Consider the following 69392-nt stretch of genomic DNA (forward strand, 5'->3'; position numbering starts at 1 on the left):
CCTCCTCCTCCTCCTCCTCCTCCTCCTCCTCCTCCTCCTCCTCTCCACAATCCCCATTCCCTTCTAGCACTGATGATGTTACCTAGTTGGGCCACGAAACGTCTGCAAGAAAATCACCAAGCCCCCCGCGTGACATTCCCTCCCTATTGGGTCGTCCGATCAATTTTGCTCGTTAATTTTCCACATCACCTGGACTGGCCATTGCAAAGAAATTCTTTACTGAGCCAGTAAAGAGGGGGGGGGGGGAATCAGCTTAACCAATTACAACTTTCCTTATCATTATTATTACTAATAGATTCACAGGGTCGGAAGGGACCTTGTAGGTCATCTAGTCCAGCCCCGCGCCCATGCCATGCTTCAAGTGAGCCGGATTTTTCTCTGTGAAGAAAAAAAAAGGCCCGAATGAAAAAGTTCCATATTTTTTGAAAGACGTTGCCGTTGGAAGGCTGGGGAAACCACGACCGTCCCGGGTTTAAAAAAAAACATGAATGCCAGATTCAGATTTGGTTCACGAAGTGCTGAAAATTAGACACTTATAAATCTAAATAAATTTAATAAATCGAATAAACCTAATTAAGCTAAACCTCAACTTGTTACAAATGAAAGATAAAACTGTAAGGCAGAAGAAAAATCAGATGTCTCACACATTACACCCTTGGCCCCTTCCTGAAAATCTTTTGAAATCTTCCTCTCAGGCCACTATTTCAGTACAATCGCAGTTTTTCGTAGGCGCGACACATTCCAGAAAGCACAAAGGAGCGTGTGTTGTGTTGTCTTTTGCCTTAGCCAAGTTCCAAAGTGGGCAGTTGGACTGGAAGATGTTGGGATTGCAAACCGCTGTTGGTTTATTTAGAGAATATTTAGAAGCTCAAGAGTTGAACCGTGCAGTCCTTTGGTGTGCCCCCTGAGCTTGGGGGTTTTCTTGCAGGCGTTTCATGACCTAACTGGGTAGCATTGTCAGGGTTAGAAGGGAAAGGGGTTGGTGGAGAGGAGGAGGAGGAGGAGGATGTAGGGGAGGAAGAGGGGAGGGGAGGAGAAGGAGGGGGAGGAGAATGTCTGTGGGGTCCTTGGTGCTCTCTGAGCTTGGTGGTTTTGTTGGAGACGTTTCATGACCCAACTAGGTAACATCATCAGTGCTAAAAGGGGATAGGGTTTGAGGAGAGGAGGAGGAGGAGGAGGAGGAGGAGGAGGAGGAGGAGGAGGAGGAGGAGGAGGAGGAGGAGGAATAATAATAATAATAATAATGGGGATTGTGGGGAAGAGGAAGAGGAGGAGGAGGAAGAGGACTGTGGTGTCCTTGGTACTCTCTGAATTTGCTTATTTTCTTGCAGACGTTTCATGACCCAACTAGGTAACATCATCAGTGCTAGAAGGGGATAGAGTTTGAAGAGAGGAGGAGGAGAAATAATAATGGGGATTGTGGGGAAGAGGAGGAGGAGGAGGAGGAGGAGGAGGAGGAGGAGGAGGAGGAGGAGGAGGAGGAGGAGGAGGAGGAGGAGGAGGAGGAGGAGGAGGAGGAGGAAGAGGAGGAGGAATAATAATAATAATAATAGGAGGTTTGTGGGGTCCTTAGTGTTCTCTGAACTTGCTTGTTTTCTTGCAGGCGTTTCATGACCCAACTAGGTAACATCATCAGTGCTAGAAGGGGATAGGGTTTGAGGAGAGGAGGAGGAGGAGGAGGAGGAGGAGGAGGAGGAGGAGGAATAATAATAATAATAATAATAATGGGGATTGTGGGGAAGAGGAGGAGGAAGAGGAGGGACTGTGGTGTCCTTGGTACTCTCTGAATTTGCTTATTTTCTTGCAGACATTTGATGACCCAACTAGGTAACATCATCAGTGCTAGAAGGGGATAAGGTTTGTGGAGAGGAGGAGGAAGAGGAAGAGGAGGAGGAGGAATAATAATAATAATAAGAGGTTTGTGGGGTCCTTAGTGTTCTCTGAACTTGGTTGTTTTCTTGCAGATGTTTCATGACCCAACTAGGTAACATCATCAGTGCTAAAAGGAAGTAGGGTTTGCAGAGAGGAGGAGAACGGATGCAGGTACAAATTAACAGGGGACTTTGTAGGTCATCTAGTCTGACCCCCCCACCCACCCACCCAGCTGTGGGGTCCTGGGTGATCTCTGAGCTCTTGCAGACGTTTCATGACCCAACTGGGTAGCATTATCAGTGCTGTAAGGCAGTGTTTCTCAAATCTTGGCAACTTGAAGATGTCCGGACTTCAACTCCCAGAATTCCCCAGCCAGCGAACGCTGGCTGGGGAATTCTGGGAGTTGAAGTCCGGACATCTTCAAGTTGCCAAGGCTGAGAAACTCTGCTGTAAGGGAATAGGGATGGTGGAGAAGAGGAGGAGGAGGAGGAAGAAGAGGACTACATCCCCCATCCCCGGGTAGGAGATTATGGGTACTGTAGTCGTCCCCCCCCAGCCTCCGGGAAGGGCAACACCGCCTCCTTCCCACCCCGCAGCGCCTCCAAGCGCCCAGCGGCTCCGCACTTCCGCCCTTCTTTCCCTCCGGCGACGGAAGTCGGGCGGTGACGTCAGCGGGCACTCGGGGCGCCTGCTGGCCAAGATGGCGGCCTCCGTCTTGAGGTGACCGGAGAAAAGGCGCGCCGGAGGGGACGGGGAGCCCCGCGGCGGCTTCGTCTCGCCTGGGAAGGCTCTCGGTGGCCCCCGGATCGGAAAAACACGCCTGTTCGGGGCCGGGAAGGGGGGATTATTACGCGTGGGGTGAATTCGGGTGTGGGAGGGGGGATTCACACGAGCACCCAAAGACACGTGTCTTCCCTTTTCGCCTCCTTCCCTTTTCCTGCGCGTGTATTCAGTCCTTTTTCCCCCTCTGGGGAGGGAGGGAGGCGTCGGACTGCACAGCCCATCCTCCCCAGCCTGCAAGGCTGCAGGTCCCTCGCCAGCCGGGGATGATGGGCGCTGTAGTTGCCTTGCGAAAGAGAAGGGGGTGGAAGAGCTCTGCAAGTCGTGGGAGCGCCGTACACGTGTCTGATGTGTTAGGTCCGACTGGCAACCCCCTATGGGTTGCACGGAGCGGAGCCTGACTGCACAACCCATCCTCCCCAGCCTGCAGGGCTCCTCCTCCCAGGCAAGCTGGGGGTGATGGGCGCTGTAGTCCGACACACACACCCCTTGCCTTGCGAAAGAGAAAGGAGCTCTGGTCTGCAAATTGAGGGACATACACGTGTCTGATGTGTATGTCTGAATGGCCCAGCATGGATGGCGCCCCCTATGGGTTGCAACTCGTGTGAACGTAGCTGAGCAAAGGGCCCCACTGGATCCCCTGGTTTCATCTTAAATGAAACCAGGGGATCCAAAGCAGCATAAGGAAAGTGTCGGGGGTGAAGGCCTGGGTTCGAGTCCTCCCTCAGCCACGAACGCTCTTCCTTTGCTCTTCCTCGCCGCAGCCTACCTTGCAGGGTTGTTGGTGGGGGGGAAGAATTGTGAAGATCAGTGTCCTGGGGACACTTTGGGGGGGGGGGTTGTGGCTCTCATACCTAAAGCAGGACTCGAACTCCCCGTCTCCTGGTGATTGCCCCAAAGTCACCCAATTGACTTTCCTACCTAAGGCAGGACTAGAACTCGCTGCCTCCTAGTGATTAGCCCAAAGTTATTGAACCAGTTTTCGTGCCTAAGGTGGGACTAGAACTCACTGTCTCCTAGTGATTGGCCCAGAGTCACTCAGCCGGCTTTCATGCCTAAGGCAGGACTAGAACTCACGGTCTCCTAGTGATTAGCCCAAAGTTATTGAACCAGTTTTCGTGCCTAAGGTGGGACTAGAACTCCCAGTCTCCTGGTGATTGGCCCAAAGTCATCCAGCCGGCTTTCATGCCTAAGGCAGGACTAGAACTCACCGTCTCCTAGTGATTAGCCCAAAGTTATTGAACCAGTTTTCGTGCCTAAGGTGGGACTAGAACTCCCAGTCTCCTGGTGATTGGCCCAAAGTCACCCAGCCGGCTTTCATGCCTAAGGCAGGACTAGAACTCACCGTCTCCCGGTTTTTAGCTTGGCGCCTTAACTATTAAACCCAACCGTTATGGTCTCTCACGGTTCAGAAAATCCTTAACGCTAACCCTGCGAGGTAGGCTGATAACACATCAAGGACAAACTCCGGGCTATCCATTCAACGCATCCTGTTATAATTATTTTTTTCTCTTTCAGATTAGCGGGCCGGCGATCCCTCTGTCTCCGCCTGAACGCGGGATTCTCCATGCGACAGTAAGTGGCCATCTGGATTGTGTGTATGTGTCGGTTGCTAAGCCCCTGAATTTTGTTCCCGGTGATGGTTGTGATGGCCATAAGTGCCAGGATCAGTTATGAATTTCTTTCTTTTTTAGCCCAGTTGTTAGTTTGAACACTTGCTAAACAAATGGTCGTAAGTTGAGGACTGCCTGGACACATTACTAATGTCAACTTTTAAAGCGTTTCTATGACTACTATCGTTGACATAGGAAAAGGGAGGGGAATTCCATGCATATCTTTGACCAGAGTTAGGTCTCATATTCCTACAGCTGGCGTGTGAAATAACCTGCTGTAGCACCTTGTTGGTGGATGTGATTTATGACACAAACAGAAGGGAGGGGATACAGAGGTAAAGATCAAATGCAATTAAGCGGAAATCAGTTTCGGCTCCGCAGAAGAACATGCCAAAATGTCGATCCTAATGAATGGATTTCTTTCGAACTTTGTCTCGAGGCTCGTAAATTAATGAGGGCATCTTTTGGGAAACTTCACAACTGGGTGTTTTTGGGGAGGGGTCTACCTCCTAATGCGTTCTCGGCGGTTCTTTTCCAGCGTGCTCCCCGTGACGACGTCAGCGAAGGAAGAAATGGCCAAGTTTTGGGAGAAGAACACCGAATCCAAACGCCCGTTGTCCCCGCATATCAGCATTTACAAGTAAGGGGCGTCTTTAATTGCGATCGAGCGCCTTTCATAATGTCCTGAATTGCATTCCTTCCCACGGGAATTAACATCCGCGAGGTGGGCTGGGTTGAAACAGAGATCGTCCTTATATCCCGCTTTACCGCCCGCTCTAAAGCGGTTTACAGAGCCAGCGTCCTTTGCCTCCCAACAATCTGGATTCCCCCTGTCAATAAATGCCAGTAAAGGAGAATTTTTATAGCTGGGGGCAACGAGGGGGTCCTTGGTGCTCTCTGAGCTTGGTGGTTTCCTTGCAGACGTTTCTTGACCCAACTAGGTAACATCATCAGTGCTAGAAGGGAGAAGGAGGAAGGGGAGAATTGTGGGGTCCTTGGTGCTCTCTGAGCTTGGTGGTTTCCTTACAGACGTTTCTTGACCCAACTAGGTAACATCATCAGTGCTAGAAGGGAGAAGGAGGAAGGGGAGAATTGTGGGGTCCTTGGTGCTCTCTGAGCTTGGTGGTTTCCTTACAGACGTTTCTTGACCCAACTAGGTAACATCATCAGTGCTAGAAGGGAGAAGGAGGAAGGGGAGAATTGTGGGGTCCTTGGTGCTCTCTGAGCTTGGTGGTTTCCTTACAGACGTTTCTTGACCCAACTAGGTAACATCATCAGTGCTAGAAGGGAGAAGGAGGAAGGGGAGAATTGTGGGGTCCTTGGTGCTCTCTGAGCTTGGTTTTCTTGCAGACGTTCCGTGACCCTACTAGATAACATCATCAGTGCTAGAAGGGAGAAGGGTTTGCTTTCTTCAAGCAAGCAAACTCCTTCCCTCCTAGCACTGATGATGTTACCTATTTGGGTCATGAAATGTCTGCAAGAAATCAAGCTCAAAGACCCCACAGTCCTTCCTCCTCTTTCTCCTCCTTTTTCTCCCCTTCCTCCTCCTCCTCCTCCTCCCTGCAACTTCCATTTTCTTCTAAGCACTGATGATGTTACACAGCTGGGTAATGAAACGTCGGCAACAAAACAGCCAAGTTCAGAGAACATCAAGGACCCCACTGTCCTCCTCCTCCTCCTCTCCACAAGCCCCATTCCCTCCTAGCACTGATGAAGTTCCCTAGTTGGGTGGTGAAACGTCTCCCAAGAAAACCACCAAGCTCAGAGAGCACCAAGGACCCCACAATTCTCCCCTTCCTCCTCCTCCTCCCTTCTAGCACTGATGAGGTTACCTAGTTGGGTCATGAAACGTCTGGAAGAAAACCACCAAGCTCAGAGAGCACTGGATGGAAATGTCCTACTTAACCCATCACTCTGAGCTTCCCTCCTCCTCTTCGTGTTCTCTGTTGTGGCCGTTTACTTAATGACCGCACCGTTCACTTAATGGCCACCGCCAAAAAGGTCGTTAAAAAAAAAAATCAGGCCCCATGAACCTGTCTCCCAAACCACCACAATCTTAACCGCCGTAACTCCAGGGCTGCCTTTCAGCCATAAGTCAAGGACAACTTGTGCCTCCATTGACCTGCGTTGAGTTGCTCCCTGGGGGAGAAGTCACAACCCCAACATTGGTAGCCAAGCTCAAAATCTTGGTTAATTTCTCTTTAAGTCCTTGGCCTGTTCCTCTGTCCAGGAGAATTTCTCCCCCCGTGTGGCCCTCTCATTCCTCAGCCGCCTCCGCAGATTCCAGTGTTCCTTCTCTGGTAGGATTCCTCGAATAATTTGGAGTGGGGAGCAGTTCAGAAGAAGACCTGGAACAGTTTGGCCTGGCTGGCCTGGCCTGGCCTGAGCTCAGCACTCGGGATAGAGAATAGCGGCAGTAACGGAGTGGGAAGGGACCTTGGAGGTCTTCTAGTCCAACCCCCTGCTCAAGCCGGGAGACCCTAGACTGTTTCAGATAAATAGTTGACCAGTCGCTTCTTAAAATACCCGTGAGGGGGAAGGAAGGAAGGAAGGAAGGAAGGAAGGAAGGAAGGAAGGAAGGAAGGAAGGAAGGAAGGAAGGAAGGCAAGAGGAGGGAATGAGAGAAACAGATAAAAAGAGAGAGAGAAAGAAGAAAGGAGAGAGAAGGAAAGGAAGAAAGGAAGGATATCAGAATAACAGAACTGGAAGGGACCTTGGAGGTCTTCTAGTCCAACCCCCTGCTCAAGCCTAGACTGTTTCAGATAAATAGTTGACCAGTCACTTCTTAAAATACCCGTGAGGGAGAAGGAAGGAAGGAAGGAAGGAAGGAAGGAAGGAAGGAAGGAAGGAAGGAAGGAAGGAAGGAAAGAGGAGGGAATGAGAGAAACAGGTAAAGAGAGAGAGAGAAAGAAGAAAGGAGAGAGAAGGAAAGAAAGAAAGGAAGGATATCAGAATAACAGAACTGGAAGGGACCTTGGAGGTCTTCTAGTCCAACCCCCTGATCAAGCCTAGACTGTTTCAGATAAATAGTTGACCAGTCGCTTCTTAAAATACCCGTGAGGGAGAAGGAAGGAAGGAAGGAAGGAAGGAAGGAAGGAAGGAAGGAAGGAAAGAGGAGGGAATGAGAGAAACAGGTAAAGAGAGAGAGAGAAAGAAGAAAGGAGAGAGAAGGAAAGAAAGAAAGGATGGATATCAGAATAACAGAACTGGAAGGGACCTTGGAGGTCTTCTAGTCCAACCCCCTGATCAAGCCTAGACTGTTTCAGATAAATAGTTGACCAGTTGCTTCTTAAAATACCCCAGTGAGGGAGACGGACGGACGGAAGGAAGGAAGGAAGGAAGGAAGGAAGGAAGGAAGGAAGAAAGGAAGGATGGATTACAGAGTTTGAAGAGACTTTGGAGATCTTGTAATCCAACCCTCTGCTCAAGCAGGAGACCTTGTAGCATTTCAGACAAATGATTGCCCAATCTCTTCTTGAAAACCCCCAATGAGAGGGAGGAGGGAAAAATAATACAAGAGTTGGAAGGGACCTTGGAGGTCTTCTAGTCCAACCCTTTGCTCAAGCAGGAGAAGCTATCCCATTACATACAAATGGTTGTCCAATCTCTTCACCAAAACCTCCTGTGTTGGAGCAAGGTGTTCCACTGATTAATTCTTCTAAGGATGACCTTTCCTTTCCGTAAAGAAACGTCAGCAGTGTCATTTCTGGGTTCAGCTCATTACAGCATCCCCCTTTCCTTCCTTTTAGGTGGACCCTGCCGATGTTGATGTCCATCAGTCACCGCGGGACCGGCGTGGGAATGAGTCTAGGTGCCTCATCATTTCCTTCCTCATTGATTGGCAAGGAAAGATGTATGGATGGATAGATACTGTAGATAGAAGATAGATAGAAATACTGTAGATATAGAGGTAGAGAGACAGACAGACAGACAGACAGATAGATAGATAGATAGATAGAAAGATTAGATAGATAGATGATAGATATAGATAGATAGATAGATAGATAGATAGATAGATGATAGATAGATAGATAGATAGATAGATAGATAGATAGATAGATAGATAGATAGATAGATGATACTGTAGATAGATAGATAGATAGATAGATAGATAGATAGATAGATAGATAGATAGATAGATAGATAGATAGATAGATAGATAGATGATAGATACTGTAGATATAGATAGATAGAAAAATAAAAATACTGTAGATAGATGATAGATATAGAAAAATAGAAAGAGATAATAGAAAAATTGATAGATGGATGGATGGATAAATAGAAAGACAGATAGATGATAGATTGATTGATTGATAGAAAATTGATAGAAAGATGGAGGGATGGATAGAAAAATAGATAGATATAGATAAATAGATATAAAAAATAAATAGATAATAGATAGAAAAATTGATGATAGGTAGGTAGGTAGATAGATGATATAGAAAAATAGAAAGGTAAATAGATAATAGAAAAATTGATAGAAAGATGGTTGGATAAATAGAAAATAGATGGTAGGTAGGTAGGTAGGTAGGTAGGTAGGTAGGTAGGTAGGTAGGTAGGTAGGTAGAGAGAGAGAGAGAGAGAGAGAGATAATTGATGGATGGATGGATGGATGGATGGATAGTAAATACTATAGATAGACAGACAAATGATAGATACGGTAGGTAGAGAGATGATAGACTGACTGACTGACTACCTGTATCCTATTCCTACTGGATGTGTTGCCTCCCCAGGTGTGTCTCTCTTTGCGGTCAGTGCCTTGGCTCTTCCTGGACAGTTTCCCGACTACCTGGATATGATTAAGTCGTTCTCCCTGGGACCCGCTCTAATTTATTCTGCCAAGTTTGCTTGGCCCTCCCTCTGACCTATCACACCTGGAATGGGATTCGGCATTTGGTAAGCGGCCTTTTGAGCAAACCAATACTACTGCTAGTATGTCGGCCTCGCGGGGCAAACCAGAGAGGGGACGCGAGCATTTGAGTTAGTCCTACTTTGTGGGAAAGCTCCATGGACAGAATCTTGCCTGTGTGAATGTATGATTCCCCACCAGTTTTACAGCCCGAGAAACTGGGTTTCCTTCTCTACCCATTATCAACTGAGGGCTCAGCTGTCTCTTATCCGACTGCAGCCTCTTTTCCCCCTGCCTCCCAAGGTCTTTCCCACATGCCATTGCAGGCAGTCCTCGACTTACAACTCTTAGTTTAGCAACCGTTTGAAGTTATAACAGCACTGAAAAAAACAGACGGGTGATCGTTTTTCACACTTAATGACCGTTACAGCATCCCCGTGACCAAAATTCAGACACTTAGGAGCCGATTCATATTTATTTAAGAGCCGTAGTTAGACTCCAGTTCTGCAAACAAACTCACTGCACACTGCCAGGAGTTCGATCCTGACCAGTTCAAGGTTGACTCAGCCTTCCGTCCTTCCGAGGTGGGTCAAAGGAGGACCCAGATTGATGAGGGCAAGAGGCTGACTCTAAACCACTTAGAGAGGGCTGTAAAACACTGTAAAGCGGTATATAAGTCTAAGGGCTATTGATTTTCCTTCCTTCCTTCATACCTACCTTCCTTCTATCCATCTCTTCTTCCTTTCTTATTCTTTTCCTTCTTTCTTTCCTTCCTACCTTCCATCCATCCATCTCTCCTTCCTTCCTCTTTTCCTTCCTTCCTTTCTTACCTTCCTTCATACCTACCTTCCTTCTATCCATTCTCTCCTTTTTCCTTCCACTTATTTCCTTCTTTCTTTCCTTCCTACCTTCCTTCCATCTCTCCTTCCTCCTCTTTTCCTTCCATCCTTCTTTCTTACCTTCCTTCATACCTACCTACCTTCTATCCATCTCTCCTTCCTTCCTCTTTTCCTTCCTTTCTTACCTTCCTTCCATCCATCTCTCCTTCCTTCCTCTTTTCCTTCCTTCCTTCTTTCTTACCTTCCTTCATACCTACTTCCTTCCATCCATCTCTCCTTCCTTCCTCTTTTCCTTCTTTCTTTCTTACCTTCCTTCATATCTACTTCCTTCTACCCATCTCTCCTTCCTTCCTCTTTTCCTTCCTTCCTTTCTTACCTTCCTATCTTCCTTCCATCCATCTCTCCTTCCTTCCTCTTTTCCTTCCTTCTTTCTTACCTTCCTTCATACCTACCTTCCTTCCATCCATCCATCTCTCCTTCCTTCCTTCCTTTCCTGCACAATGGTTAGAATGCATTTGGAGAGGTCATCTGGGTGCTACCCCCTGGTTAAGCTTCTAATTCCTCGTGTTATGACGCCCTCTTTGTCTCCTCTTTTGTAGGCCTGGGACATGGGCCTGGGTTTCAAGATACCCCAGTTGTACCAGTCAGGTGTACTGGTTCTCATCCTGACGGTTTTCTCTTCCCTTGGGATCGCGGCCATGTGACGAGATACGAAACACGCCTCTCCCTTTGCTCGCTCCCCAACTTTCTAACTTTGCACCCCCGAAAAAAATCGGGCTCAATCAAGGACTTCGGCTTATTAATTAGAAAAATATTGAAGGGGCTGAAATCGGCCAAATTCACTTTTTTTTTTCCTTTACAAAGTTGGAGACCGTTCTCCATGGATTCTGGTAGGATCTTTCTCATTCTCATTATTATTAGTTTTCTTCACTTCTTTTCATCGCGAGAGAGCCACAATTTTTACTCTTTCCCCCCGACCGAGGTTTAAAACCCCGCCGCTTAAAAAAAACACGGCTGAGCTTTCGAAACTGACATTCTCCACGGGCCGAACGCGAGCCCCTTTGCTCTCCGCTGCTTTCTCAGAACAATCTCCCCCTTTGAAAGAACCACCTGGGGCCAGCGTGCAAACGAATGTGTGGGCGCACACCCATTCCGCAAAAGGAACAACGCCGTCCATTGAGAGCGAGCCGGCGCAGAAGAGTCACACATTGGTTTGACAACCTCCAGTCTGGCTTTTATGGTTGTTTGTTTTTCCAAGTGGGCCCGGAGCTCGGAGGGACTTGTGTTTGGGTGTGTGTGAAGGCAGGCTGAAATCTTGCAAACTTTGCTTTGCAAGGGGGTAGGGGGGGGGTCAGGAACAGCCCCTACTTTTGCAATTAAATTTTGGGCAGTTTTTTTTTTTTCTCGGCCTTAATTAAATTAATTGTTCGGATTAATCGTTCCTGGTCGCTTTTGAACCGACGTCAAAAGACTTCCCCTCCCTAAAAAATATAACCCACCCGTTTAGTTTTCTGTAAATATATCCGTCTCGATTTTGCTTTTCCACTTGCGAACGTTGAGCTGGCTGTCACAGCCCCCTTTCCCAAAATGAAGTCTCTTCTCTTTTGGGGGTTTGTCCACACACACCCCCAACTCCATGAAGATTATTTTCCGGTTAATAATAAACGTTGAAAAATTGACTTGTTTGCTTTCGTTGATGGGGGGGAAGGTTTGAAATCCGACAGGGATCTTTTCAGATTTCAGCATCGCCATCGAAACGGACCAATTTAAGAGTCCATGGTTCCAAATAATGGACTTTCGTTTCCTTCTCTTGGATTTTATTTATTTATTACATTTATTGGCCGGCCATCCTGCCACACCGTCTTAAAAGATGAAGCTAAATAAATAATTTTTTAAAAAACGGGCAGTAATTTTACTTGCTGCGGTGGCTCAGTGGCTAAGATGCTGAGCTTGTTGATCAAGGTCGAGAGTTCGTATCCCTAGCATCGCGTTAACGGAGGGAGCTCCCGTTTCTTGTCCCAGCTTCTGCCAACTGAGCAGTTCGAAAGCAGGTAAAAAAATGCAAGTAGAAAAATAGGTACCACCTTTGGTGGGAAGGGAACAGCGTTCCGTGCGGTTTCGGGAGTTGAGTTATGCCGGCCACATGACCACGGAGACGTCTTCGGATAACACTGGATCTTCGGCTTTGAAACAGAGATGAGCACCGCCCCCTAGAGTCGGGAACGGCTAGCACATACATGCGAGGGGAACCTTTACCTAATTCACTTGCAAACTCTCAAAAGCAGAATATTTTTCCAGCCAGGTGGCAGAGAATCAACCCGTTTGGCAGTGAATTAAATGATGGAACAAATTAAAAAATATAACTTGACGCGCCCTCCAATTATTTTCCCACCCATCCCATAGACAGATGATTTTCTCCTAGCCCTTAGATTTAGCTTCCATCCATCCGAAAACCTTTTATTATTTTTAAAGCCCTTTGTTTGATGTCGTTTTTTAAAAACGTTTTGATCTAGGTGTGCGGAGCATCTGCAAAGCCGAACGGGTGGGAATTGCTAAAAACAGGTTTCTTTTAATAGTCCAAAAATTAATTGTCATCGAAAATCCTGAGACTGTCAAAGGCAAAACTTTTTGAACCGTAGCTTAAATCAAGTCCCGTCCCATCAGGAAAAACAGCTGCAAATTCAATGGCCAATTAGCTTTATTAATTATTAAGGGGGGGGGGAAACCCTCCGGTGTTAACAGCACCCTTCCATTGTCCCGCCGCTCCTTGTGAATTTCGGTTTCTTTTCGAACCCTTGCACTTGCGTTGGTAATCCCACTCCCACCGGCGTCCCGTTTCCCAGAGCGCGCATGGGGACGAGCGGGGTGCAAGTCGGCAAAACCGGCCCTATATATATATTTTTAGGGGGGTGGGTGGGCTCTCTCAGCCAATTTACGAAGACGCAAACGGGACTTTGGAGAGGGAGAGGGGCGAGGCGTGGGAGGACGGAACTGAACGAGGACGAGCGCGAAACAACCACACAAAAAAATGGGGAAAAAACACAGAAGGAAAGGCTTTTTAACACACTGGTGCCTTCCACTTTTTTTTTTTTTAAGCATTGGTAATTGATTTTTTGTTTGTTTGTTTGTTTTCTTTTATTAAATCTGGCCTTCCGGGAAGATTTATGTAGAGGAAAGGGGTCGGGATTTGTTCCCTTCGGCACCTCCCGTTTTGGGCGCCTCTAACCCCTGCCTGCTTTTCGTAAGGGGACGGCTTGGGGGTAACGCCTCCGGCGAACGGTCACCCCGAGGGTTGACCTGCAGGGACCCCGGACGAGGGTTGGCTTCCAGAGACCCCGGACGACAAGGGGACAAATGGTCGGGGGTCCCTAAGCCTTTGGGCCTCGTTTCCCGGGACCGGGGTCGGCCGGACGGGGGGGCCTCGGCGGAGATCGTCCGCCTCGGGGTGGGCTCCCGCGAGCCGGGGCGGTTAGAGGTGGACAGCTGGGGGCTGGTGTCCTTCAGACGCAGATCCATGCAACCCGGTTGGCGCGACAGCGGGATGTCGTCGCTGTTCCTCTCCTGCGGCGGCTTGGCCTCCAACTCGTAGGCGTCCTGGGCGTCGGGCCCACCGACGTCTTTCAGCCGGAGGTCCATACTGCCGGGCTGACGGGACAGTGGGCCGTTGGGGGTCGCCCCTACCCGGGAGCCGACTTCTTCGAAGGCTGGCATCTTGCCGGAAGAGACAGGACGCTCGGACGTTTTCCCGGAGTTTCGGGGGTGGTTAGAGACGGCTTCCTTGATCACGGGGATGGAGGGCTGCAGGGTGGAAGAGTACCGTTAGGCTTATCTCCTATCTAGGGAGTCCCCGACTTAGCAAGCATTCGTTGACTCCTCTTCACCCTCCCCGCTCTTCGCAAACCCCTCTCCTTCTAGCTCTGATGATGTTACCTAGTAGGGTCATGAAACGTCTCCAACAAAACCACCAAGCTCCATCCACCGTTCAACCCAACAGCTACAAATGTTCTCCTTTTGCCGTTTACCTTGCCGACAATTTCTGGACACAATCCGTTGCACGCCTGGCTTAAGGCTGCCGATTTATTCATCCATTCGGTGAGCCGGGCGGCCGCGTCTATAGAACGGGAGGTGAGTGAGACCTTGGCCGGTGGGATTTTGAGGGGCATATCCCAAGTGGTCATATAGGTACCCCAAGGGGAAGCCTGTCGAAAAAGGAGAAATCGGTGTTTGGCATTGGCCCCGACAATGCCTGCAACGATAAAAGATGGGCCCCGTTCTCACTCCTTGCAAGTCCTCGACTTAACGACAATTGAGCCCAGGATTTACACCGCTAAGTCAGAAACGTATTGTTCTGACCGAGGCTTCCCAAAAGCGTGCAGCAAACTCCTTGTCCTGGCAAAAATCCCTTTTATTAATTGACTGTGAATTCTGCTCCTTCGCATCCAGCAAAGTCTTTCGAGGGAGGATTTATGGTCACAGACCTTATCTGGCTTGGAGAGCTGCCAGGCCGAGATCTGCAGAACTTGGCCAGGAGACTCGGAGAGTCACGAACCAATGAAGCAAACTAATGGTCTCCTGCAAACTCCACTCCCCGTCGCTCCTCTTTTACTTCCTCTGGGAGGGGCCATTCACCGTCCACCTGTGGCCTTACTCCCAAGTCGACCCCTGTTCTTTAGCTCTTCCCTTCGCCTGGCAGCTCTGCACATGTGCACACTGGGAACAGGCTCCAGCTGTTCCTCTGCCTCACTGATGTCTGACTCCGAAGGCAGCTGATAACTGTCGGACAGCCCTGGTCCCCTCTTTGCCTCCAACACAGAGCCCTCCTCCGAGCCTTCCCCAGACTCCAGGACTGGCCCAGGTTCCTCCCCAACCCTCCTCACTGGCTGCTGGCAGGCCACAACACTTCTTGAGTTTTGTCCCATTTTACAACTTTCCTTGCCACTTATGAAGTGAAGCTGCAGTTGTTAAATTAGTTACCCGGTCGTTAAGCGAATCCGTTATATCCAGATTTGGCATTGGTTACTAGTCGGGCCCCACCCAGGGGCCTAGGACGTCGTAACGTATTTTCGTAATATGCGTGCAGATCCAAGCAGTGCGGCTTTTTGCATTTGGCTGATGGTGATTTTGTCAATTTTTAACTGTTTTAAATGTAATTCCAGTGCTTTTGGAATAGCACCCAGTGTGCCCATTACCACTGCTGATTTGTGCCATAATAATAATAATTATTATTATTGCATGGTTAATCTTTGGTGAGATTCACAGCCTTTGGGGGCTGGTTGGTAGCTCAACAGCTCGAGTCCTAACCAAGGACCTAGGAACTGTTAAAGTAACGTCGGAGGATAGAAGCTGTTCCAAGTAGGGTGGTTTTTTCGTAGAATCAGAATGTTCAAGTCTGATAAATTTAAAATTTCCAAATAATGAGGTAGCCCTTTAGGTATTGCTCCAAGGGCTCCAATTACAATCGGGACAACACAAGATTTCTTTTTCTTTTTCCACAGTCGCTCAACCTCAATTTGCAAGTTGTTGTTGTTGTTGTTGTTGTTGTTGTTATTCGTGACCCGTCAAAAGCGCGTTCCACAAAAGCGCGGTCGACGAAATCGCGTAGGTGACGTCATCACAACGCGACGAAAAAGATCGAAAAATTGAAATAAAAATTAAATTACAGCGAGCCGATTCACATAAAGGTAAGGGTTAGGTTAAGGGTTAGGGTTAGGGTTAGAGCGTTAGCGTTACGTTTAGCGTTAGGTTAAGGGTTAGCGTTAGGTTTTTCATTACGTTAAGGGTTAGAGTTAGGGTTAGGTTAAGGGTTAGGGTTAGGGTTAGGGTTAGGTTTAGGGTTAGGTTTGGGGGGGTTAGCAATATAATAGCAATAACAGTAGACTTATATACCGCTTCATAGGCCTTTCAGGCCTCTCTAAGCGGTTTACAGAGTCAGCATATTGCCCCCAACAACAATCCGGGTCCTCATTTTACCCACCTCGGAAGGATGGAAGGCTGAGTCAACCCTGAGCCGGTGAGATTTGAACCGCTGAACTGCTGATCTAGCAGCCAGCCTGCAGTGCTGCATTTAACCACTGCACCACCTTGGCTCTTTTAGGGGAAGGTTTTAGCTTTATTTTTACATTTTTCGATCTTTTTCGTCGCGCTGTGATGACGTCACATACGCGCTTTCGTCGACCGCGATTTTGTCGTCCGCGGTTTTGTGGTAGAACCGTTATTATTAATCCAGAATGTGAGAGCCTCCCCAGCATGTCTCATGAATGCAGCCCAGGTGTTTGATAAACCTGGGTTTAGAGTGTTGTTTGAAGCCTCAAGGAAAACTGGATTAATTCCGTAAAGAGCTAAAGGCTGTTGTGAGACCTCAGGTGATGAGTTTAAGGGATGAAATCCGAATGATCATGGAGAGGAAAAAGAGACAATGCTCACCTTAGAACGTGGGATGGAAGGTAGTAAGTGGCCTCTGTCATTGGCTATAATTTGAGTAAACCCTTCCCGGGCTGAAGGATGCTAGAGGAGAAAAATAAGAAGGGATGGAAGAAAAGAGGAAGGGGAAGGAAAAAGGAAAGAATGAAAGGAAAGAAGAAAGGGAAGGGGAAAAGGAAAGAATGAAAAGAAAGAAGAAAGGGGAGGGAAGGAAAAAGGGAAAAGGGAAGGGAAAAAGGAAAGGAGAGAATTAAAGGAAAGAAGGAAGGGAAGGGAAAGGAAGGAAAGGAAAGGAAAAAGGGAAGGAGAAAGGGAAGGGGAGGGAAGGAAAAAAGGAAAAGAAAAAGGGAAGGGAAAAAGGAAAGAAGAGAATTAAAGGAAAGAAGAAAGGGAAGGGAAAGGAGGGAAAGGAAAGGAAAAAGGGAAGGAAAAAGGAAAGGAGAAAGGGAAGGGAAGGGAAGGAAAAAAGGGAAAGAGGAAAAAAGAAAGGAAAAAGGGAAGAGAGGGGAAATGGAAAGAATGAAAGGAAAGAAGGAAGGGAAGGGAAAAAGGAAAGGAAAGAATGAAAGGAAAGAAGGGAAGGGAAAAGGAAAGGGAAAAAGGAAAAGAGAATTAAAGGAAAGAAGAAAGGGAAGAGAAGGGAAAGGAAGGAAAGGAAAGGGAAAGAGGAAAGGAAAGGAGGAAGGAAAGGAAAGGGAAGGAAAGGAAAAAAGGGAAAGGAAGGAAAAAGGGGAAAGAGGAAAGGAAGAAGGAAAGGGAAAAGAGAAGGGAAGGGAAAGGAGGGAAAGGAAAGAGAAAAGAGAAAGGGAAGGAAACGGAAAAGGAAAGGAAAATAGGGGAAAAAGGAAGGAGGAAGGAAAGGAAAAGGAAGGGAGGGGGAAAGGAAAGAATGAAAGGAAAAAAGAAAGGGAAAGGAAAGGGAAAAGGGAAGGGGAAAAGGAAAGAAGGGAGGGATGGTGGAGATGGAGAAAAAAGAGAGAGAAAAAAAGAAAAGAACAGTTGAATAGAATAGAATAGAATAGAATAGAATAGAATAGAATACAGGATAAAATTCAAGATAAAATTCAGAATACGATATAATGCAGATGAAATGTGGAACGAAAGGGCACGGAGCGGAATGGAATAGAGAAGAGAAAAGAAAACAGAAAATAGAATAGAGAAGAGAATAGAAATAGAAACAGAACAGAATAGAATAGAATAAAATAGAATTAGAATTACAATCCATAACAATGTGAAATGCATTATTCATTAGCAAATGAATCCTCAAAGATGCCTCTGATAATTTAAGGCACACAATTCACATCCCACTCTTGTTCTTTCTTATTCTTCTCTGCCTACATTCCTTTCAAAAAAAAAAATTAAAAATAAAAAGAATGAAAATGCACTCATCCATTTAGATTTCATCTGGCAAGATTTAATACTTTCCCTGCTCTTGGTTTTAAACCTCCCCGTTCATTATTAACACGAATCCATATTCATCCAGAAGCAAAAACCCACAATCTCATTAAAAAAACTCTTCCCCATACAAAGTACGTCCCGTTTTTTTGTTTTTTTTTTGGGGGGGGGGGGGGAGAAACTTTACAAAACTTGACTCAAAGTGGATAAACAATTAAAATACGTAATATAATCAGACACAAGAAGTGGAACCAAGGGCCGAGAACAGACACTTTTTACAACTGTGACACCTTTATAATTTATTTTATAGATTATTACATTTACAATCCAGCCTTGAAAAAAAGGGACTGGTCCTGACGCTTATGTCCGTCGTAGCGTTTCCCTCACAGCCACAGTCCTGACTAGGCGGCTCAGTGGCTAAGACATTGAGCTTGTCGATCAGCAAGCTTGGCAGTCCGGCGGTCCGAATCCCTAGTACAGGTTTTTATTCCTTTCTTCCTACCTCCCTTTCTTCCTTCCATCCAACCCTCCATCTTTTCCTTCCTTCCATCTAGCCATTGTTTCCTCCCTCCTTCCTTCCTTTCTTTCCCTCTTTCCTTCCTTCCCTCCTCTACCTTCCCTCCCTCTCTCTTTTCTCCCTTTTCCTTCCTTTCTTCCTTTCCTCCCTCACTCTTCTCCCTCCCTTCTTTTTCATTCCTTCCATCCAACCCTCCATCTTTTCCTTCCTTCCATCTAGCCATTGTTTCCTCCCTCCTTCCTTTCTTTCCCTCTTTCCTTCCTTCCCTCCTCTACCTTCCCTCCCTCTCTCTTTTCTCCCTTTTCCTTCCTTTCATCCTTTCCTCCCTTTTTCCTTCCTTCCATCCACCCTCCCTCTTTTCTCCCTCCATTCTTTTTCCTTCCATCCTCCTTACCGTCCTTTCCCTTTTTCCTTCTTTCTTTCCTCTTTCTATCTTCTCTCCCTCTCTCTTTTCTCCCTTTTCCTTCCTTTCAGCCTTTCCTTTTTCCTTCCTTCTTTCCTCCCTCCCTCCCTCCCTCCCTCTTTCCTTCTTCCCTGCCTTCCCTCCTTCTCTCCCTCCATCTTTCCTTCCTTCCTTCCTCCCTCTTTTCTTTTTCTTTCTTTTTCTTTCTCTCTCTCTCTCCTTTTTTACTTCCTCCTCCTTCCTCCTTTTTCTTCCCTCCCCAAACACATCCTGCCACAACCCCCCCCCCCTTTCCATAATTCAAGACCCCACTGTGCCACGAGGTCTCCTGCTTGAGCAGGGGGTTGGACTAGATGACCTCCAAGGCCCCTTCCAACTCTGTAACTGTTGACCATGATCAAATATTGGACGTTTGGCAACTGGCATCGATTTGCAATACTTGCCGTGGCTTCCCAAACAGCTTCCAAACAGCAAAGTGAAGGGTGGGGAAGCCTGATTCACTTAACGACTGAGTGACTTACTTAACGACTGCAGCGATTTCAAAGCTCGAAATGGGGGCTCGGTCCCTAAATTCAAGCACAGCCTAAACTTGAAAGGAAAGGCAGCCTTTTTTTTTTCAAGCAAAAGGAGGAAATTTAGAATTTCAATCCATTTTGAAGATCCGCTAATATTTTTAGGATGCCCTGAACTGCCAATGAGCATTGCCCCAAATTTGCGAGCCCGCAGGACACGCGAAGCGCCAGCAAACTCCATGGGACGGGTTCTGACGACCCCAATTGGCTACATCCAGGGTTTAGCCGATCGTGTGAACCCAAAATAGGGGTTTTTTTTGGGGGGGGGGGTGTTTATCTTCAAAGCGACTCACCGCTTTAGTAACCTTGGGAAGACTCCAGCTTTGCAAATTCCGTGGGTTATAGGCATCTTCGTACTGGAAAAACCAAGCGGGAGGGTTGGGAAATGAAAACATAGAAAGCAATCGATCGATATATCAATGTATTTATTCTATATTGAGCTGTATATTGATCTAATAAATCAATATATCCTTGGGTTTGTGTGTATAATGTGGGAACGGGCCAAAACGGGATGAAAATAGGGGCAGAACCTGTTGCGGGGGGGGGGGGGGCTGAAAGGGGGTCGATTTGTAGCAGGAAAAGAGATTTTTAACTCCCCCCAAAAAGTAAATAATACTTAATAATAGGAGGGAAGGAAGGAGAGAAGGAGGGAAGGAAGGAGGGAAGGAAGGAGAGAAGAAAGGGGGGAAGGAAGGAGGGAAGGAAGGAGGAAAGGAAGGAGAGAAGAAAGGAGGGAAGGAAGGAAGGAAAAGAGGAAGGAAGGAGAGATGGATGGAAGGAAGGTAGGCATGAAGGAAGGTAAGAAAGAAGGAAGGAAGGAAAAGAAGGAAGGAAGGAGAGAAGGAGGGAAGGAAGGAGGAATGAAGGAGAGAAGAAAGGAGGGAAGGAAGGAGGGAAGGAAGGAGAGAAGAAAGGAGGGGGGGAAGGAGGGAGGGAAGGAAGGAGGGAAGGAGAGAAGAAAGGAGGGAAGGAAGGAAGGAAGAAGTAGGATTGTTGTAAAATAAGATGGGTTTATGGGATGGTAAGAAAGCAACTTCAATTATATTGTCAACTGTACAAATACATATTATTAATAACAGTTATGAGATCCTATAATTGTGAATGTATATATGAGAAACCAAAATAAAAAATTATAAAAAAAATTTAAAAATATATTTTATTTTATTCTCTTTGTATTGGAAAAAAACTTTTGATCCCCTCGGAATTTGCGATCAAGAGGTTAAAATGGTGGTGGGGTGGGGTGGGGGGGTGAGACGATCCCTCCTGTAGAATTCCCCCCTCCCATTTCTGCGCTCCCTAGGGGTCGCGCTGCATGGGATTTGTAGTCCCCAGCATTTCTCTGCCCCTCCAAACTCGCGATGGGAGTTGTAGTCCAACCTATCTGCAGGTGCTATGGGGCAGGGAGGCTCCCCCTCTGCCCTGATGCTGGAATCCTCCCCCCCTCATCATGCATTTAATCCCCACCCCACCCCAAAATTTGGGGTCGGGGGGGGGATTGGGGGACGCCCCCCTTTCTCACCTGCCCCGAGCTGAAATGCGTTGCCATCGCGGCTTTGCCGGGTTTTTGTTTGGGCCGTCGCCTAGCAACGGCGGGCGTGGCGGGGGAGAACAAAGGGGCGGCTCCGGCCAATGGGAGGGCGGCGGTAGGCTAAGCCACGCCCCCCTCCTTCCCTCCTCTGCCCGCCAGGCGTCGCCGTCGCTTTCCGAAGAGGAGGCTGCTGGTCCGCGTTGGCTCGCGTCCTCGTTGAGGCCTAGCAACTTGGTTTGTCATTGGAAAGGAAAAAAAGAAGCGGGGTGGGGAATTGGGTGGAGAGCCTTATGAATAAATTCCCTCTTAAATACGGTGTTAATATTATTTTATTATTTTATTTTATTATTCTACTTTATTATTCTATTTTACTATTTTACTATTTTATTAATTATTTTATTATTTTATTTTTATTATTTTGTTATTTTATTATTTTATTATTTTGTTATTTTATTATTTTATTATTTTGCTATTTCATTATTTCATTATTTTTATTATTTTTTATTATTTTATTATTTATTTTCTTATTTTATTTACTATTCTATTTTATTATTTCATTATTTCATTATTTTTTATTATTTTATTATTAACTTTTGTTCATTAAACAATAAAAATAATACTAAAAGTGAATTAGCTTATTGTTATGTTTATTGAATAAAGGTTAATAATAATACCATATTTAAGAGCAGAGTATTATTAATTATTAATTTTTATTCATTGAAAATAATAATAATAATGTATTTAAGAGCAATTTAGATTATTATTATTAACTATTATTCATTAACCAAAACAATAATTATAATACCGTATTTAAGAGCGAAAGCTTATTGTTTAATGGATAAAAGTTAATAGTAATAATACCGTATTTACGAGCAAATTAGCTTATTAATAATTATTAATTTTTATTCATTAAACATAATAATAATACCGTATTTAAGACCAATTTATATTATTATTACACTTTATTCATTAATCATGAAACTCAGTCAACTGAACATTCAAAATGTTTTGTTGTTATTATCATTATACTGTATTAAAAAACAAGCTGAGTTTGTAAGTTTTGAAGATGTATAAACCAGGATGGGTTTTAAGGGGTGGGGGATGCTGGTTTCCCCCCCACACCCCCTTAAACATAAAGTCACATTTTAATTTATTTCCTATTTATTTGTGTAATATTTTTTGTTTCATCTCGTTGATTTATTGCTCGTTTGTGTAATTTTTGGAGTTGTTTTATTTTATTTTTCATTTATTTCATGTCAGCTGTGAGTTTTATTTTATTTTTTTTATTTTAAGCCAGTCTGTGCATTTTTTTGCTTCTTGATTCCATTCTGAGTCGCTTATCCAGGTTTTCTTTTTCCCTCCGGGATGCGTCTCTTTCGGCTTCTCCTGCCAGATGTTGGCCCAGATGTTGGAGATCCCCCCCCCTTCCCACTCCCCCTCATGTTTCCAGCCATTTTTCCCAGCCCGCAAGGAACCTTCAAGGATGCCTTTTTATCTGCCCCAACAAACTCCTGCCGGCGGTAATTAAAATTGTATTTATAGCAAGCGGGGATGAGTTAATCTGCAAAGATAATTAAAAGCTGCCAGCTTGGATGAGCAAAGTAAGGCGTGACGAACCTCTGGAGAGCCACTAGGGGGCAGCATGGCAACACACAGAGACAATTCTGCCCCCTGCTGGCCGCGTTGGAGTTTTGCAAAATGGGGAGGAGTTTTTGCAAAGCAAGAGAAAGGGGGGAGAGGGGGGAGATTAAAAAAAAAGGCTCCATCAATTCCAGATGTTTTGAGATGGAGATGTTTTAATCTGGGATTAAAAACGGCCTTTCGGGCATCAAAGAATTTAAAATAACAAATGGAACAAGAAAGGAATATTGGAAGAGGTGCCAAGTTTTCCTTCCTCTCTCCTTTTCTTTCTCCTTTCCTTTTCCTCCTTTATCTTCCTTCCTTTTCCTAATTCCTTCCTTTCTTTGCCTGCCTCCTCCCTCCCTCCTTTCTTTCTTTTTCTTTCTTTCCTTCTTTCCTTGCTTCCTCCCTCCATTCTTCACTTCTTCCTTCCGTGATCTTCCTACCCACCCCCTTTCTCTCCTTTCTACTTTATCTTTCATCCTTTCCTCCCTCCCTCTCCTCCCTCCCTTCTTTTTCATTCCTCTCTTCCTACCTTCCTTTCTTCCTTCCATCCAACCCTCCATCTTTTCCTTCCTTCCATCTAGCCATTGTTTCCTCCCTCCCTCCTTCCTTCCTTTCTTTCCCTCTTTCCTTCCTTCCCTCCTCTACCTTCCCTCCCTCTCTCTTTTCTCCCTTTTCCTTCCTTTCATCCTTTCCTCCTTTTTCCTTCCTTCCGTCCTCCCTCCCTCTTTTCTCCCTCCATTCTTTTTCCTTCCTTCCTTCCTCTTCTTACCTTCCCTCCCTCTCTCTTTTCTCCTTTTCCTTCCTTTCATCCTTTCCTCCCTTTTTCCTTCCGTCCTCCCTCCCTCTTTCTCCCTCCATTCTTCCTTCCTTCCTTCTTGCCTTCCTTTCCCTTTTTCCTTCCTTCCTCTTTCTACCTTCCCTCCCTCTCTCTTTTCTCCCCTTTCCTTCCTTTCATCCTTTCCTTTTTCCTTCCTTCCGTCCTCCCTCCCTCTTCCGTCCCTTCCTCCCTCCCTCTTTCCTTCTTCCCTGCCCTCCCTCCTTCCCTCCCTCCATATTTCCTTCCTTCCTCCGTTTCTTTTCTCTTTCTTTCTTTCTCTCTCTCTCTCTCTCTCTTTTTACTTCCTCCTCCTTCCTCCTTTCTCTTCCCTCCCCAAACACATCCTGCTGCAACCCCCCCCCCCTCCGTAATTCAAGACCCCACTGAGCCAGGAAGGTGGCATGGATGTTGGGGACTGAAGTGCCCATGTGATGCCCAAACACAGCTGCCGAGGGAGGGGGCGGGGAGAGGACATCTGGGCCCACCATGCTGGGTTGGTGGGTCCCCTCTAGAAGAAGCCGCAGCAGAGCCCCCCCCCGCCCCCCCCACACCCTCCAGCCCATCTCTGCCCGCCAGGCGCCATTTGCAGGCGGAGGGGTGTGTGTGTGCTAGAGCCCCCCTCGGCCAGCTGTGGAATGACAGGGGAGGAGAGTGAAGGAGAGGCTGACTCACTCTATGCAAATGTTCCACCAATGGCCACCCGGACAGCCAGATGGCATGCTGGGAAATGCACAGAGGGGTGAAAGAACCCCCCTTTTCACCCCCAATCCCCCCACAGGAGATTCTGTTGCAGTCCAGCCGAAGCCAAGCCCTGGGCCAAATTGATCCCTTGGGATCTCTTTGCAACCCAGTCGTGCTCCCCGAAACCTGGAGGATCCTCCGCACGGGAGTCTCGGGCCTCATCCGCCAGGCTCCAGTATCGCTTCTCGGCCTTTTGGCTAAGATCAAGTGTAGTATCTGTTCTTATCAGTTTAATATCTGATATGTCCTCTATTTGAGGACTACATATTAAATGGATTTTTGGAACTGGGAGATGGAATAGGGGCTTGCTCCGTCCACTCCAAGCATCGGCCTGGTATTGCAGTACCTCCAGGAACGGTGCACCTCCCCCTGGGAGGAATCTCACTGGTTCAAAAAACAGATCTGGTTGGGAACCTTGTGGGGAGATCCACTGAGAGGTCCTTTGCTCAGGGATCTGGCTTCTGCCTCTCACTATCTGCACCCATGTTAGATGGGCAGGTGGATGAATGGTGAGCTACTGGCTGGGATGATGGGTGGGTTAGGTTACCTCTGCCTTATAGATCATACCAGGATCCGGTTTAGGGGTAGGAAGCCTTATAGATCATACCAGGATCCGGTTTAGGGGTAGGAAGCCTTATAGATCATACCAGGATCCGGTTTAGGGGTAGGAAGCCTTATAGATCATACCAGGATCCGGTTTAGGGGTAGGAAGCCTTATAGATCATACCAGGATCTGGTTTAAGGGTAGGAAGCCTTATAGATCATACCAGGATCTGGTTTAGGGGTAGGAAGCCTTATAGATCATACCAGGATCTGGTTTAGGGGTAGGAAGCCTTATAGATCATACCAGGATCTGGTTTAGGGGTAGGAAGCCTTATAGATCATACCAGGATCCGGTTTAGGGGTAGGAAGCCTTATAGATCATACCAGGATCCGGTTTAGGGGTAGGAAGCCTTATAGATCATACCAGGATCTGGTTTAAGGGTAGGAAGCCTTATAGATCATACCAGGATCTGGTTTAGGGGTAGGAAGCCTTATAGATCATACCAGGATCTGGTTTAGGGGTAGGAAGCCTTATAGATCATACCAGGATCTGGTTTAGGGGTAGGAAGCCTTATAGATCATACCAGGATCCGGTTTAGGGGTAGGAAGCCTTATAGATCATACCAGGATCCGGTTTAGGGGTAGGAAGCCTTATAGATCATACCAGGATCCGGTTTAGGGGTAGGAAGCCTTATAGATCATACCAGGATCCGGTTTAGGGGTAGGAAGCCTTATAGATCATACCAGGATCTGGTTTAGGGGTAGGAAGCATTATAGATCATACCAGGATCTGGTTTAAGGGTAGGAAGGCGGGCTAAGTTGGGGAGTGGGTTAAAAAGTATTTCAGTGCCTTAATAGATGATAAAAGGATCCAGTCTTTGGCCAGGAAGGGGTGCTAAATTGGGGAGTGGGTTAAAAAGGTTTTTAACTGCAATAAATCCTAAAAGGATCCAGTTTAGGGGTAGGAAAGGGAGCTAAATTGGGGAGTGGGTTAAAAAAGGGTTATAGTGCAATAAATCCTAAAAGGATCCAGTTTAGGGGTAGGAAGGGGGGCTGAATTGGGGGGGGGTTAAAATGCCAAATATGAAGAGGATCCTGTCTTAGCCCAGGAAGGGGGGGGTCTCAATTGAGCAGCGGCTTAAAAAGGTTTTCAATATGTAAGAAATCACACAAGGATCCAGACCACAAAGGGAACCCGAGTTTCTGAGGAGTGGGATCGAAAAAGGCTCTAAATGCCCAATAGATCATACCAGGATCCGGTTTCGGAGGTAGGAAGGAGGGCTAAATTGAGGAGTGGCGTTAAAAAGTCTTTCAATGCCTTAATAGGTCATCAAAGGATCCAGTCTTCGGCCAGGAAGGGTTGCTAAATTCTGGGGTGGGTTAAAAAGGGTTTTAACTGTGCAATAAATCCGAAAAGGATCCAGTTTAGGGCTAGGAAAGGGGGGCTAAATTGAGGAGCGGGTTAAAATGCGAAATATAAACAGGATTCTTAGTCCAGGAAGGGGGGTCTCAATTGAGCCAGTGGCTTAAAAAGGCTTTTAAGGTCCCAATTTTATTTTATTTTTTTTCACATCTGTCATTTCTCTTTCTCAAATCCGTTAAAAACACACACACACACACAAACCTGCCCTAGAAAATCCACCAAGAAAATCCACTTTTTATGGATTCAGAGATCTGGCAAAATTCACTGCCGGTTTAAAGAAATCTGTCCTTTTTTTCCCCCTCCTTTGGAAGAGCCAAATCAGCATTTCACCAGCTTCCCAAAATTAAAAACAAAAACATTATCTTTGGTTTGCAACGAGTAGAGGATGATCCTGGACACGTTAGATCCACAAAATCCTTTTGAATGTCACCTTTGTTGATCCAGCTTGACAGGCGGGGAGAGAGAGAGGGGGGAAACCTTTGATCCTGTTTTAATTGCTTGGGAGGGAATTTTTTTTACAAGGGTGGCAAGGAAAGGGAGGGCACTGGTTTATTTTTTCATTCTTTGCTTTCTGCTTTTCCTCCTTAGCTCCTCCTCAAGCCGTCCTTCCTCCTTTCCCCGGAAAGATGGCAGCCAGGAAGGCGTTTGCAAAAATCCCCCGGCTGAACAGATCCCGCTTCGGACTCCGGATCCCCACTCAAACCCTCCCTGGGTCTATCGCTCCTTTCTCTGCATGGACAGGTGGAAAAAGTTCCAGAGACAAAGCATCGTTCCTTACGATGTTGAGTTTAGTTTAGTAGCTTAGTTTAATAGCTCAGTTTAGTTTAATCTATGGTGATTGTTTATTTGATTTTATTAGCTTAGCTTACTTTAATTTATTACTTTATTTCTTTATGTATTTTTATTTTCTTTTGTTATTTTCTTTTAGTATTTTATTTTAATTAACAAAGTAATTATTATTTTACTTTATTTTATTGATTTTATTATTACTTTTGTTTATTATTTTGTTTTATATTATATTATTTTATGGATTTCATTCTATTATTTTATTTTATTGATTTTATGATTACTTTATTATTTTATTTTGATTTATATTGTTTTGTTTCATTTATATTGTTTTATTTCATTTCATTTTATTGATTTTATGATTACTTTATTATTTTATTTTGATTTATATTTTGTTTCATTTATATTGTTTTGTTTCATTTATATTGTTTTATTTCATTTATATTGTTTTATTTCATTTTATTTTATTGATGTTATGATTACTTTATTATTTTATGTTGTTTATATTATTTTATTGAGTTTATTTTATTATTTTATTTTATTGAGTTTATTTTATTATTTCATTTTATTATTTTATTTTATTGATTTTATTATATTGATTTTATTTTATTATTTTATTTCATTGTATTATTTTATTTTATAGATTTTGATATATAGATTTTAATATATAGATTTTATTATATTTCATTTATTTCATTGTATTTTATTTTATTTATTTTATGATTATTTTATATTATACTATTTTATTGATTTTATTTTTATTGTTTTATTGATTTCATTTTATTATTACTTTATTTTGTTTTATATTATATGATTTTATTGATTTTATTTCATGATGATTTTACTTTATTATTTTGGTTTGTTTTATATTGTTGTATTGATTTCTTTTTATTGTTTTATTTATATTATTACTTTATTATTTGATTTTGCTTTATATTACATCATTTTATTGATTTCATTTTTTATTTGCATCTCATGTTGGGGGTGAGCAACTTCAATTTCTCTCCATCCCACCCCCTCTTTGCAGACGATCTGCTTTGCAACATGGATCAACGTGAAGCTTGGGACCGCTTCTACGCCCAGAGGCAGAAAAACGGACCTCCCCATCCATTTGACTGGTTCTTTGGCTACAAAGAGATCTCCACGCTTCTCGGCTCCGTTCTTGGGGGGCTGCCCTCTGGCCAGACGCGGGTCTTAGATGTCGGCTGTGGCGCTTCATCCTTGGGCTTGGAGCTCTACCGTCGCTCGCCTGTCCGGCTTCATGTCTCTTGTCTGGATTTTTCCTCCGCAGCCATCCAGTGTCTCGCACAGATGCTGCGGGAGAGCCCTCCGCCGTGCCACCCGCGGTCCGAGCTAGAGTGCCACCTGGGCGATGCCACCGAGCTATCCCGCCTCTTTGCTTCGGAGTCTTTCCACTTAGTTCTCGACAAAGGGACCTGCGATTCGGTCCTACGGGGATGCCCGCAGCGAGCGAGACGCTTAGTGTCCCAGTGTCTACGAGTCCTGAGGCCGGAGGGATGCCTCGTCCAGATCTCCGACGAGGATCCGGATGCCAGGGTGCCGTTCCTGGAAACGGCCGGCGGAGCCAACATCAACGTCGGGGAGATCGCCAACGTTAGCGGCATCTCGTATTATGCTTACACACTTAGCCTCAAAGCTCCAGACCCATCAGATGTGGGGCAGCCCTCCAAGTCTCCGAGGAATCCATCATTGAGTGAAATCTAACAACAGACGTAACTTACAACACCCATATATCTTTTATCACACACTCCAGTTGTTTAGAGGTGGTTAATTTTATTGTTTACTAGCTGATAACCCGGCATTTCCCGGGTATTTATAGACATTGGTTTGTCTGACAGGAGACAAGACTTTCTTCCCCCTACTCCCATGCCCATCATCCTTGCCCTCTCCCTCCCTCCCCCCTCCCATGCGCTCTTCTTTCCTGCCCTGTCTACGATCCGGGCCCTTTGCCCCAAATCCATCAGGCGCTTCCCCATTGGTCCACTAGAGGGTGAACATCATGGCTGGCTTTCCAGAGGAAGCTGTGAAGGAACTAACATCACAAACAAATTGCCGCTCTAGGATGCCACACTCGCTGTGCTTAACAGGCCAGGCATTTCAGAGTTATGCTGGAACACACAGTCACAAGGGGTTTTATATATATATATATATATATATATATATATATATATATATATATATGTATGTATGTATGTATGTATGTATGTATGTATGTATGTATGTATGTATGTATGTATGTATGTATATGTATATGTATATGTACATGTATATATATATACATATATATAAATATAATGGCTGCCGTTCTAGAATTGAGGATACGGGGATGTGATTTGTTTTTATTTTTTTAAAAAGCTGCCATCTTTTGACCTTGTTGCAATTTATTTCTTTATTAAATTGTTGGGAAAGCCACCCACCGTCCTTCAGAATTGGACAACCTACAAGCATATTCAATTAATACAAATTATTATTATTTATTGTTATGATGATTTAGAGCCCAGTACGTCTATAATTTCCTAGCTGTCACAACACGGTGCCCGTTTTCTTAGTCGAATGCCACACCTTCTCAAGTCGGAGCCCAAGATCCATTCCGCGTTGAGAATACGTTTCAGGAAACGCGACCGCCATGATTTTATTCCGCGATCAGCTAAATTCCTTACGGGATTATTTCTCCCGACGGTTTCGACGGAAACGCTGCTGAATCAAACACGAGGGGCGGCGAATGCGTGGAAATATTTGCGCGAGAGTGTCAATCTTTCTAAGCAGTTCTCGGCTTACGACGTAGGACTGTTGTCGGAGTTTGGTGAATAAGGACGAGGCCAAAATAGGGGGGGGGGGGAACCCGCCTTCACCATCTCCACATTGACTCGGTGCTACTGACCAGGTTTTCCCATCCTGGTTCTGCTTTATAAGAGGTTAGGAAGATATCGGCGCATCCGTCGATCCCAGGATAATGCTCCAGGTTTTACAGTAAGAGATCTCCCACATCGTTTTCAAAAGAGGAAAAGCCTAAAATAATAAAAGAAATAATAACGATGATGATGTAAAAGTAGGAGGCCAGACGTTAAGGACCATTAGGCAGCGTTATATTATCGAATTCATTTATTTTTAAGTGTTACACTCTTTCCACAAAAATAAGCCCTCCCTAGATAATAAGCTCAATCGGGCTTTGGAGCGCATGCGCTAAAATAAGCCCCCCCCCCTGAAAATATTGCAACACAGCAGCAGCCACGAGGTGACCACGCTCGCCGCGTCCTGCACCTCAAAAATAATAAGGCCTCCCCGAAAATAAGGCCAAGCGCTTATTTCGGGGGTCAAAAGAAAATAAGACCCTGTCTTATTTTGGGGAAAACATGTTATAAAGGTCCTTCCGTTTGGAAAGGGTGCTGGACTAGAAGACCTCCAAGGTCCCTTTCAGCTCTCCTCGGTTCTGAATTTTATCGCAAATATATCTTAAGGTACTTTAGTCCTCCTAAGCTGATTATTTAATTATCATTTGTTAAATTTATCAAAGTCATGGGCTCAGGGTTGGGGGGCTTAAATAGTCGTTGACTTACGACCAGTTAGGACAAGAATTTATGTCACTAAGCAAGACGGTTCAATGAGTCAGGTGTGATTCGATCACCCATTTTCTTTGCCACGGTGGGAGTTGTTAAGTGAATCCCGTGGTTGTTGAGTGAATCCACACACCCCCCCAATTGACTTCTTGGCTCGTCGGAAGCTGGACGCGAATGGCGATGGTCATAATCCTGGGTTTGTTGCAACTGTCGTAAATTCGTGAGAATGGACAAGCGCCCTGATTTTGCTCATGGGGTGTAAAGATCGCCATAAGTCCCTTCTTTTGATGCTGTTATTAAATCTCAAAACGAGCGGTCGTAAGTCGAATCTGTGGGGCCACATTCACAAGCAATGGTGAAGCCGGTCAGGGTGAATATTTGGCTCGTGGTTGCATTTATAAAATCTGGATGAGCTTTCCCAGAAACTTCTAGAGGGGCTCCTAAAACACCTGGGAATGTCCCGGGAACATCTGGAGGAGGAGCACATGCACACTTGGAGGAGCTTCCTGGGAACATCTGGAAGGGGCTTCCAGAAACTTCTAGAGGGGCTCCTAAAACACCTGGGAATGTCCCGGGAACATCTGGAGGAGGGGCACATGCACACTTGGAGGGGCTTCCCGGGAACATCTGGAGGGGCTCCCAAAACCACCTGGGAGCGTCCCGGGAACATCTGGAGGAGTTTCACATGAATATCTTGAGCTTTTCCAGGAACGCCCAGAGGAGCTTCCCACGAACATCTGGGAGAGCCCACTCTGAAACATCTGGAAGAGATTTCCAGGAACTTCTAAAGGACAGCTGGAGCTTCCCAGGACCATTTGGAGAAGCTTCTCAGGACCATCTGGAAGAGCCCCCCCAAAACTACCTGGGATCAACCCAGGAACATCTGGAGGAGTTTCACATGAACATCTGGAAGGGCCTTTCCAGGAGCGCCTGGAGGAGCTTCCCGGGAACATCTGGATAACCTTCCTAAGGATTCCTAGCACAACAGTGGCCAACCAGCTAAGATGACGTCGAGGCCGGCCGTGCTCCCAACCCCGAGCTCACCAGCCTCCAGTTCCTCCTCCTCCTCGTCGGCCAGGAACTCGTCGGGCTCCTCCCCTTCCAGCAACGGGAAGCCCTCCGGAGGCCACAGGAGCTCCCCGCTCTCCCCGTCGCTCCCTTCGCTGGGCTCCACCACGATGGAGGGCAGCCGGGTCTTCTCAAAAACGCAACCTTCACGAGGAGCCCTCTCGCAAGGCCACCGCTCTGTGTCCGTGAAGCCCCCCGAAAGCCTTCTGGCCTTGCCCAGGAGCTCTGGGTGGTCCTGAGAGGACATGTCTTCACAGGGGAAGCCTGTGTCCAGGGGAGGACTCTTCGACAGATCCCACCCGAGATCTTGCGGGGGAGTCAGGAAGGCCTGGGGAGAAGGAAGAAAACCCACCAAGGGGATCAACCGGAGAGCAGAGTGGCTCTTTTCCAGGATCCCAGCTGGTTTCCGTGCCTAAGGAGAGACTAGAACTCCCAGTCTCCTGGTGATCGGCCCAAAGTCACCCAGCCGGTTTTCATGCCTAAGGAGGGACTAGAACTCCCAGTCTCCTGGTGATCAGCCCAAAGTCACCCAGTCAGCTTTCATGCCTAAGGAGGGACTAGAATTCCAAGTCTCCTGGTGATCGGCCCAAAGTCACCCAGCCAGTTTTCATGCCTAAGAAGGGACTAGAACTCCCAGTCTCCTGGTGATCGGCCCAAAGTCACCCAGCCGGTTTTCATGCCTAAGAAGGGACTAGAACTCCCAGTCTCCTGGTGATCGGCCCAAAGTCACCCAGCTGGCTTTCATGCCTAAGGAGGGACTAGAACTCCCAGTCTCCTGGTGATCGGCCCAAAGTCACCCAGCCGGCTTTCATGCCTAAGGAAGGACTAGAACTCCCAGTCTCCCACTTTCTAGCCTGGAGATTTAACCACTAGGCTGAACTGCCTCCCACTAGCCCAAGATTTGCGTGGGAATCGATCCCTGGGCTGAGGAGGCCACGGATGAGTTGGGAAAGCAAAGGGGATGATGGATCTGGAGGGGAATTACGAGACGCGTCCTGGGACTTACCTGCCTGCTGAGCGAAGGATCGGCGCAGGCGCACTCTTCTTTGGCCAAGCTCCACTGCATTTCTTGGTTTGAGTTTAAATCCGACTCGCCGCTCGGCACTGGATTCGAATCCGACGCCTGCTTCTGATAAGGAGCGTTTCCCTCGGCCGAAGTCGTGGGATTCTGTCCCTTCTGGACCATATCCATCATGTTCGCATCTGTAGAAGCGGCACAAAAACACACGCAGCCCTCGTTTAGCGCCCACAATCGAGACTGGTCATTAAGTGAAGCGGTCAGTAAGCTGAAACCGCAGCGGCGCCCAGGACTGGAGTTCAGTTTTTTTCCCTCCGCTCGAAAGACCCGCGAAGGTCGTCAACGGGAGGGACCAGTTCACCAAAGCGAACTCTTTCAGCCCCCTTCGTCCCTCCGCGCACGCGGTCGCGAAACGAGGCCGTCGCTAAAGCGAGGACGGCATCTAGCGTTTTGGGCAGTTCACGGCTCAAAGCGGAGGTTAAAAAGACGAAAAAAGATCAGGAGAGAAACAGCCTCTCTCAATCCGTCTTAAAAAAAATTCGTCGGAGGCGATATAGCTGCGCTTGCTGTGGCCGGCTCTCCTCCTATCGTACCCCGGCTGCTGGCTGGGGAGGATGGGAGCCGTGGTCCATTGGTGCCAAGCTGCGTGAGGAATAGAGGTGGGCCTCGGTTCCCTTGGCTGCGTGTTGTCGCCCCAAACCCTTAAGCCAAGGAAGGTTTTGAAGGCGGATTAATGGCTGAGAGATAAATGTCTGGATTGATATCTCAAGAGGCTTTCGGCCTCCTGCCAAGGTCATCTTGGAGCAGGAGGAGAAGGTCAGCCAGATCTTTCTGGCATCTGCAAGAAAACCACCAAGCTCAGAGAGCACCAAGGACCCCACAGTTCCCCCCCTCCTCCTCCCCACTCCCTTCTAGCACTGATGATGTTACCTATTTGGGTCATGAGACGTTTGCAAGAAAACCACCAAGCTCAGAGAGCATCAAGGACCCCACAGTTCCCCCCCTCCTCCCCCTCCTCCTCTTTCTCCCCCTCCTCTTCCTCCTCCTTCTCTTCCTCCTCCTCTTCCTTCTCCCCATTCCTTTCTAGCACTGATGGTGTTACCTAGTTGGGTCATGAGATGTTTGCAAGAAAACTAGCAAGCTCAGAGAGCACCAAGGACCCCACAGTTGTTCTCCTCCTCCTCTCTGCATCCCCCACTCCCCTTCTTGCACTGATGGCATTACCTAGTTGGCTCATGAAACGTCTGCAAAAGAGCACCAAGGACCCCACAGTCCTGATGGTCTTCCTCCTCCCCCCCCCCCAAACCTCGCTCCCATCTAGCACTGATGACGTTACCTACTTTGGCAATGAAACGTCTGCAAGAAAGCCACCAAGAACCCAATACCTGGTTAAGGGAGATCATCAAGAGCCTCGTCAACGTTCAAACATACCATCTTCCAGCTTGACAAAGACAGAGAAACCGGGGGGGGGGGGGAGAGGGGGGGAGAAAAGGAGAGGAATGAATTAAAGCAGCTTTACATTTTGATCCCAAGCTTCCTACCTCCTTGTTTTAGTTCTCCATATATTGTTTACCTTTTCTTGGATCCGGTCTAACTTTTGGAAGCCGAAGGAGACACGGCCACTAACGGCAGCTCATCCTTCGGCCTCGGTTGGATAACCGGAAGGAGGGAAGGCTGGAGACGAATCAGGGTTGGGATCACCATCTGAAGTGAAGCCAAAGGGCCAGTGGACGATGTCCAGATTACTAATCTCCTTCTGAGCTCATGGAAATTTCAGGGAGAGCTAAGAAGCTCAGGGAAATGTAAGGTAATCTCATGGAGGCCGGGGAGGGGGGGGGGAGGAGATGAGCCTTGACCGCCTGGGGTGTGGATAATATCTATTATTTCGGAGGGTTTGATCCTTCTCCAGCTTAAGACAAGTTACTTAAGGCAGGGTTTGTCAACTCAGCCACTTGAAGACTTCAACTCCCAGAATTCCCCAGTCAACACGGCTGGACTTCAATCCCCAGAATTCCCCAGTCAACACAACTGGACTTCAACTCCCAGAAGTCAACAGGCAACACAGCTGGACTTTAACCCCCAGAATTCCCCAGTCAACACAGCTGGACTTCAACCCCCAGAATTCCCCAGTCAACACAGCTGGACTTCAACTCCCAGAAGCCCCCAGTCAACACGGCTGGACTTCAACTCCCAGAATTCCCCAGTAAACACGGCTGGACTTCAATTCCCAGAATTCCCCAGTAAACACGGCTGGACTTCAATTCCCAGAAGTCGCCAGTCAACACAGCTGGACTTCAACTCCCAGAAGTCCCCAGTCAACACGGCTGGACTTCAATTCCCAGAAGTCTCCAGTCAACCCGGTTGGACTTCAACTCCCAGAAGTCCCCAGTCAACATGGCTGGACTTCAATTCCCAGAAATCTCCAGTCAACCCGGCTGGACTTCAACTCCCAGAAGTCCCCAGTCAACACGGCTGGACTTCAAATCCCAGAAGTCTCCAGTCAACATGGCTGGACTTCAACTCCCAGAAGCCCCCAGCCACCTCAGCTTTCTAAAGCATATCTGTGCTTCTGAGGAAGAGGAAGAGGCAGGCACACATATGACTCCATTTTTATTTCTTAAAAAAAGAAATCTGGAATTTTGTCCCGTCTGGGAAGAGGCATTGGTCAAATCTCTTAAGTTTGCAGGGAAGGCCACCTTGGAAATTGTCCGTGCAAGAAACTGGGTGAAGATGGTTGGACTCCAAACTCCCAGAATTCCCCAGCCAGCCTGCTTCAAGATGGTTGGACATGCTGCCTGGAGAATTCTGGGAAGTCTCTCTCTTTTTCCAAGTTGCCAAGGTTGAGAGACCCACAGATGGGCAACACCTGAAGAATAATTCTAACCATTAAGCTTGGACACTTGAAAAAGGGGGGAAAGAGGATGATTTCCTCAGGTCGCCACATGAGGGCGCTCAACCCTGAGAAAGAAACTTCTCTTCCTTTAGCTTAAGCAGCTTACTCTCCGGCCGGGCGCCCTTGTGCTCTCTATGGTGGTCCGGCGCCATTTCATGTCCTCCTCGCCGCTTCCGGGAAGAGACGCCCGCGGCCCGCCATGGCCATCAAGTGGCGCGTCGTTAAGGCGGTGGGCACCGCAGTGGGCATCTTCGGCGGAGCCGTGTTGGTCTTTCAGTTGTGGCCATCCGACGAGGTGCGCTCGGCGAAGATCAGCAAGGTGAGGAAATAAAGGGGGAGGCTTTGGTCCCAGGCCGCTTTAAAACATGAGGACTAGCGCCTTGCATAAGACCTAGTTCTGAATTATGAGGACTAACACCTTGCATAAAGATCCAACTCTGAATGATGAGGACTAGTGCCTTGCATAAGACCTTGTTCTAAACTATGAGGATTAGCACCTTGCATAAGATCTTTTTATGAATTATGAGGACTAGCATCTTGCATAAGACCTTGTTATGAATTATGAGGACTAGCGCCCTGCATAAGATCCATAACGTAACCGGTCTGGCTTTCACGATCAAACAAGCCTTTCATGATTCTGACAAAAGACCATCATTACACCTAGCTGGCATTTCAGATCAGATCTTATTAAAGAACCACAAGGACTAGCATCTTAAATAGGATTCTACTCCGAAACTTGAGGATTAGCACCCTAAGTATTGCCTATGCAGAACCACAAGGATTAGCCTCTTTAAAAGATCATATTCAGAACTATGAGGACTAGAATCTTTGCTGACTAGTTAGGAGAAGAGATCACAAAGGACAAGTACTTTTCCCACCCCAGGTGATATTCAGATCCCCAAAGGGGGATGCCCGAAAACCTGGATTTGCCTTCCTCACGTCATCTTCCTCCCTGCAGGAATTCCGGGAGTCCAGCCAGAATTATTCGGACTCACAACGGCAGAACGCCTTGATAATGGAGGTCCTGAAGGAGGCCGCCACGACAGATGAGAATTGGGCCCGAAAATCTTTCTCTTCCAAAAAGTAGCAATGGCTGTGACTCGAAAAAGGCTGTGAGCTGCTGGGACTGCACCAAGTGTTGGGACTCTGTAATGAAAATCAACATTTTCCCTTCGACCCGTTGCTTCCTCGGGGTCTTTCTATGGCTTGCTTGGTAAGATGTCTTCATAAATTAAAAAAAATATGGCACTTTGGAGTGCTGTTGTGTGTGTGTTTCATGCCTGGCAAAATCGAAAAACAGACCTTGGGGAACGCACATCCTTGGGGTAACCCAGCGTGGTCATTGTTGTGTGTTTGTCTGGGTTTTGAATTCACACATCAGGCCACAACGAAAAACGCCTTGCTTGCTGCTAACTTAAGTGTCTGGTTCATCCTGAAAAGTTTTACTTTATTAAAATTTATATTCCGCTTATGTCGCCTGGAAGGTGACTAAACGGCTTAAAACAACAAGTAAAAGCAACGAAATAAAATATGAAGATGTTAAATATTAACATCATTTGGTCTGGAAAGTGGTAGAGAGAGACTCGAGAACAAAGTGCCAAAGAAGGTGGCAAAACTATGGAAGGCAAATGCTAAGCTGCAGTTTATTATTTGTGTTTTTATAAATATATAGTTGCTTGTGTTTTTATGTAAAGCACTTAACCAAGTTAGTTTTCATAGCTGTGCTTTAGTAACATTTATATATTATAAATATATAGTTATTGATATGTGGCTTAGCAGGTTTTAATTATTTTAAATGCAGTTTAGTAACTAAAACTGCTAATATATCTATGGGAAGGAAGGAAGGAAGAGGGGGAGGAGGAGAAAGGGCAAGAGGAAAGGAGGAGGGAAGAAGGAAACATGGGAGAAAGGGGTAGGAGAAGAAAGAGGGAAGGAGGGAGAGGAAAGGTAGGAGAGAAGGAAGGAGCAGGGAAGAAAAGGGAAGGAGGAGAGAGGAAAGAAGGAAAAGATGATGGGAGAAAGAGAGGGAAGGAAAGAAAAATAGAGAAGGAAGGAGTAGGGAAGAAAAATGGAGAGAGGAAGGAAGGAAAAGATGGGAGAAAGGAGGGAGAGAAGGAAGAAAAGGAAAAGAGGTAGAGAAGGAAGAAAGGAAGCAGGGTAGGACAAGAAGCAATGGGTGGAAACTAATCAAGGAGAGAAGCAACTTGGAACTAAGGAGAAATTTCCTGACAGTTAGAACAATTAATCAGTGGAACAGAAGTTGCCTCCAGAAGTTGTGAATGCCCCAACACTGTTGGATAGCCATTTGTTTGAAACGGTATAGGGTTTCCTGCCTAGGCAGGGGGTTGGACTAGAAGACCTCCAAGGTCCCTTACAACTCTGGTATTGTATTGTAAGAAAAGGAAAGAAGGGAGAGAGGAAGGAAAAGATGGGAGAGAAGGAAGGGAGGGAAAAGAAGGGGGAGAGAAGGAAGGAAGGGAGAAGAAGAGGGAGAGAAGGAAGGGAGGGAAAAGAAGAGGGAGGGAAAGAAGGAAGGAAGGGGAAGGAAAGGAAAGAGATAAAGAGATGATGCAGATATTTCAACTTGCGGGAACTTTTAAGAAGCTCACATTTAGGAGGTAGATTTAAAACAAAACACCAATGAAACCTGGAAGATGCAGCCATGGAAAGAAATTTAAAGTAATTGATTTATTTTATCCAAGGAAAAATAACACAGAATAATTGAAACAGCCCGTTTGTTTTCTCAAAATTTCCCCAAATCGGAAACCACCACAAGGAGCCCTGTTCCCCCGCCGGACGTTTTATAGCGGTCGGACGCCTCTTGGTTCCCCCCCCCATACTCTCCTGTATGGCGACTTTTCTGCACTTCCGGGGACCTGCCAGAGCGGTTTCCGGCGCGGAGGCGGCCATCTTGCTCGGCGGAAACATGGCGGTCCAACCCGGGGGCGGCAGGGCGGCGGGGTCTCCCGTGGCGGCCCCCAAAAAGTCCTTCTTCTGGTCCTGCTTCAGCTGTCGCATCTTGGCCGGCAGCGGGTTGGCGGCAGCCGGGCTCTGGGTCCACCTAGGGGCCCGCCAGTCCTTGCAGCGAAGGAGGCCCGGGAGCACCTTTGACATCTTCCGGATGGTTTTCGCCGTCGGTAAAGCCGGGGTGGGGGTGTGGTGTGGCGTGGTGTAGATTCGGACGTGCAAGGTTGGACACGTGTATTGCATTTGCTTTGCGGAGGGGAGGTCATCGTTCTCCCCGCTGGGAGTTTCTCGGGGTGTCATGACGCAGCTGGGCCACCAGGGGGCAGCACTTCCCCCTTTCCCGGGGCGAGAATACAAGAAGCATTTAAAAGAATTAGCAAGGGATTTTATTTTATTTAAGTATTTTATTTATTTAAGTATTTTATTTATTTATTTATTTTTATTTATTTATTTTGTTGACTTGTATCTACTTGTCCGCCTTTTAGTATTATACATAAGAAAAGGCGCCTGGTCTGGATCACGAGGACTAGCACCTTTAAATAAGATCCCATTCAGGAATGCCAGGCTGTTGTTATTTGTTAGGTTTTCATTTTCATTTTATTTTTTTGGTCCCTCCTTCATTTATAAGGGACTCCAGGCAGCAAACATACTTCATGCTTCTTTCTCCTGCCCTTTGCCTTCATAACAACCCTGTAAGGTGGGCTGGGCTGACAGGGAGGGATTTCCCCAAAATTACCCAGATGTTTTTCATGCCTAAAATGGCACTAGAACTCACCACCTCCTAGTGATTGGCTCCTAGTCACCCACCCGGGCTTTCTTGACTAAGGTGGGACTAGAACTCACCGGATTTCCAACTTGGTACCTTCACCCTTAACCAACCTGGATTGTAATATTTTCAAATAATTTTTCTATATTTATTGTTAATATATTGTTGTATTTGATTTTACTACCAAGCTACTCTGGGCATTCCTAATAATCCTCCTTTTTTTGCAATTCTATTCTATTGTTTATTTCTATTCTATTTCATTTCTTTCTATTCTGTTTATTTCTAGTCTATTCTACTGTGTTTCTCCCCAAAATAAGACCGGGTCTTATTTTTCTTTTGACTCCCCAAATAAGCGCTTGGTGTTATTTTGGGGGAGGTATTATTTTTGAGGTGCAGGAGGTGGTAACCTCAGGGCTGCTGCTGTGTTGAAGTATTTTCGGAGAGGGCTTATTTTAGTCCATGCGCTCAAAAGCCCGATTGGGCTTATTATCCGGGGAGGGCTTATTTGGGGGGAAACGGGGTATTTATTTCTATTCTATTCTTAATTTCTATTTTATTCCATTCTATTCTTTATTTCTATTATTAGAGCCATGGTGGTGTAGTGTTTAGAATGCAGTCCTGCAGGCTACTTCTGCTGACTGCCTTCTGCCTGCAATTTGGCAGTTTGAATCTCACCAGGCTCAAGGTTGACTCAGCCTTCCGAGGTGGGTAAAATGAGGACCCGGATTGTTGGGGGCAAGAGGCTGACTCTGTAAACCGCTTAGAGAGGGCTGTAAAAGCACTGTGAAGCGGTATATAAGTCTAAGGGCTATTGCTATTTTCCTTCCTTCCTTCCTGTTAGAATGCAGTATTTCAGGCAAACTCTGCCCACAGCCAGCAGTTCAATCCTGACCAGCTCAAGATTGACTCAGCCTTCTGTCCTTCCGAGGTCGGTAGGAGGACCCAGATTGTTGGGGGGCAAGAGGCTGACTCTGTAAACCGCTTAGAGAGGGCTGTAAAATCACCATGAAGAAGTGTCTTAAGTGCTATTGCCATTCTACTCATTCTGTTCTATTTATTCTATTTCTATTCATTTTACTCTTTTTGGCTTCTGCAGAAATGAAATGAACTCGCTTGTGCCGCTTTTGCCAACGATTTTGGTCTCTTTCCAGGTCTCTATGCTTGGGCAATCGTAATCGTCCTGGATCCTGTCCAGCCAAAGTAGGATGGGGAAGGTGTTACTTACTTCCTCGGCGAAGAATTCCCAACAGCTACCTGGAGGCGACCCAGAGCAAAGGGGGAAGAAAAAAAGTTTCATTTTGAAGATTGGGGTATTCTGCGACGTTATTAAGTCCAGACAGAAACATTGCGGCTCTTAATCTTCCGTGGAAAATGGCTGCTGTTGTTACGAGTGTCTGTTTTTCCCCCCTGTGTCAAAACTGTCAGTTATGATGACGACGCTTTGGGACGATCGTATCCAAGGAGGACGGGGAGTTGATTGTGTTCGGTAAATGGAATAAGCTGTATTGCCAATTCCGTTGTTGTAAAATCATGCTTGTTGGGTGAATGGGGAAAAAAAAAACACACAACCACACCTCCGAATTTGCCCCGTGTGTTTGTGCGTCTTCTCTCTCCTTGCTCCGTCCGTGAAACCTCACTTTAAAAACTTTGAACCCCAATTTCCCTTAAATTGTGACGACAGCTCCTGGGGGAAGTTACGGGAAACATAAGTTCGGGTGCATCTGGCTCGTCAGTAGGGTTCCCTTCCCTTCCAGTTAGCAAATGTGAGTGCACGCGCCGTGCCTGCGCATTGCCTTTTGAGCGTGCGCAGTGCTCGCGCATTACCTTGGGGCGGACGGGGTCTCCCACAGCCACCGGTTTGCCCAAACCAGAGAGAACCAGCTGAATACGACCTCTGATCTGGATTGTGCAGGTTTTCAGCTACAATCCAGCCTCCTTATTCCGAGGCAGTCTACCTCGCGGTGCCAGGCGCTGAGGACCCACAACTGGATGTGGGTGAGAGTGTGAATTTGGGAGGGAGGGAGGGACTGTCCGCTGGGCAGACCAGATCCCACACTGGGGTTCCTCCGGCGAGAAAGAAATCCACGCGTGGCACACCAGGGTGAAGAGATTTTATTCGGGGCTGGCATTGGGGGGGCATCCAGTGGCAAACGCTGGTTTCGCCAACTCTTCTACCCACATAGTGTCTGTTTCGGTATCCCTGGGTCTCAAGAGTCTCTGGGGAGAGGGATTGGGGACTGGAGCGCTACGGTGGCACCCAGTGACTACGGGCTATAAGGTCAGCCTCCAAGAACCGGTGCGAAGGGGGGAAAGCCACAACCGACCGTCGCAAGCGAAGAGAGCCGCTCAGCTGTTGCCCTTCTTGGCCACTATCAACACGGCGGAAGGCACCAAGCCTGGAGAAAGAGGGGGCGAAAATGAATGGGTGGGGGAAAAAGAGTAGAGAATGGAGGGGGAAGCGAAAAAGGGGATTTGGAGACCGAATCAGATCTTTTTTTATGTTCCCATCCACCCCCAGGTCGTTTTGAAATAAAAACTCCAGGAGAGTGAAAGCTAAAACAGAATTTCTCAGCAATGAAAATAGAATAATAGAATTAGGATGGAAATAGAATTAATAGAGTAGAATTTAAATAGAATAGAAATACAATTAATAGAATTAAAAGAATAAAAATAGAACTAAAATAATGGAATAGAGTAAGAATAATAGAATAGAAACAGATAATAGAATAGAAATAAAATAAAATAGAATTAAAAGAATAAAAATAGAACTAAAATAATGGAATAGAGTAAGAATAATAGAATAGAATTAAAAGAATAAAAAATAAAATAAGAATAGAAATAGAATAATGGAATAAAGAATAATAGAATAGAAATAGAATTAATAGAATAGAAATAGAATAGAATAGAATTAAAAGAATAAAAATAGAACTAAAATAATGGAATAGAGTAAGAATAATAGAATAGAATTAATAGAATAGAATTAAAGGAATAAAATAAGAATAGAAATAGAATAATGGAATAGAGTGGGAATAATAGAATTAATAGAATATGAATAGAAATAGAATTAATAGAATAGAATTAAAAGAATAAAAATAGAAATAAAATAAGAAGAGAAATAGAATTAATAGAATTAGAATTAAAATAGAATAAGGATAGAAATAGAATTAATAGCATGGAATAGGAATAGAATAGAATAATAACTTGTCACTTTGAATGTACACTTAATTGGCATATATGACAATTGGCATAAAAACAGCATTGGCATAAAAATGAAATTTCATTGGGTTCACCTCTTAAAAGGGTCACCACCTCCAAGTTTGCAGTACGTAAAGATGACAAGATAAATAAATACAAAACTATGTATATCCCCACATACATGACACAGAGAAATAACAGTCTGGTTTGAAACGTATCCATGTTTATGACCAGAAAAACGAAGCTTGTGAGTTTAGCACACGGATGGCCTAGGGAACAAAGCTTTCATGTTTGTCATGCTAGAGATAACTTCGAAACCTCCTCCCAGAAGGGAGGCAACCGAAACAGGTGGTAAACTGGAGTGTGTGGGGTGTCTAACGCTGCTTTGAGCTCTCAGCACATTGCTCTTATAAGCAATATCCTGAATAAAGGGAAAACAAGCTTCCTATGATCTCCACTGTCCTCAGCACTCTCTGTAGGGACTTTCTATCCGAGGCACTGCTGCCAGCAAACCACACAGGGATGCGGTTTGTTAAAACGCTCTCCATTGGGCCTCTCGAAAAACATTTTTATGCTTTCCGATTACTGGCATTTAAGAAGGAAGCCCCCAACTCCCCTTTGAGCCCAAACTCACCCAGCTCCTGCAGGGGCTTTTCCATGTCTTCCTCGGTGAAAACCCGCCGGGGGAACTCGTCAGGAGGTGAAAAGGGTCTTCGCCGCCATCTTGGCGGTTCAGCTCCACGTACAGCCGCACGGCTGCCAGTTGCTCCTTGGCTTTGAAGGTGTGAGTCAGGGAGGTGCCATCCAGGAGTCTCACCTGCCCGGAGCAAAATCAAATGACCACTCAGAGGTGATTCTTGACTTAACGACCACCATTTAGGCCAATGTTTCCACTGGCCCCTTTTTTATCAACCTCCTCGCCAGACAGTTGTTTAAGGGAATCCCCGCGGTTGTTAAGTTAGTCACACGGTCCTTAAGCGAGTCCGGCTTCCCCATTAACACGGCTGGTCAGAGGGTCGCCAAAGGGGCATTGTAACCGTCATAAATGGGTCAGTTGCCAATTTTTGATCACGTAAACTGTGAGATGCTGCAACCTTCGTGTGACAAACAGCCACGTTAATATCTTTTCGGTGTCGTCGTAACTTTGAACAGTCACTAAATGAATGGTTGTAAGTCGAGGACTTAACTTACAAAAGCCAGCTTATCCTTTCCAATTCCAGATTTGACTGCATGCAAAATAGGAGCTCAACACAGGGGTGTTTTTTTTTCAAGCCGTCAAACTTACCTGAATCTTGCACTGGTCGTATTCTCTCTTGACGAGGGGCTCCTGGCTGGGGGAGGAGATTAGCACGGGCTCCAGCTGGTCGGGCAGGGGGGAGGCCTGGGTTGCGCTACTGCAGCCAAACTGGGGGGCAAAAACCAGGAAGGTGAGCAAAAGTCACCCGCCAAGCTACTCGATAGGTATTAAACCAGCATTTCTTGTGCTCGGTAACTTTTGAAATGGGTGGACTTCAACTCCCAGAATTCCCCAGCTAGGATGAGGGAGGGAAGGAAGGAAGGAGGGCAGGAGGGAGAGGAAGGAAGCAGAGGAAGAGGGAAGGAAGGAAGGGAGAAGGGAGAGAAGAAGGGATAGGGAAGGAGGGCAGGAAGGAGGGGAAGAGAGAATGAAGGAAGAGGGAAGAAAGGAGAGAAGGGATAGGAGGGAAGAAGGAGGGGGAAGGAAGGAAGGAGAGGAGAAGGTAGGAAGAGGGAATGAAGGAAGGAGAGGGAAAGGAAGGAAGAAGGGAGGGAAAGGAAGGAAGGAAAGGAAGAGGGAAGGAAGAAGGGAGAGGAGGGAGAAAGGAGGTAGAAAAGGAAGAAGAAAAAAAGGAAGAAGAAAGAAAGGAAGAGGAATGAAGGAGAGGAACAGGGAAGGAAGGAGAGAAGAAGGGATAGAGAAGAAGGGCAGGAAGGGGAGGAAGAGAGAATGAAGGAAGAGGGAAGAAAGAAGAAGGGATAGGAGGGAAGGAGGAGGGAGGGAGAAGAAGGAAGGAGAGGAGAAGGAAGGAAGGAAGAGGGAATGAAGGAAGGAGAGGGAAAGGAAGGAAGGAGGGAGGGAAAGAAAGGAAAGGAAGAGGGAAGGAAGGAGAGGGAAAGGAAAGAAGGAGGGAGGGAAAGGAAAGGAGGAGGGAGGGAAAGGAAGGAAGAAGGAGAGGAGGAAGAAAGGAGGGAAAGGAAAGAAGGAAGAAAGGAAGAGGAAGGAAGAAGAGGAAGAGAGAAGGAAGGAGAGAAGAAGGGATAGGAGGGAGGGAAAGGAAGGAAGGAAGGAGAGGGAGGGAGGAATGGGGAGAGAAGGAGAGAAGGGAAGAAAGAAAACCCAAAGAAAACATTGGTCTAAATGATAAAAATTAAAACCCATTTTTCCCCTCACCTTCTTGGCTCTCTCCGCCTTGTCCCGCTCGATCTTCTCTCGCACTCGCTGCCTGGGAAAAGGAAGAGGGGGTGTGTGTGAATGGCGGAAGGATCCCCTTCCTCACTTCACACTTAGGGAGGGTCGAAAAATGACCGTCACCAAAGCTGGAAATCTGGAGGAGGAGAGAAACGTGGAAGGACGACCTCGGAGGGGTGACGGAAGCAGATGGACAGGCGCCTTTTACCCAGAATGCAACGCTTCTTCCCCCCCCCTCCCCAGGCCCTTGATGGAGCTGAGCGAAACTTCCCAGCAGCCCCCGGGAAGGTCATGACTGAGGGATGCTGGGAGTGGGGGGCCGTCCAAGGTCCTCCTCCCGTTTAAGCAGGGTGTTTAGAAACTTTTTGAGGTGGGCGGACTTCAACTCCCAGAATTCCTCAAGGCAGCGAGTGGAAATCCACGCCCTCTTAACAGGATGCCAGACCGGGGATTCTGGGAGTTGAAGTCCCCCCGTCTCAAAGTCCGAGGACGGGCAGGTTTAGAGACCAGGGGCAATTCCCCCCCCCCCTTCCCCCGGATTCCTCTTGGCTTTTACACACACACAACACACACACACAAACACACACAGGCCCCCCTCACTTGGCCATCTTCTCCTCCATCTTCTCCCTCCGCCTCTCTTCGGCCAGCTTCTTCATCTCGTCCTCCTGCAGCTTCTGGCGGATGAGCAACAACTCCTGGCCTTGTTTCCGGCGCTGCTTCTCCCGCTCGATGGTCTCCCGCTTCTCCCGCTCTTCGCGCTCCTTCTGCTTCTGGTAGATCAGCTCCATCATCCTGGGGGAGGGGGAGAGAGAGGGGGAAAGGAACCGCTGGAGCTTAGGAGGCAAGGCTGACGCACAGCCCAGGAGGGAAGGGAGGAGAGTAGGGGTCGGGGGGGGGGTGAAAGAGGAGGGAGGAAATGGGAAGGAAGAGGGGACGGAGGAAGGAATGAAGGAGGGTAGGGGAAGGAGAAATGAAAGAGTAGGGAGGAAGGAGGGAAATGAGAAGGAAAGATGGAAGGGAGGAAGGAAGGAAAGCAGGAGAGGGAGGAAAGAGAGTAGGGGAAGGAGGGATGAAAGAGTAGGGAAGGAAGGAGGGAAAGGAGAAGGAAGGAAGGAAGGAAGGAAAGTAGGAGAGGGAGGGAGGAAAGAGTAGGGAAGGAGGGAAATGAGAAGGAAGGAAATAGGAAGGAACAAAATGGGAAGGAAGGATGGAAGGGAGGAAGGGAAGAAGCAAGGAAGGAGAGTAGGGAAGGGAGGAAGGAAGGAAAGCAGGAGAGGGAGGAAAGAGTAGGGGAAGGAGGGATGAAAGAGTAGGGAAGGAAGGAGGGAAAGGGGACGGAAGGATGGAAGGGAGGAAGGGAAGAAGCAAGGAAGGAGAGTAGGGAAGGGAGGAAGGAAGGAAAGCAGGAGAGGGAGGAAAGAGTAGGGGAAGGAGGGATGAAAGAGTAGGGAAGGAAGGAGGGAAAGGAGAAGGAAGGAAGGAAAGTAGGAGAGGGAGGGAGGAAAGAGTAGGGAAGGAGGGAAATGAGAAGGAAGGAAGGAAATAGGAAGGAACAAAGAAGGAAGGAAGGAAAGAAAGAAAGAAAGAGAGAGAGAGAGAGAGAAAGGAAGGAAGGAAGGAAGGAAGGAAGGAAGGAAGGAAGGAAGGAAGGAAGGAAGGAAGGAAGGAAGGAAAGAAGGAAAAGCCTAACCTTTTCGTCTGTTCCTGCTTTTCCTCTTCCGTCAGGGGACGCTGCGTCTCTCCTTCTGCCAGCTCACCTACGGGAAGAAAAAGTCCACTTGCATCTTTCCAAGGGAAGGGCCAATGAAAACCATAATCCACTGCCGAGAAGGGAAGAAAAGAGGAAGGAGAGGAGGAAAGAAGAAGGCAGAGAAGGGAGGTTGAGAAGGAAGAAAGGAAGGAGGGTTGTCATGAGATACGGGGTGGCAAGAAAGTGACCCCAATTGTGTTCTTTATATTTGTAAGAAGATAGTGACAGCATCAGGTTTCCTAAAAATGCCCTAATTGATTCATGAGGCTCGAGCCAAGTTTCAAAAGAAAACCAGTCATTTCTTAGCAGCATTTGTTTTGGCAAGATCTTTTGGCAGTCAGATCTGAGCCTCGCTTGAGTTACGGCTGAGCTTCACCCCCGGTTCCTCCCCCTCCCCTCAGTCTGTGTCGTAAATCACATTCCCCAATGAGGTGCACCCCTCCCGACCCTGCTGCGGCAATCGGAGATCCGACTTTCGCCACAAGAATGCGTGGAATTCGCTCCCCCCCCCCTTCTCTCACCACAACAACTTTAGGAGTTGACAGATAAAGGTTTGCCGTTAAGAGACGAAGGTGATGAGTACTTACAAGAATGTGGATTTGTGAACGTATTTGAAAGGAAAAAAATAAAGACTTATTTCTGACCTGACCCTCCTTGTTCCAACTCCGGCGTCGTTCCTTTGGCGGGTTCCTCGGCATCCGGAACGGGCGCTGGAGGATCCGCGAAGGGCTCGTCCAGATTGGGATCGTTCTCGTGTTCCACCAACCTGCGTCGGAGAGAGAGAGAGATGGCGGCCGTTCGGAAGGGACGAGGGGAGGAGGAAGTGGGGGAGGGCGTTTCAGGAAGGAGGCGAGCATACCTACCAATCCATGGCTTGCTCGATCCCCTGGTTGCCCGTCAGGGCCAGAGCCTTCTCTCTGCGGGAAAGCAAAGCAGGGAGTTAAACGCGGGCCCCCCGGGGGGGGTTTTCGCCCCGTTTTCTTGCCCCCTCCAAATATACAACGGTTCTACCGCCCTGACACCCCCTCGAGGGAGACAGAGACAGGAACGAGGGGGATTCGTGCTGCGTGGGGATTTTAGAAGACGGAAGAGACGGTTTGTAGGTTGGGGTTGAACTGAGAGGGTGCTTGGCGCTCTCTGAGCTGGGCAGTTTCCATGCGGACTTTTCATGGCCCATCCAGGGAACATCATCAGTGCTAGAAGGGAAAGGGGTTTGTGGAGAGGAGGAGGAGGATGTAGAGGAGGAAGAGAAGGAGGGGGAAGAGGACTGGGGTATCCCTGGTGCTCTCTGAGTTTGCTTATTTTCTTGCAGACGTTTCATGACCTAACTAGGGAACATCATCAGTGCTAGAAGGGAATGGGGTTTGCAAGGAGGAGGAGGAGGAGGTGGTGGTGGAGGAAGAGGAGGAAGAGAATTGTGGGGTCCTTGGTGCTCTCTGAGCTTGGTGGTTTTCTTGCAGACATTTCGTGACCCAACTAGGTAACATCATCAATGCTACAAGGTAATGGGGATTGTGGAGAGGAGAAGGAGGAGGAAGAGAGAATTGTGGGGTCCTTGCTGCTCTCTGAGCTTGGTGGTTTTGTTCCAGACATTTCATGACCCAACTAGGTAACATCATCAGTGCCAGAAGGGAATGGGGATGGTGGAGACGAGGAGGGTGGGAATAGGAGGAGAGAGGAAGAGGAAGAGGAGGAGGAAGAGGAGAAAGAGGAAGAGAACTGTGAGGTCCTTGGTGCTCTCTGAGCTGGGTGGTTTTCTTGGAGACGTTTCAAGACCCAACTAGGTAACCTCATCAGTGCTAGAAGGAAAGAGGAGGAGGAGGAAGAGGAAGAAAGAGGAGGAGGAGGAAGAAGAAAGAGGAGGCCAGAGGAGGAGGACTGTGAGGTCCTTGGTGCTCTCTGAGCTGGGGGGGGGGGGTTCTTGCAGGAGTTTCAAGACCCAACTAGGTAACCTCATCAGTGCTACAAGGAAGGAAGAGGAGAAGGAAGAGGAAGAAGAAAGAGGAGGAGGAGGAAGAGGAAGAAAGAGGAGGAAGAGGAAGAGGAAGAGGAAGAGGAAGAGGAAGAAGAAGAAGAAGAAGAAGAAGAAGAAGAAGAAGAAGAAGAAGAAGAAGAAGAAGAAGAAGAAGAAGAAGAAGAAGAAGAAGAAAGAGAAGGCAGAGGAGAACTGTGAGGTCCTTGGTGCTCTCTGAGCTGGGGGGGGGTTTCTTGCAGACGTTTCAAGACCCAACTAGGTAACTTCATCAGTGCTAGAAGGATGAGGAAGTTTACTTTTTATTTACACACAAGTAGCTTGCCTTTAGTGCTGCTCGTTTACAACTCAATAAACCACAGTCTAACCAACATTGTCAACACTGACACTGTACAAGCCACTGTAGATCAACCCTTCTAGCACTGAGGATGTTACTCAGCTGGGTCACGAAATGCCTGCAAGAGAACCGCCAAGCTCAGAGAGCACCAAGGACCCCACAGTTCCCCCCCCCTCCTCCTTCTTCTCCCCCTCCTCTTCCTCTCCACAATCCCCACTCCCTTCTAGCACTGATGACGTTCCCTAGTTGGGTCACGAAACATCTCCAAGAAAACCACCAAGTTCAGAGAGCACCACGGACCCCACAATTCTCTCCTTCCTCCCTGCAAACCTCATTCCCTTCTAGCACTGATGATGTTCCCTAGTTGGGCCATGAAATGCCTGCAATCAAACCACCCAGCTCAGAGAGTTTTGTTTTTGCCATGTTTCCCAGCTGCCTCACAGCCCAGAAAAGATTCAGTCGAAATCCAGCTATATATTTGTTTTATTAAAACAAAAAACCTCCCACACTTTTCCCGGGATGGAGACCTACGCTCGGTTCTGCGGGAAGCCCATCTCGATCAAACTTTCCAGCGCCGTGTTCTCCATCATCCTGCCTTGACCACCGTCACTGCCAGCAAATTCTGCAAAATAAAAGAGAGATCAAATCTTTGGCACGCTGCAGATTTTATCCAGATTTTATCCGTCGGATTGTATTTCGGCGGGAAATGTGTGTGTTTTGGGAAGTGTGTGTTGTGTCTTTTTATTGATTGATTGATTAGTCCTTGATTAGGAATCTTTCATTTGGGGAGGGAAATTCACCGAGGCTGAAATCTCAGGAAAAGCAGTCGAAATTGTGGAGGAAATCTGATATTTAAATCCTTCTTGGGTGATGGGATAAAATGAAAGTAACATTCTCTCTCTTTCGGCTCTGGAAAAACAAAGAATTGTATTTTTGATGATTATTATAGAAATGTTGACATTTAGGGGTGGAAGAGCTTTGATGCCCATCATTGAATAACTAGTAGAGGAAAGAAGATTTTGCATTAATGGGATAAAATCTATTTATTTATGTGGTTCAATGGCGCTCCTATTGATTATGTATCAAATATTGATATTTCCCTAAATATCTCCCTAAATATAACCATTAACAAATATTTAGTTATAGTAGTTATTATATATCAAATATTGACTGATGTCTCCCTAAATATAATCATTATCAAATACTTATATTAATTATATATCAAATATTGATTGATGTCTCCCTAAATATAACCATCAACACATATTTAGTTATATTAATTATATATCAAATATTGATTGATATCTCCCTAAATATAACCATTAACAAATATTTAGGTATTTTAGTTATTATATATCATATCTCCCTAAATATACCATTCTCAAGTATTTAGTTATTACATTAGTTATACATCAAATATTGATATCTCCCTAAATATAACCATTAGCAAATATTTAGGTATATTAGTTATTATATATCATATCTCCCTAAATATACCATTCTCAAGTATTTAGTTATTACATTAGTTATACATCAAATATTAATTGATATCTCCCTAAATATATCCATTAGCAAATATTTAGGTATATTAGTTATTGTACATCAAATATTGACTGATATCTCCCTAAAAAAAATCATTATCAAATATTTAGATATATTATATTAGTTATTGTATATCAAATGTTGATTGGTATCTCCCTAAATATAACCATTATCAAATATTTAGGTATATTATATTAGTTATAGTATATCAAATACTGATTGATATCTCCCTAAATATAACCATTATCAAGTACTTAGGTATATTATACTAGTTATTGTATATCAAATGTTGATTGATATCTCCCTAAATATAACCATTATCAGATATTTAGGTATATTATATTAGTTATAGTATATCAAATACTGATTGATATCTCCCTAAATATAAACATTATCAAGTATTTAGATATATTATATTAGTTATTGTATATCAAATACTGATTGATATCTCCCTAAATATAACCATTATCAAGTATTTAGGTATATTATATTAGTTATAGTATATCAAATACTGATTGATATCTCCCTAAATATAACCATTATCAAGTATTTAGGTATATTAGTTATATATCAAATATTGATTGAGCTCAGTAAATTTAACCATTATCAAATATTTAGTTATATTATTTATATATTGATTGATATCTCGGTAAATATAGCCATTATCAAATATTTAGTTATAGACAGATATAGATATACACACATACAGATATTGAGATATTGAGATAGACAGACAGGCAGACACAGATAGATGATAGGTATAGATAATCAGATAGATAGAAAAATAGATATATAGAAAAATAGATAGATATAGATAGATAGAGATAGATAGATAGATATAGATAGATGATAGATAGATATGGATAGATGATAGATAGATAGATAGATAGATAGATAGATAGATAGATAGATAGATAGATAGATAGATGATAGATAGATGATAGATATAGATGATAGATAGATAGATAGATAGATAGATATAGATAGATGATAGATAGATATAGATGATAGATAGATAGATAGATAGATAGATAGATAGATAGATAGATAGATGATAGAAAAATAGATATAGAGATATATGTATAATCTTCCTAAAAACAACCATTATTATCAAATATTTAGTCCTTTCTCTTAATGGACCCAAATATGCACGTATTTGCAGAGAGAGAGAGAAAAAAGGGGGGATTTCTAAGGGGAGGCTCATTCCCTATAATGGAGCCCCGAACCAATGTCTTGGCCTGGCAGGGGAGGATGGGTCTTGTGATCCAGCCCAATGGGAGGGGAGGGGGAACCAAGACGCCCCCCTCGGCAGTGGAGCGGGTGGTTTATCCAGCCCAATGGATAAATCACCACCAGGCCGGGGAGGGGCGGTAGGCAGATAGGAAGGGGCTGCAGACTAAGGACGATGGGCTTTGTAGTCCATGCCGATTTTGGGAGGAGGATGGTGTGTTTGTGTGGGGGGAGGCAGGCAAGAGAGTCGTCCCACCCAATTGGAAGGAGGGAAGTCGGACTAGCCTGGCTGGCAGGGGATTATGGGTCGGGCAGGACACCCCCCCCTCCCACAAGCCGCGGCGGGGGATGATGGGCCTTGTAGTCCCGGCCTTCGAGGAGACAACCACCCACCCACCTCCCGCTCTCGCGAGCCCAGCCTGCCCGGGGGAGCCGGTTGTGGGGGAAGGAAGCTCTCACCGGCGGCTCCGGCTCGGCGTCCCCGGCGAAGAAGGGGGAAGCGGCGGCGAGGAGGAGGAGGAGGAAGGCAGGCCCCGGAAGCGCGAGGCCGCTGTTTGGGTCACGTGGGCGGGGTTGCCGGAAGAGCGGACGGTGGCCGCGGAGGGCCAGTTCTCCTCGCCGCGCCGCCCAGAGAGCCTTTCGCGGTCTCTCTGCTGCCCTCTCGTGGCCGTTGGCTGTCGCTTCGCCCTGCTCGGCTGTTTCGAAGTGAATAGAATAGAATAGGAATAGAATAGAGGATGGGATGAAATGGGAATAGAAAATAGGAGCAGACTAGACTAAAATAGAATTTAGAATGGAATAGTGTGGAATGGGAGGGAAGGAAAGAGAAGAGCAGAATAGAATAGAATAGAATAGAATAGGAAATAGGAATAGAATAGAGGATGGGATGAAATGGGAATAGAAAATAGGAGCAGACTAGACTAAAATAGAATTTAGAATGGAATAGTGTGGAATGGGAGGGAAGGAAAGAGAAGAGCAGAATAGAATAGAATAGAATAGAATAGGAAATAGGAATAGAATAGAGGATGGGATGAAATGGGAATAGAAAATAGGAGCAAACTAGACTAAAATAGAATTTAGAATGGAATAGTATGGAATGGAAGGAAAGGAAAGAGAAGAGCAGAATAGAATAGAATAGGGAATAGGAATAGAATAGAGGATGGGATGAAATGGGAATAGAAAATAGGAGCAGACTAGACTAAAATAGAATTTAGAATGGAATAGTGTGGAATGGGAGGGAAGGAAAGAGAAGAGCAGAATAGAATAGAATAGAATAGGAAATAGGAATAGAATAGAGGATGGGATGAAATGGGAATAGAAAATAGGAGCAGACTAGACTAAAATAGAATTTAGAATGGAATAGTGTGGAATGGGAGGGAAGGAAAGAGAAGAGCAGAATAGAATAGAATAGAATAGAATAGGAAATAGGAATAGAATAGAGGATGGGATGAAATGGGAATAGAAAATAGGAGCAGACTAGACTAAAATAGAATTTAGAATGGAATAGTATGGAATGGAAGGAAAGGAAAGAGAAGAGCAGAATAGAATAGAATAGGGAATAGGAATAGAATAGAGGATGGGATGAAATGGGAATAGAAAATAGGAGCAGACTAGACTAAAATAGAATTTAGAATGGAATAGTGTGGAATGGGAGGGAAGGAAAGAGAAGAGCAGAATAGAATAGAATAGAATAGGAAATAGGAATAGAATAGAGGATGGGATGAAATGGGAATAGAAAATAGGAGCAGACTAGACTAAAATAGAATTTAGAATGGAATAGTGTGGAATGGGAGGGAAGGAAAGAGAAGAGCAGAATAGAATAGAATAGAATAGAATAGGAAATAGGAATAGAATAGAGGATGGGATGAAATGGGAATAGAAAATAGGAGCAAACTAGACTAAAATAGAATTTAGAATGGAATAGTATGGAATGGAAGGAAAGGAAAGAGAAGAGCAGAATAGAATAGAATAGGGAATAGGAATAGAATAGAGGATGGGATGAAATGGGAATAGAAAATAGGAGCAGACTAGACTAAAATAGAATTTAGAATGGAATAGTGTGGAATGGGAGGGAAGGAAAGAGAAGAGCAGAATAGAATAGAATAGAATAGGAAATAGGAATAGAATAGAGGATGGGATGAAATGGGAATAGAAAATAGGAGCAGACTAGACTAAAATAGAATTTAGAATGGAATAGTGTGGAATGGGAGGGAAGGAAAGAGAAGAGCAGAATAGAATAGAATAGAATAGAATAGGAAATAGGAATAGAATAGAGGATGGGATGAAATGGGAATAGAAAATAGGAGCAGACTAGACTAAAATAGAATTTAGAATGGAATAGTGTGGAATGGGAGGGAAGGAAAGAGAAGAGCAGAATAGAATAGAATAGAATAGAATAGAATAGGAAATAGGAATAGAATAGAGGATGGGATGAAATGGGAATAGAAAATAGGAGCAAACTAGACTAAAATAGAATTTAGAATGGAATAGTATGGAATGGAAGGAAAGGAAAGAGAAGAGCAGAATAGAATAGAATAGGGAATAGGAATAGAATAGAGGATGGGATGGAATGGGAATAGAATAGAAAATAGGAACAGACTAGAATAGAATACAATTTAGAATGGAATAGAAAAGAGAAGAGGAGAGAGGAATAGAATAGAGGATGGGATGGAATGGGAATAGGAGATTAGAAGAAAAGATAATAGATTAGATTAAGAGCTGGAAGGGACCTTGGAGGTCTTCTAGTCCAGCCCCCTGCTCAAGCAGGAGAACCTATACCATTTCGGACAAGTGACTGTGCAGTGTCTCTTCTTAAAAACACCCAGGGATGGAGCACCCACCATTTCCGAAGGCAAGCTGCTCCATTGGTTGATCTACATCCCTTAAAAGCTGGGGGGAATCTGGGAGTTGAAGTCCACCCATCCTAAAGTCTGCTGGAAGGGATTTCTGGGAGTCGAAAGTCCATGTCTTAAAGCTTGCTTGCTGGGGAATTCTGGGAGTTGGAGTCCCCCCCCCCAATCATCAAGTTGCTGTAATAGAGAAACGCTCCCTTTGGATGTCTTTCCAACACCCCAAACTATGGTCGGCTGAATGTCAGCTCATTGGGTGCAGCCTAGCCTATGTTTGCAAAGCACGCCAAAACCCAGATTGGTTTAATCGCAGTTTATTAACTCTTGCTTGTGGTGTCCGCCCAGCAAAGTGTTAATTTTTCCCATGTCCTTGAGTGGAGTCACTCAGCTGTTTTCCCGTCCAGCCCAATCAGTGTCTGACTCATCCAAATAAACAATCGCAGCCTTTGATTGTGAAAAGGTGGATTCAGGGCCAGCAAATCTCTTCCAGTTCAGCTGCTACAGCCTTTCTCAGCTCTTCAGCCCCACACCTGGCTCTTTGCCCAGATCCCCCTCCCTGGCCTGGCACACACAAACACATACAACACAAACACACACACACAGAGGCTGCCTTTTGGCACGGACTGATCTGGTCCCGTGATGGGCCACTATCTCTTACTCTACACACTCAGTTGTAATGATTTTGTGGCTCTTTATTGCTTCAGTCCTATTTTGTGGAATTTTAGCGTGTCGGCCCGATCATTTATGACAGGCCGTGCCTCGGATCTCACAGATTTAGCTTGTTTTGTAAATGTATTTGAATTCTGTTTTAAATTTTATGTGGTGTGTCATCTATCCTGATTTCCACCATGATAAATGCATCTTGTCTATTGTATAGGCAACATGCTCAATACATAGATAGATAGATAGATAGATAGATAGATAGATAGATAGATAGATAGATAGATAGATAGATAGATAAAGATAGATGACACACACACACACAAAAGATAAAGATGCAGATGGAGGTAGGTAGATAGGCAGGCAGGAAGATATTATAGACAGCCATGAGATAGATTAGATATACAGATAAATATATGGATGGATGGATGGAGATAGATACAGATGAACAGACAGACACACAGAAGACATAGAAAGATGCAGATGAAGGTAGATAGATAGATAGATAGATAGATAGATAGATAGATAGATAGATAGATAGATAGATAGATAGATAGGCAGGCAATTATAGACAGCCATGAGATAGATTAGATATACAGATAAATATATGGATGGATGGATGGATGGATGGATGGATGCAGATGAACAGACAGACACACAGAAGACATAGAAAGATGCAGATGAAGGTAGGTAGATAGATAGGCAGGCAGGCAATTATAGACAGACATGATAGATTAGATATACAGATAAATATATGGATGGATGGAGATACAGATGAACACAGACAGAAGACATAGAAAGATGCGGATGGAGGGGAAAGGTGAGCGGTATTGATTGATAATTGCTTAGAAAGAACAGGAAGCTTCTGTTCGTATTGTATTGTGTAAATGTGGTGTACATCTAAGTTTTCTGTGTATTTTACGTGTTTGTTAATAAAAGATGTGGATGGAGGTAGGTAGATAGGTAAATAGGCAGAGATTATATACAGACATGAGATAGATTAGATATACAGATAAATATGTGGATGGATGGATATGGATATATAGATGAACAGACAGAAGAGAGACAGATGCAGATGGAGGTAGATAGATAGGTAGATAGGCAGGCAGGCAGAGATTTTGAGAGACACGAGATAGATTAGATAGATATACAGATAAATGTGGATGGATGGATGGAGATAGATGAACAGAAGACATAGAAAGATGCGGATAGAGGTAGGTAGAGAAAGTACAGGAAAAGTATCTCCTCGTTTCTTAGGGTGTAAAAACAACAGAGATGTCCTTGCAGCCTTGCCAAATTCTGTTAATGTAGCTTTACAATAAAACCAAATTACTATAGTTCATCTGGTCGTTTCTCCTCTGTGGTCTACCTCGAAGGGCTGGCAGATAGCTGGCGGTTTTATAGGCTGGTTGGTTGCAGGAATTGTCGGCTACAATGTCCTTACCTGTCAATGACTTCTTCAGCTTCAATCGCAATAACACATGGGCAAACAATAGATACACAAACTCAAGCTCCAAACTTTTGTGTGTGCAAAAAAATAGAGGGGGGGGCAGCCAGAGGTGGTATTTGCTGGTTCTCTGAACTACTCAAAATTTCCACTACTGGTTCTCCAGAACTGGTCAGAACCTGTTGAATACCTCCTCTGCTCCAGTGGCCCATTTTGCATCATCATGAGAATATTTCTAATAAAATATTTTTTGATATACCAATGGAAACAAAAATGAAAACACAACAAGGAAAATCAAAAGCACAGCAGGATTTATTATAGACGATCTTGTAGGACAGAAGTGAGGTTGTGATTCTGTTTTTATTTTATTTGTTTAGAAGACAAGAGTGACCAGGAGTTATAGAAAGTATGTCTGAATGACCATTCACACAACACCAAAGGGCACATACGGTAATTTATTTCTTACAGAATTTGTCAACGGACAGGAAAAAAAATGAGACTTATCCATTTGGCACAGCCTAAGAAAAAAAAACTCAAAAATTAAAAGGACAGAAAATCCCCCCCTTTTTTAACAACAGAAATACTAAATTACCTCTCCACCCCGGATAACAATATTGCTGATCAAAATAGGCACACATTTTAAACACACAAAAAGACACAATTCAGAAAGTTTCCTTTGAATTGAAGTATGAAAAGTCCAAAGGTTTACAGATCTGTTTGGGGGGAAAAAAGATTCTTATATTGAAAGAAAAAACTGGCCCTGTAAGGAACCACACAGGGCAAAACTCAACAAAATGCCCCAATCTTCCTAGTTCAGGATAAGGATTAAAAATTCAAATTTGGGTCCCTCAAGAGTATTTCCTCAGAATGATAACCTATATTTTTTTTCTCACTGCATTGAAAGTAAAGGATGGGGTGTGGGAATAGAACAAGGTACTTTAATACTGGTTAAAAAGAATCTATTTTCAGTAGAAACAATTTTATAATACAAGAATTATAGAGTGATACAGAATATAATGTAAAGATACATTATAATGTAAAGATACATTATTATTGGAGAGATTTCAGATCATGTAATGAATTGTTATAATATAAATGAATTCAATATCTAGAATATCTTGTTTAAAATGAAGGAATAATAGTTATAGTAAAATAAATGACGTACAATGATAATAATGTATACATATATATATTTGATTGATAATATGTGGTTTTAATATAAATTGTAAGTGAGGAATATGGAAAGGATGCACAAAAAACTTGTAACTAATCGACACGCTGTATGTAATTGAAGATGGTTTTATATTTTATGTTTCGTCTGTCTAAAAATAAAAACTCTTAATAAAGAAAGAGTATTTCCTCATAATGATAACCTATATTTTTTGCTCACTGCATTGAAAGTAAAGGATGGGGTGTGGGAATAGAACAAGGTACTTTTTCCGCCTAATACTGGTTAAAAAGAATCTATTTTCAGTAGAAACAATTTTATAATACAAGAATTATAAAGTGATACAGAATATAATGTAAAGATACATTATTATTATTAGATAGATTTCAGATCATGTAATGAATTGTTATAATATAAATGAATTCAATATCTAGAATATCTCGTTTAAAATGAAGGAATAATAGTTATAGTAAAATAAATGACGTACAATGATAATAATGTATACATATATATATTTGATTGATAATATGTGGTTTTAATATAAATTGTAAGTGAGGAATATGGAAAGGATGCACAAAAAACTTGTAATTAATCGACACGCTGTATGTAATTGAAGATGGTTTTATATTTTATGTTTCGTCTGTCTAAAAATAAAAACTCTTAAGAAAGAAAGAGTATTTCCTCATAATAACCTATATTTTTTTCTCACTGCATTGAAAGTAAAGGATGGGGTGTGGGAATAGAACAAGGTACTTTAATACTGGTTACAAGGAATCTATTTTCAGTAGAAACAATTTTATAATACAAGAATTATAGAGTGATACAGAATATAATGTAAAGATACATTATTATTGGAGAGATTTCAGATCATGTAATGAATTGTTATAATATAAATGAATTCAATATCTAGAATATCTCGTTTAAAATGAAGGAATAATAGTTATAGTCAAATAAATGACGTTCAATGATAGTAATGTATACATATATATATTTGATTGATAATATGTGGTTTTAAGATAAATTGTAAGTGAGGAATATGGAAAGGATGCGCAAAAAACTTGTAACTAATTGACACGCTGTATGTAATTGAAGATGGTTTTATATTTTATGTTTCGTCTGTCTAAAAATAAAAACTCTTAATTAAAAAAAAGAGTATTTCCTCATAATGATAACCTATATTTTTTTCTCACTGCATTGAAAGTAAAGGATGGGGTGTGGGAATAGAACAAGGTACTTTAATACTGGTTACAAGGAATCTATTTTCAATAGAAACAATTTTATAATACAAGAATTATAGAGTGATACAGAATATAATGTAAAGATACATTATTATTGGAGAGATTTCAGATCATGTAATGAATTGTTATAATATAAATGAATTCAATATCTAGAATATCTCGTTTAAAATGAAGGAATAATAGTTATAGTCAAATAAATGATGTTCAATGATAATAATGTACACATATATATTTGATTGATAATATGTGGTTTTAAAATAAATTGTGAGGAATATGGAAAGGATGCACAAAAAACTTATAACTAATTGACACGCTGTATGTAATTGAAGATGGTTTTATATTTTACGTTTCGTCTGTCTAAAAATAAAAACTCTTAATTAAAAAAAAAGAGTATTTCCTCATAATGATAACTTATATTTTTTTCTCACTGCATTGAAAGTAAAGGATGGGGTGTGGGAACAGAACAAGGTACTTTTTCCGCATAATACTGGTTTAAAAGAATCTATTTTCAGTAGAAACAATAACAAGCATGAATCTTTGCAAATAAGTACTTGAAAACTACAAACAATCCCTTTTACCAGTGTTCGCAGTTAGGTATATATTGTTGAAACTGCCGCTCTTGGCACTGAAGGCTTCCCAGGGGCTCCGTCAGAATGTCGCCTTGGGTTTCAAACTTCAGGGAGGTCCAGTCCAGCAACGGGTCTGAGGCCACAGTCAACTGGGTCTCAAACTCTTTGGCAGTCCAAAGCTGGATTATCCCAGTAGCCGAATCCCAAGCGGTACAGAAAGATTCCCAGTGGATGGTATCTGTGAGGTTGGGCATCGTGAAAATGGTGCACTCACCAACCACCCACCTCTCAAAACCATGGGGGGGGGGTGTTCGCCGGAGGAAGATCTCGTTGTCGTCGTCTCGGGAAGCCGTCGAGAAGAGGAAGACGCGGCGGGTGAAGTCGGTGAAGAAGCGGAGACACAGAGTCAAGCTGTCGCGTCGATCAAGGTTGCGCTTCAAGGAGGACGTAGGAGTTGGCAGGAAGCTTGGGGAACACGGAAGCCTTTCCATCCAAACCTGAGGAAGAAAGAAGAGGGAGAAGGCCATCAAAAGGTGGACTTTTATGTCCGCGGAGCTATTCAAACACACCTTGCGTGAATCCATGGCGGTGGGAAGGTGGATTCACGGCAGGTGAAGGTTCTACCAGGGAATGAAGACTTGCCGGTGTCGGTCAAGGTTGCTGAGATGCAGAAGATCGCAAGGAGGACCGTACGAAGCCTCTTCGTCATCATTTCACTCAGCATCCCCGCCGGTTCCTGGAGTCCGCTGCTTGAAGGGCCGCCGGAGAGGTCCTTTCTGTGTAGCTTGGCTGTCTTGGTTGAGGTAGAGAGACGTTCTCAACGGTGTAGAAGGTTCCTCCTGCTTTTGAACAGAGTCCTCAAAACACCCTTCCAGGGTCCATCTGCAAAGATAGCAAAGAAGCAACAAGCAAGGGAGGCCAGATGGAGAAGCAGCTCTGAGATATTATGGTCTGGCCCATAGGATGATGCCACAGAAGATTCAGGTTTGCAGCCAGCCTCAAAATGGAAGTTCTGGCAGGGTTAGGGTTACTAAATGAGACAGTTGTTAAATAAAGGTTTTTACAATAGCTTCCCAATAAAGTAGAATTACTATAGCTCACCTGTAGTTGCGTTTCCTCTCTGGTCTACCTTGCAGGGCTGACTTGCAGCTTGTTGACAATTGGGTGACCTCTAAATTGCAAACAACTATTACATGTAGTTCCTGACTTATGGCTTTATGTGGCTCAGGGGCTAAGACACTGAGCTTGTCGATCAGAAAGGTCTTTGAGTTGCAAGTGGCTTTTGACAGGGTGTGTTGTAAATAACAATTGTTATAAACAGTTGCAAATTCAAGACGACCTGTAAGAGAAGGGAATCCACCCTGCCTATGAGGGGGGGGTCCTTATGTTTATACAGAATTTGGCATATTGATGCACCCATCGCCAATGATTTGACCAACTCCCCTTCATGGGCTGGAATGGGACAATTGAACGCAGCGAGATTTTCGCACCCATGTCCCCCCATAGCATCTGACCTAGCTTGGGCAATTATTGGCCATCCCTGGCCACTGGGGTCCACTGTCCTCCCCCCCTCCCCCACAGCTGCATGATCACAGCCGATTTACACCCGGGGAGACTTAATAATGGCCAATTCGCAGTGCAGGAAAACTAAATGCCAGCCAATGCCCGCGCCGAGCGATTGGTCTCTGCCTTCTCAATGGATGGTAGAGGCCTCGGGCGCCAGAGAGGCAGGGGACAGAACGTTGGGTTCTGGAAAGACCCACAGGGGGGGTCTGGCACCACACCTCTCCCGTTGCTGCCCCGAACTTTGCATGAGCCCCGAAACACCTCTAACCCAGCACAGGAGACCTTGAGGGGGGGCAAGGTGGCCTGCAGCGTGGGAAGTGGAGTTCAGGGCTAAATGCAAAGGTCAGGGGCAGCAGTGGGAGAAGCATGGTGCCAGACCGCCACCGGTGGGCCTCTCCAGATCCCATCGCCCTGCCTCCCGACTCTCCGGTGCCCGAGGCCACTGCCCTCCACCGAGGAGGCAGAGGCCAATCCCTCGGCACAGGGATTGACTTGGCCTTTAATTGTCCTGCAATACCAATTGGGCAGAAGTAGGTTTCCCTGGGTGAATTGGCCGTGATCACGTAGCAGGGAGGAAGGAAAGTTGACCAGTGACGAGGGGGCAAGGGCGAGCACAGGGCCAGCCGAGAAAGAATGCCCAGGATAGCTCAGGCTAACATGGGCGCGAAAATGTAACTGCAAGCAATTGTCCTTGTGGGGCCTTCTCAAGTTCCAAGAACCATCGCCATGGCCAAATTATGCCAGGCAGGAAATCTATAAAATCTATAATCCTTCAACAGCCATGCCTAGCATTAAAATGAGCCATTGAGGTTTTCTGTCCGGTTCTAAGAACCATCGCCATGGCCATATTACACCAGGCAAGAAACTATAATATTTATTTCTCTGTCTGGTTCTAAGAACCATCGCCATGGCCATATTACACCAGGCAAGAAACTATAATATTTATTACTCTGTCTGGTTCTAAGAACCATCGCCATGGCCATATTACACCAGGCAAGAAACTATAATATTTATTACTCTGTCTGGTTCTAAGAACCATCGCCATGGCCATATTACACCAGGCAAGAAACTATAATATTTATTATTCTGTCCGGTTCTAAGAACCATCGCCATGGCCATATTACACCAGGCAAGAAACTATAATATTTATTTCTCTGTCTGGTTCTAAGAACCATCGCCATGGCCATATTACACCAGGCAAGAAACTATAATATTTATTATTCTGTCCGGTTCTAAGAACCATCGCCATGGCCATATTACACCAGGCAAGAAACTATAATATTTATTACTCTGTCTGGTTCTAAGAACCATCGCCATGGCCATATTACACCAGGCAAGAAGCTATAATATTTAATTCTGTGTCTGGTTCTAAGAACCATCGCCATGGCCATATTACACCAGGCAAGAAACTATAATATTTATTACTCTGTCCGGTTCTAAGAACCATCGCCATGGCCATATTACACCAGGCAAGAAACTATAATATTTATTACTCTGTCTGGTTCTAAGAACCATCGCCATGGCCATATTACACCAGGCAAGAAGCTATAATATTTAATTCTGTGTCTGGTTCTAAGAACCATCGCCATGGCCATATTACACCAGGCAAGAAACTATAATATTTAATTCTGTGTCTGGTTCTAAGAACCATCGCCATGGCCATATTACACCAGGCAAGAAACTATAATATTTATTTCTCTGTCTGGTTCTAAGAACCATCGCCATGGCCATATTACACCAGGCAAGAAACTATAATATTTATTTCTCTGTCTGGTTCTAAGAACCATCGCCATGGCCATATTACACCAGGCAAGAAACTATAATATTTATTACTCTGTCCGGTTCTAAGAACCATCGCCATGGCCATATTACACCAGGCAAGAAACTATAATATTTATTACTCTGTCCGGTTCTAAGAACCATCGCCATGGCCATATTACACCAGGCAAGAAACTATAATATTTATTTCTCTGGTTCTAAGAACCATCGCCATGGCCATATTACACCAGGCAAGAAACTATAATATTTATTACTCTGTCCGGTTCTAAGAACCATCGCCATGGCCATATTACACCAGGCAAGAAACTATAATATTTATTTCTCTGGTTCTAAGAACCATCGCCATGGCCATATTACACCAGGCAAGAAACTATAATATTTATTACTCTGTCTGGTTCTAAGAACCATCGCCATGGCCATATTACACCAGGCAAGAAATTATAATATTTATTACTCTGTCTGGTTCTAAGAACCATCGCCATGGCCATATTACACCAGGCAAGAAACTATAATATTTATTACTCTGTCTGGTTCTAAGAACCATCGCCATGGCCATATTACACCAGGCAAGAAACTATAATATTTAATTCTGTGTCTGGTTCTAAGAACCATCGCCATGGCCATATTACACCAGGCAAGAAACTATAATATTTATTTCTCTGTCTGGTTCTAAGAACCATCGCCATGGCCATATTACACCAGGCAAGGAAACTATAATATATAATTCTGTGTCCGGTTCTAAGAACCATCGCCATGGCCATATTACACCAGGCAAGAAACTATAATATTTATTACTCTGTCTGGTTCTAAGAACCATCGCCATGGCCATATTACACCAGGCAAGAAGCTATAATATTTATTTCTCTGTCTGGTTCTAAGAACCATCACCATGGCCATATTACACCAGGCAAGAAACTATAATATTTATTACTCTGTCCGGTTCTAAGAACCATCGCCATGGCCATATTGCACCAGGCAAGAAACTATAATATTTATTTCTCTGTCTGGTTCTAAGAACCATCGCCATGGCCATATTACACCAGGCAAGAAACTATAATATATAATTCTGTGTCTGGTTCTAAGAACCATCGCCATGGCCATATTACACCAGGCAAGGAAACTATAATATATAATTCTGTGTCCGGTTCTAAGAACCATCGCCATGGCCATATTACACCAGGCAAGAAACTATAATATTTATTTCTCTGTCTGGTTCTAAGAACCATCGCCATGGCCAAATTATGCCAGGCATGAAAACTATAACCTGTGGAGAAAAGTACAAAATATATTATCAATCATAGCACCAACTACGAATCAAACTACAATGGGAAAACTCCTTAGTTTCACAACCTTCCAAGACACTCAACCATCTGAAATTTCTAAACGCCTGGCACTCTGACAAATTAACCGTCAGCAGCCACATAGACATAAACAATATCTATCTCTGTGCACAAGTGGCCATCAAGAAGCCCAAAAGGAATCAAAAGGACCAAAACACCTGCTCAGCAGCTAACAACACGAATCAACAAGTAGTCCAATCAAAGAATCTCTAAAGACCATTTTTAACAACACTGAAACCACAAGCCACTGGAAAGCAAGCTGAGAACAAACCTCACTCTCTCCCTAGCACTGATATTCCCTAAATAACAAAGCCTCTGCGAAAGAAACTACCAAGCTCAGAGAACACTAAGGACCTCTCAAACCGCAAGCCGCAAATCTTCTCCTTTGTTCATCACTAACTTCACTTTCAGCTCTTAAGAAGTCTGACTGGTACTGTGGCCTTCTTTCTCAGAATGAGAAGGTGGGAGAGGGGGGGGTGAGCCAGAAGGATCCCCTTCCAGTCGGAGTACCGAGGGGGTCCTCAGGGACTGGAGGAGGCTTGCGGCTGAGCGCCCATTGCCTCCTCCAGGTTGATTCGCCCTCACTTGCTCGCTCAGGGACTGAAAGGGTCACCCAGTGGAAACCCCCGAGAGGCTGTCCGGTATGAGTCTCTTCAGTGTGGGTGTTCAGGGACTGAATGACCTCCACATGGGGGGGCCATCACCCCTATCCCCACACTGTATTGATATGGGGCATGCTTGTGGAGAGGGGGGGGGCTCTGGTTCTACCACAGCCAGTGGCTAAAATGATTTCCCATCCGAAATTGTTTATACGTTTTACTTTTGTTACATTACTTTGCATTCCCCCCCCTCAAAAAAAACTTTGCTAAAGCATGCCTTAGGGCGCAACTTCTGCAAACCTATGGTATGCATGCCTAAAGTGCCATGCGGAGCCATGTCACTTGGCATGTGCGACATCGCCTGTTCCTCTACTGGTTTCCAGCAGGTGCAGGTGCAACAGCCAGCTAGACTGCCGGTTATGGGCTTGCGGTCAGCTGGCCAGTGTGCACGCTCACGCCGGAAAACGGAAACCCGGCTTTTCCAGTTTCCGGCAGTGCCACACGCACAAAGGTCAGCTGATTGTCATGCGGGCATGTGCACCAGAAACCCGAAAGGAATGGCCAACACCACACAAGCCAGGCGACATGGCTCCGCATGCCACTTCGCACACGCATGCCTTGGGTTCGCCATCACAGCCTTAAGGTAAGCTTTATAGCAAGCCCCAAAGGTTTTTACAGTCATAAACCACCTATGTTGCCGATAGTACCTGTCAGTCCTCTTGGTTAAACCCAGCACTGAAAAGTTAGTAAACCTTTGACTTAGCTTTGATGTCTTCGACGGCTTGTCTGAGGTGATTCCCTTCGTGTAGAGTGCCTGTGAAATAATAATAAAATAAAATAACATCACCAAATGACCACCTGATGTCCAGAGACTAGAAAAGCAATTCATCAATTTTACAAAGCTGCTTTTATGTTCTTTACCCTACGAGTGAAAGAAGGCAAGATACAATGAATTGGAAAGTTGTGCCCTCGAGAATACCACTAGTTTTTACTGTTCCCAAATAGCAATAGCAGTTAGACTTATATACCGCTTCATAGGGCTTTCAGCCCTCTCTAAGCGGTTTACAGAGTCAGCTTATCACCCCCACAGTCTGGGTCCTCATTTCACCCACCTCGGAAGGATGGAAGGCTGAGTCAACCCTGAGCCAGTGAGATTTGAACCGCTGAACTGCAGATAACAGTCAGCTGAAGTGGCCTGCAGTACTGCACTCTTTGAGCCAAGGTGGCGCAGTGGTTAAATGCAGCACTGCAGGCTGACTGCTAGATCAGCAGTTCAGCGGTTCAAATCCCACCGGCTCAGGGTTGACTCAGCCTTCCATCCTTCCGAGGTGGGTGAAATGAGGACCCGGATTGTTGTTGGGGGCAATATGCTGACTCTGTAAACCGCTTAGAGAGGGCTGAAAGCCCTATGAAGCGGTATATAAGTCTACTGTTATTATTATTATTATTGCACTCTAACCACTGCGCCACCTTGGTGCAGATATGACCTCCAGCTCCAGGAGTTTCTCTTACTCTCCCGGAACTGGAAGGCATCCCTAAAATTGCTTTAATTTACCTTCCTGCAAGAAAGTCAGGTCAGTTCCCAGACCTGATGCAATTTTAGGTAACTTTTGCCATTAGTTCCTTCAAGTAGCTAGTCCTCTACATGTTTTAAGGACTTGAGCCTTGGCTAGCTAGAATTATCTCAGGTCCCCAGAATTGACTATTTCTAAGAACAAGGTCAATCCCTGAATTTGAACTAATTTTAAACTTTTGCCTTTACTCGAAGTAGTCAGTCATCCACACGCTTATGTATATTTTATTTGGCCAAGGAATTGAAGAACTTGAGCCTTGACTTAAATTACCTCAGGTCCTAAAAATTCACTTTATTCCTGAAATCAAGGTCAGCTCCAAAGGTAATTTTTAATTATGACTCCCCTATGGTGGTTTGGTCCTTTTTAAAAGGACATGGGTGAGATTACCTCAGGTTCCACTAGTATTTTATTCTAAAAAAAATAAATTTTGGCTAAAAATTACCTTAGGCCTCAAGATTGGACTATTTCAGGAAAGCAAAGTCAACTCCTGGACCCAAAGTAATTTTAGTTCACTTTTACACCTTTAGTTACTTGAAGTAACTAGTCCTCTGCATGTTTTCTTTTAAGGACCTGAACCTGGGCTAAAAAAATTTTTTCTCATGTCCCAAGAGTTTAAATTTATTAAACAAAGTCAGGTCACCTGCAGGGACTGAAGCAATTTTGCCTTTCAGCTAATTTTAACACTTACATTCACCTGTGGTAGTTTAGCCCTTTTAACTGCACCTGGTTAAAATTGCCTCAGCTATATTCCTCCTTTTAAGCTACTTTTAACGGTTACTTGTCTGGGGTGAACAGGACACAGCTGAGATTATCTCAGATTCTGCCTAGTTCCACCATTTTAAGTCCTAAAAACCCGAGCCTTGGTTAAAATTCTTTTGGACCCAGACGTTTTTGCCTTATTTCCCCGAGGGAAAGTGGGACTGCGGTAACTCAGCATAGGGGAGCTGTGGCGTTGGGAGTCCTTTAAATAAGGCACCCGTGAGGTATTACCTCAGCCACCACTGGCGTTTTACTCCTGAGGAAATATGGTTAAAATCACCTCAGGTGCCATCCTTACTCGCTCAGAAAAGGCTAAATTCACCTCCGGCGCCGTCCTTACTCCCTGAGAATAGGCTAAATTCACCTCAGGCGCCGTCCTTACTCCCTGAGACTAGGCTAAATTCACCTCAGGCGCCGTCCTTACTCCCCGAGACTAGGCTAAATTCACCTCAGGCGCCGTCCTTACTCCCTGAGACTAGGCTAAATTCACCTCAGGCGCCGTCCTTACTCCCCGAGAATAAGCTAAATTCACCTCAGGCGCCGTCCTTACTCCCTGAGAATAGGCTAAATTCACCTCAGGCGCCGTCCTTACTCCCTGAGAATAGGCTAAATTCACCTCCGGCGCCGTCCTTACTCCCCGAGAATAAGCTAAAATCACCTCAGGCGCCGTCCTTACTCCCCGAGAAAAGGCTATTCCTTAGCTCCCCCCTCAGCATCCCACCACGTCTAAGAGCCTCAAACCGGGATTTACCTCAGCGTGCAAGAGGCCACCTCACGGTCTAATCTGCGAAACCGTAGGGAGAGGGGAGGTTTGCTCTTCCCCGCGGCCCGCAGCGTCGTCTCTTTCGAGGGGGGGGAATAAAAAAAGAGACGACGCGGAGAAGGCGACACGTGCTACTTTCTGCACCGCGCCCGCGCTTTTGCCTCAGCCCGAGGAACCCGCCGACTTTTTAAAGTGTCCCCGCCCCTCGGAGGAGGAAGGGGAAGGAGAAATGGAGGCCGCTCAGCCAATCCGAAGGACGGGTTTCCAAAGCGGCCAATCGCAGCCGAGGTGGACCTTCGGCGGGAAAGGCACGCGGCTCCTCAGGCGTGCCACAGGTGAGGCCGCTCAGCCAATCCGAAGGACGGGTTTGCCAAGCAGCCAAGGTGGACCTTTGGCGGGAAAGGCACGCGGCTCATCAGGTGTGCCACCGCCCAACAGGTGAGGGCGATTGGAGGCAATCACGTGTCTGTGCGCGTGTCTTTTTTTTAACATGGACACCTTGGCCCACGTTAAAAATGAAATTTCTGCTCTCAAAAGAATAATCTATACATTTTAATCTATCGTGGTTTATAACACTGTGCAATATATATTCTTTTGCATATCTTTATATCTGTTTCTAATTTGCTAATCTTCTTTCATTCTTTTTTTTTTTAATCTCTGCCCCTATTATCTAGGCATTTATACAATATTGAGGAATAGGTCTTGTTTCTCTAAAGGATTGTATAAATAATATTGTATAAATGCCTAGATAATGGGGGCAGGGATTAAAAAATAATGAAATAAGATTAACAAATTAAGTTACATCGTTAGGTAGACTCCATTTTTTTTAAATTACCACTTTATCTGTAGGTGTACATCTATTCGTATAGAGTGATAAAGGCATAAGAGTGTTATGGCACAGCTATATAAATAATGTACAATATCATGTATTTAAAGAGAGATCACATTATATGGTTAATAACGGTTACGATTCGGGTGTATAACACGGTGTATATATTTCAAAAGGACTTGATACAACCTGTATAGATAGCGCTGTTGTAAAATTGAAATTGTAATGAAGAATAAAGGAAAATGTACAATAAAAACATTTTTAAAAAGAATATCTGATCTGTGTAATCTATTTTATCTATTCCATCCATCCATTCATCCATCTATCTATCATCTATTTGTCTATCATTTATCTGTATTTTATATCATCTTTCTGTCCTGTCCTATCTATCTATCTATCTATCTATCTATCTATCTATCTATCTATCTATCTATCTATCTATCTATCTATCTATCATCTATCTATCTATCTATCTATCTAATCTATCTATCTATCTATCTATCTATCTATCTAATCTATCTAATCTATCTAATCTATCATCTATCTATCTATCTATCTATCTATCTATCTAATCTATCTATCTATCTATCTATCTATCTATCTATCTATCTAATCTATCTATCTATCTATCTATCTATCTATCTATCTATCTATCATCTATCTATCTATCTATCTATCTATCTATCTATCTATCTATCTATCTATCTCTAGAAGAGCCGAGGTGGCGCAGTGGTTAAATGCAGCACTGCAGGCTACTGCTAGATCAGCAGTTCAGCGGTTCAAA

At 44.9% G+C, this 69392-nt stretch overlaps 6 protein-coding genes and 1 non-coding gene across 10 annotated transcripts; 4 read left to right on the forward strand and 3 right to left on the reverse strand.

Moving 5' to 3' along the window:
- Nucleotides 1-2512: 2512 nt before the first annotated feature.
- SDHC (succinate dehydrogenase complex subunit C) lies at nt 2513-11632 on the forward strand. Its single transcript, XM_087705172.1, is given in 7 exon segments — nt 2513-2592; nt 4171-4227; nt 4804-4905; nt 8015-8076; nt 8999-9109; nt 9112-9161; nt 10553-11632. Coding segments are annotated over 7 exon segments (507 nt in total). The 5' UTR covers nt 2513-2572; the 3' UTR covers nt 10658-11632.
- A 1001-nt stretch (nt 11633-12633) lies between these two features.
- CFAP126 (cilia and flagella associated protein 126) lies at nt 12634-20851 on the reverse strand. The gene is made up of 5 exons (XM_087705173.1): nt 20780-20851; nt 19554-19616; nt 16377-16457; nt 13976-14152; nt 12634-13751 (listed from the first exon to the last, which is right to left on the reverse strand). The coding sequence occupies exons 1-5, from the start codon at nt 20804-20806 to the stop codon at nt 13116-13118; spliced, it is 984 nt and encodes a 327-aa protein (XP_087561299.1). The 5' UTR covers nt 20807-20851; the 3' UTR covers nt 12634-13115.
- Nucleotides 20852-24149: 3298 nt separating this feature from the next.
- On the forward strand, nt 24150-24340 carry LOC148048696 (U2 spliceosomal RNA). Its single transcript, XR_015695743.1, has one exon. It is a non-coding gene; the product is annotated as a U2 spliceosomal RNA (small nuclear RNA).
- A 2105-nt stretch (nt 24341-26445) lies between these two features.
- CSKMT (citrate synthase lysine methyltransferase) lies at nt 26446-28572 on the forward strand. 4 transcript variants are annotated; one of them, XM_087705174.1, is made up of 2 exons: nt 26446-26679; nt 27752-28572. In XM_087705174.1, the coding sequence occupies exons 1-2, from the start codon at nt 26565-26567 to the stop codon at nt 28447-28449; spliced, it is 813 nt and encodes a 270-aa protein (XP_087561300.1). In that variant the 5' UTR covers nt 26446-26564; the 3' UTR covers nt 28450-28572. The 4 variants fall into 4 exon arrangements, with proteins under 4 accessions (XP_087561300.1, XP_087561301.1, XP_087561302.1 ...); XM_087705175.1 differs by having other exon boundaries at nt 26610-26729; XM_087705176.1 differs by having other exon boundaries at nt 26635-26772.
- Nucleotides 28573-29194: 622 nt separating this feature from the next.
- Nucleotides 29195-33751, reverse strand: LOC148048697 (uncharacterized). The gene is made up of 4 exons (XM_087705179.1): nt 33729-33751; nt 32377-32573; nt 31347-31698; nt 29195-29754 (listed from the first exon to the last, which is right to left on the reverse strand). The coding sequence occupies exons 2-4, from the start codon at nt 32563-32565 to the stop codon at nt 29711-29713; spliced, it is 585 nt and encodes a 194-aa protein (XP_087561305.1). The 5' UTR covers nt 32566-32573; nt 33729-33751; the 3' UTR covers nt 29195-29710.
- Nucleotides 33752-38167: 4416 nt separating this feature from the next.
- On the forward strand, nt 38168-40587 carry DMAC1 (distal membrane arm assembly component 1). Its single transcript, XM_087705181.1, has 2 exons — nt 38168-38418; nt 40166-40587. Exons 1-2 carry the CDS (start codon nt 38208-38210, stop codon nt 40216-40218), a joined length of 264 nt encoding a protein of 87 aa, XP_087561307.1. The 5' UTR covers nt 38168-38207; the 3' UTR covers nt 40219-40587.
- Nucleotides 40588-41108: 521 nt separating this feature from the next.
- Nucleotides 41109-52056, reverse strand: UBXN1 (UBX domain protein 1). Its single transcript, XM_087705180.1, is given in 11 exon segments — nt 41109-41410; nt 42844-42900; nt 42903-43026; nt 43495-43614; nt 44620-44671; nt 45238-45429; nt 46328-46394; nt 47032-47153; nt 47251-47304; nt 49228-49318; nt 51928-52056. Coding segments are annotated over 10 exon segments (897 nt in total). The 5' UTR covers nt 49287-49318; nt 51928-52056; the 3' UTR covers nt 41109-41360.
- Between the last annotated feature and the right edge of the window lie 17336 nt (nt 52057-69392).

This window comes from Thamnophis sirtalis, unplaced genomic scaffold, assembly GCF_051295495.1.
Source record: "Thamnophis sirtalis isolate CommonGarterSnake01/CBP01778 unplaced genomic scaffold, rThaSir2_p1.2 scaffold_2, whole genome shotgun sequence".
Lineage (NCBI taxonomy): Eukaryota > Metazoa > Chordata > Lepidosauria > Squamata > Natricidae > Thamnophis > Thamnophis sirtalis.

Excerpts from the sequence above, each read along its gene's own strand:
- CSKMT (XM_087705174.1), top strand. The coding sequence starts at position 26,565 with ATGGCAGCCAGGAAGGCGTTTGCAAAAATCCCCCGGCTGAACAGATCC. Across the intron at positions 26,680-27,751 it reads TCCTTTCTCTGCATGGACAG|ACGATCTGCTTTGCAACATG; the intron begins GTGGAAAAAGTT and ends CCCTCTTTGCAG.
- LOC148048697 (XM_087705179.1), bottom strand. The coding sequence starts at position 32,565 with ATGATGGATATGGTCCAGAAGGGACAGAATCCCACGACTTCGGCCGAG. Across the intron at positions 31,699-32,376 it reads ATCCTTCGCTCAGCAGGCAG|GCCTTCCTGACTCCCCCGCA; the intron begins GTAAGTCCCAGG and ends CCTTCTCCCCAG. Across the intron at positions 29,755-31,346 it reads GGAGGAGGAACTGGAGGCTG|GCTTTTCCTCTTTTGAAAAC; the intron begins GTGAGCTCGGGG and ends TTATTATTTTAG.
- CFAP126 (XM_087705173.1), bottom strand. The coding sequence starts at position 20,806 with ATGGCAACGCATTTCAGCTCGGGGCAG. Across the intron at positions 16,458-19,553 it reads TTCCCAAGGTTACTAAAGCG|CATCCTTCAGCCCGGGAAGG; the intron begins GTGAGTCGCTTT and ends TTTCTCCTCTAG. Across the intron at positions 13,752-13,975 it reads GTCCAGAAATTGTCGGCAAG|CCCTCCATCCCCGTGATCAA; the intron begins GTAAACGGCAAA and ends TCCACCCTGCAG.
- DMAC1 (XM_087705181.1), top strand. The coding sequence starts at position 38,208 with ATGGCGGTCCAACCCGGGGGCGGCAGGGCGGCGGGGTCTCCCGTGGCG. Across the intron at positions 38,419-40,165 it reads CCGGATGGTTTTCGCCGTCG|GTCTCTATGCTTGGGCAATC; the intron begins GTAAAGCCGGGG and ends GTCTCTTTCCAG.